We start from the raw sequence: 60,948 nt of genomic DNA, 5'->3' as shown, positions 1-60,948 counted from the left end.
TGAGCTTGCATCCGGGAGATAGTGGGTTCGAATCTCACTGTCGGCAGCCCTGAAGATGGTTTTCCGTGATTTCCCACTTTCACACCAGCCAAATGCTGGGGCTGTACCTTAATTAAGGCCATGGCCGTTAAATTCCCATTCCTAGACTTCTCCTATCCCATGTCGCCATAACACCTATCTGTGTCGGTGCGACGTAAAGCAAAAAAAAAAAAAAAAAGAAAGTTTCATTAATTACATAAACTTAGGCTACGTTCGCTTATTTATGCTATACAAATCGCAGCTACCAAAATATTCTGGTTGATTGCTGTTAATTACGTTAAAACTGCAAAAACGTGAAACAAAAATCCCTTCAAAACCTAACACGTACGCAAATTTTTAACCGCGCGCTCTATGAAAGTGCTTCGGCTAATTTCGGGTCTACTCGATGTAACTCGTGTCTATCGCTAGATATGTTTTTTTCTGTTCCTGTAGCACCTGGCCTTGCGCACCTTCCTCACGTCTCACAGCCCCGCGTCCTCAGTCTAGAAATTGAAACCCGCGCTCGTTCTGCAAAGCAACAGAGTGTGGATGTCAAAATTATCGCGAATATACAGAGCTAATTACAGGAAGAGGCTCTTGATAAACCATTTTACTATTTCTAGCGGGTTAACGCGCCGCGCCTGGTGTTCTTATTGTGATGAATGGTTAACAAGCGAATGGAGCCACAAATTTAGAAATCCTAAAGCTGTCCTAATTCCATTGCAGCCACTTATCTGAACTAGATGCCAGTACTGTTGTAATGGTACAAAACTAACTCGTTCACGAATGGTACAGGAGCTCTTTTCATATATTTTTGTGAGTTTATTTTTTTAGTTATGCTTCTTACTTGATAACCGTAGTACTCAGTTAAATTTTAGCACGAACCGTCACTGGAGTTAAGCCTACAATATTTGCGAAGTTTGTTATGACATGTATCGTATTAGAGAAATAGGAATCGGCTTATCAATTACAGTTATGCGAATATCTCTACAAGGAGGACGTTGAAAAAAAAAGTGTCCACTCATTGTGTTACGCAATATTCAGCCGGAGAGCCTTGACCTTCATTGGTGTACATCAGCGCCGAGCCCACAGATCAGTTCTATGTCTGGTAGCTGAAGGAGAACAATGGCTCCCAAGTACAAGCTCACATACTTCAATACCAGAGCGCGCGGTGAACCTATTCGATTCCTGTTTGTTTATGGAGGCATTGAGTTTGAAGACATTCGCATCGAAATGGAAGATTGGCTTAAGGTGAAAGACTGTAAGTACCGGACAGTTTAATTTGCTCATTGTGTCTTGTAAATAACGGTACGGTATTGCTTTTCATTTTGGGGTTTCAGATCAGTCATGTGCGAATATTGTCCTGCCTCTTCTTCTTCTTGTTTTATGACCACATAGGATCACTTTAGTCAGTCCATCGTTCAGGTCTCTTTGAAGGGATTGTTCGGGCTTTGGGGTCCTCCCAGTACTTCTTCACACGCTCCGATCTTCGTGCCCTTTCCTCGGTTCAAAATGTCCGTGTTGTGGGTTTGTTTCGCGTAAGGGTAAAGCGGAGGTTTGTATTCTTGAGTTTTGTCCGGCCTCTATTGTAAATAAAATTTAATGAATACCTTTGACGTCGGATTTGGACAAGAACTCTTTGTTTGAAGCTACTTTAACGGTCGGTATTTTTTAAGGCGAGTTATTTGGGAATCATGACACTAAGGCCGGGTGTACAGGATGCTTTTCTCACAGCACGAGTAGGCAGTATGCTAGGCGTTAGAGGGATCACATATTTCAGATAAATTTCAGCTTATCTTAGTAAACGGTAACTAATACAGAGCCAACACCTCCTAGATAATAAGATCTAACAACAGCGTGGTGACGTCACGCTACGGAGGCGATGGCAATGCAGAGAAACGTGGAACATGGTTCAACACAGACATGATTTTAATATATTTTGCTAATGGAATAATTTATTTACTAACAAATAGCATTTAAATTTTAAAGTATACTGAATTATACTGTCGTTATTACCGTATTTTAGTGACTCTGCCATTAAATATAAAGAGCAAACAGTTGTAAAACACGACAGCATCTTGCAATGTTACCACTTACTTGGGCCGAATTGTTAACAGCACAACAGGATGTTACAAATACATTTCAATTTAAATAGGCATTACATGATCTTAAAAGAAAACTAGCACGCATAATATTAGCATAGGCCTAACATCTAAGCTGGTGTAGCATCACTGGCAGTATTTGCACACGAGCCTACAATGTTTCCTCCCTTGAAGTTCATGTATGGTTTAATGAGAATTTCACCTACCATCGATGTTACCAATTTGTCATTCTGTTCGAAACCTTGATCTTATGTTTTATGTATTCCAGAAAGTATGTAAGTTTCTGTCCTAATATTGGACTACCATTCAGACTGGACCCTACTCTTTTAAAAGTATTGACATGTGGCAACATTAAAATGCTACCATGTCTCATAAATTTGTAAAAATCGTACGACGCAACAGCCCTGAAGTGCTTGGCCTTGGCCTTGCAGATTACGAGGTGTCTTGTGTTCGGCAGGACGAATTATCTCGACCGTTATTCTTGCCTTTCTAGACCAGGGCCCCTATCTCACCGTACGATAACTCGCACATATAATCACGTAGGCTGAGTGGACCTCGAACCAGCACTCAGATCTAGGTAAAAATCCCTAACTTGGCCGGGAATCGAACTCGGGGCTTCCGGGTAAGAGGCAGGTATTATATCCCTTCACCACGGGGTCGGCCGTAAATTTGTAAACATGAGGAGATATCAGGCAGAAGGTTGAACAAATAACAAGAAAATCATGCACATACTCCTTTATGAACTAAGAAATGTTTTAACTGCGACTATTAAATTAACTGTGGGGACATCACCCTCGGTGTTCAATTCACCAACTAGGACTAGAATTAACTTATTTCTTAATTATTTCTACACATTGTTACAGTCATTCCTTGTAATGCAGCTATGATGTTTTGTAACTAAAGAATATACCGCATTTGTATTAGTAATTTTGTTCACATATACATTAAAAATATTTTATACTTTAATAAAACCCGTTTAGAATAAAGGCTCTGTCTTATTAGATATGCTATTCAGTATGGTTGTCTTGATGTATCGACGTACAGAAAAATTACTTACGTTCCCTTCATCACAGTACAACAACCATCAGGTACGGTAACAGGTTTATTGTACTTTTCAGCTGTGTAAGAGTGTGGATTGAAATTCTGTGTACGGTATGAGATATGTACTATCTTCAATGGCTCTGTTTATTGCTCCTCTTTCTATTCTACTTTTTTTGCCTGGTTCTTCTCTTCACCTGCCAGAATGTGACGATAAATATGATGGGCAGTTCGGAAAGACATAAGGCACTGCATTCTCTGACAATCGTGGTCTTGGAAGAGACGTAGTTAAAAGTTTTTCCTGAGGATCAGTACCAGTTATTTTCCATAAAATATCACCGACTTTGAAATGCCTGTGGCATACCTGTAAAATAATGTATCACCGTGAGCGAAATTCATGCATTTACAGAGTGAATCGGCCTACACCAGCAGCTCTTGTAGGTGGTATGTTTTAATGCGTATAATAATAACAAAAATAATAATACCGTTGAAATAATGTATTCCATTATTGTGAGCCAACATAACCTTATATCATTGAAGAATAAATATGCCTACATATCACCAGCTGTTGCGGGTAGTTAAATACGTCATAGGCCTATGCTCATTATGATTGTGTGAGAATGTAATAATAATAGTTACTCACCACTGAGTTATTAGTAAATCTGTAGTCTTGTCTTGGAATTGCACGTAAACATATCTGCCGCATAACCTCGTCTTTCGGAAACTAAATGCATGCACTTCGTTATCACTGTCGCATTTCTCCTTACAGTTGAGTACCCAACACATCAGTACCATTACGTACAACGGTATTAGCAATTGGCACAATTAAACGAATTAAAACTCTTCTAATTTTAGCGTTACATGGCCAAACTCATTTCTGTGTTATTACTGAAAAGGTTCAAGCTTGCCTGTCGATGCTGACGTCACAGTACATTCCCAGAACGGTTGTGAGGCCTTATATCTAGGAGGTGTTGACAGAGCTCGAAAGACCCGATTCTGTCTTCTGCGCCACATCGAGCTTCACTTGTCCTGTTAATGCTGGAATTTAGTATCCTCAAGTATCCACTTGCATGACCAGATTCGTTTTCCGCTTAGTTTGATAATTTTCATCACCTCATAACCCGTCTTAATTCTCTATTAATCTGACGACGGAGGAGTTCGATTCTCTCATCGGGAGCGGATACTTTCTACCGACTGAGAATACACAACACTGTGTAAACAGGGAACAGCGTGCTCGTATACATTGGACCTAAGGATGACCGCTATGAACGCCGGGATTCGAATATAAGATAATCAAGAGGATATGGTGATGATCGGCCACTTCTGCGATGTGGGAGTAGTAATAGGAAGAGGATGGTTACCTAGTTGTAGTTCATTTTAAAACACAAATCACCACAATCACCACACATGTCAATTATTATCCCCTGCGCGAGTTCCTTAACATGCGAAAAGAGAAGGTACCTTACTATAAATACCTTGTCAGTCCTTATACCCATTTTCTCGTGATTCAAAAATTTAAATAATCAATCACTACTGATCTGCATTAAGAGAGTCGCCCAGGTGGCAGGTTCCCTATCTGTTGTTTTCCTAGTCTTTTCTTAAAAGATTGCCAAGAAATTGGAAATCTATCGAACATCTCCCATGGTAAGTTATTCCAATCCCTAACTCCTCTTCCTATAAACGAATATTTGCCCCAATTTGTCCTCTTGAATTCCAACTTTGATATTGTGATCTTTCCTACTTTTAAAGACGCCACTCAAACATATTCGTCTACCGATGTCATTCCACGCCATAGCTGCCTCTGTGGATCCGTGGTAGAGTGTCGGCCTCCGGATCCCAAGATAGCGGGTTCAAACCCGGCAGAGGTAGTCGGATTTTTGAAGGGCGGAAGAAAGTCCATTCGACACTCCATGTCGTACAATGTCGGCATGTAAAAGATCTCTGGTGATACATTTGGTATTTACCCGACAAAATTAATTAAAATCTCAGCCATAGACGCCCAAGAGAGATCCGGTTTACTCTAGGTCCGCTAGATGGCAGACAGAGTAAACCGGAACGTCGAAATTGACGAGCAGACAGCCAGATGGCGTCAAATCGAAATGTCTGCAAACGGTAGCTGAGGCCATACGATTATTATTATTATTATTTATTTATTCCACGCCATCTCTCCGCTGACAGCTCGGAACATACCACTTAGACGAGCAACTCGTCTCCCTTCTTTCAAGTCTTCCCAGACCAAATCTTGCAACATTTTTGTAATGCTACTCTTCTGTCGGAAATCACCCAGAACAAATCGAGCTGCTTTTCTTTGGATATATTCTAGTCATGGATCAAGTAATCCTAGTGGGGGTCCCATACACAGGACCATACTACAGTTGGGGTCTTACCAGAGAGTTAAACGCCCTCTCATTTACATCCATAGTACAAGCCCCAAATACCCTCCTAACCATGTGCAGAGATCTGTACCCTTTATTTATAATCCCATTTATGTGATTACCCCAATGGAGATTTTTTCTTATATTAACACCTAGATACTTTCAATGATGCCCAAAAGGAACTTCCACCCCATCAACGCAGTAATTAAAACTGAGAGGACTTTTCCTACTTGTGTAACTCACAACCTGACTTTTAACCCCGTTTATCATAATAGCATTATCGAGGTCATTTTTCAGTTGCTCACAATCTTGTAATTCCCCTCTTAATTATTACAGGGTCAGATAAAGCTTCGCCTACACTAATTCTCGGAGTTCTATTTTGTAGAAACATAGCCACCCATTCAGTCACTCTTTTGTCAAGTCCAATTGCACTCATTTTTACCAGTAGTCTCCCATGATCTAGCCTGTCAAATGCCTTAATAGGTCAATCGCGATACAGTCCATTTGATCTTCTGAATCCACGATATCTACTATAACTTGTTGGGATCCTACAAATTGAGCTTCAGTTGAATAACTTTTCCTAAACCCAAACTGCCTTCTATCAAACCAGTTATTAATTTCGCAAACATGTCTAATATAATCAGAAAGAATGCCTTCCCAAAGCATACATGCAATGCATGTCAAACTGACTGGCCTGTAATTTTCAGTTTTATGTCTATCGCCCTTTCTTTTATACAGATTCATTAGGTATAGCTCCTTCATGCAAACAATAATCAAATAAGTACTTCAGAAATGGTACTATATCCCGACCTACTTTCTTTAGTATATCCCCCGATGCCTTATCCATTCCAGCTGCTTTTCTAGTTTTCAACTTTTGTATCTTACTGTAAATGTCATTGTTGCCATAGGTGAATTTGAATACTTCTTTAGTATTAGTCACTTTCTCTATCTGGACATTATTCTTGTAATCAACAATCTTTACATGGTGGCGTGCCAGATGCGACCGTGCCGCATGCGACCCGTGCCACTAGCGACCGCATAATCTGTAACCGTGCCGGATGCGACCGGCGTTGACAAGCTAATTGTCATTTGATAAGTTGTGTCATCAGCCAAGATAAGGTAAGCTAAACGAAGTGCAATGCCATTTCAATAAATCCTATAAGCAGCTACTGCCCCTACTTTACATAACACTTCTGGGGGAAACTCGTTTTACAATACGAAACATGGTGATGCGTTTACGTTTTTACCGGGCGAGTAGGCCATGCGGTTAGAGGCGCGCGGCCCTGAGCTTGCATCCGGGAGCTAGTGGGTTCGAATCCCACTGTCGGCAGCCCTGAAGATGGTTTTCCGTGGTTTCCCATTTTCACACCAGGCAAATGCTGGGGCTGTACTTTAATTAAGACCAGGGCCACTTCCTTCCCATTCCCAGCCCTTTCCTGTCCCATCGTCGCCTTAAGACCTGTCTGTGTCGGTGTGACGTAATGCCACTAGCAATAAAAAAGATCCTAATTCTCAGAAATTATTTACAACTTAGGCCTACTTATTTATCGTGTCCGATTAATACCAAGAGTGTCCGAGGACGTGTTCGGCTTGCCTGGTGCAGATCTTTCTACCTGACACCCTTGGGCGGGCTGCGCGTCTGGATGTGGGGTTATGATAATGAAGTAGGGAGAGATGAAACCAGGTTTCGGCACGTAGCCTACTCCTCTCGAATAATACCAAGGGGTCTGTTCAATGCTTTACGTCTCCATCCGACGGCCGAATCACCATCAACATCATCATATCCCCTCACTCCATTTGAACACTGCGAAAAGGTTTGGATTTGAATCCCGGCTTTTGGCATGCAATCTAGTGATTAGAAACTGTCAACCACCAACTTTCCTACCCTGTCGGCCAACATTCTGATGGTGAATTTATTTTTTCCTTCAGACTAAGTGGCTCAGACGTCTCAGACGGTTGAAATGCCGGTCTTCCGAATCCAACTTGGCAGGTTCGATCCTGGCTCAGTCCGGTGGTATTTGAACGTGCTCAAATACGTCAGCTTTGTGTCGGTGGATTTACTGGCACGTAAAACAAGTCCTGCGGGACTAAATTCCGGCACCTCGGCGTCTCCTTAAACCATAAAAGTAGTTACTGGGACGTAAAGCCAGCAACATTATTATATTTTTCTTTCGACCAACGGCACTCGAGCCTGCTAACAACAGTGTCAGACCTTTATTTTAGAAAAGACCAAGTTAGCTACTTAAAAGTAATCTGCCACTTGGTGACAGCCCTTAATGCAGATCAATTGTAAGTGACTGATGGGTCGCATGCGGCAGGGTGCTTCTCCGCTCGGTCGCTATTGGCACGATAATGGCCGGGTCGCATTCGGCACGGTCGCATCTGGCACGTAACCCTTTACATACTGCTGACTGCATACTTCCCCCTTTTGAAGATCCTCGCATACACACTCTGTATGACCGCCAATCATGCTTGCCACCATGTGATCCTTAGCTGACTTCTTTGCTAGATTCAATTTCCTAGTATGTTCCTTCAATTTCTTCTTCTTTTTTTTTGCTAGGGGCTTTACGTCGCACCGACACAGATAGGTCTTATGGCGACGGTGGGATAGGAAAGGCCTAGGAGTTGGAAGGAAGCGGCCGTGGCCTTAATTAAGGTACAGCCCCAGCATTTGCCTGGTGTGAAAATGGGAAACCACGGAAAACCATCTTCAGGGCTGCCGATAGTGGGATTCGAACCTACTATCTCCCGGATGCAAGCTCACAGCCGCGCGCCTCTACGCGCACGGCCAACTCGCCCGGTAATTTCTTCTTTTGAGCGAGTGCTGACTGTACTCACTTTCCACCAACTTTATAATAAAGAATGTTCATTCCAACTTGTAAGTCGGTCTGAACAACAACAATATAACAGGGGATGTCTCATAGTGGAATGATGCACATTCATTATTATAAAGTCAATGAAAAAGGAGTACAGTCAGCACTCGCTCAAAAACAAAAAAATTAAAAAAAACATAGGCCAACTTTTTCCATCGACGAAAATACATCTAAAGTTTGAACTATCGAAGTTGCTCGATGTGAAATGATTGCTGTTTAGGCAGAAGAGTACATAAATTTAACTGAGTGGCTTGAAAACTCCGGAAGTTATCAGGTAAACAGGATTGAAAAACACGTTTTAAACAAAACGAGCGACAAACTCGCTCACGTGTTGGAAAGCTTCTAGAATTTAAATGGCTAAGGTAGTGATGGCCCGGCACTCTTTAGGTCATAACGTTGAAAGTAGTGTAGACATCGGCCAAATTCCGAAATATATTTCATAGTTCTTGAAGATTTTTCTTTGAAGAATTACAGTTTGGGATCCCCACAGGTGTTGGTTCCGCCTTAACGGTGTGACAGTATGGGCGTTGGGGATTAATGATGGTCAGAGCACGACTATTGCATCTGCAGGTTGAGCAAGATGCTACTCACTGGGCTAATCATGCTGCAATAGCACTTTCTGGCTCAGTGAGGAAAGCAATGCCAAACTGCCTCACTCATTATGGCGCCACCGATAACCACATGGCATTAGAAGGTACTTTTCTAGCATCCAACCAGCCTTACGGTTGAAAACATTACGGACTTTATTACATACTAACACCCTCGTCACAGCTTCGTCCGTGGTAATAACGCACGGAACCCATAATGATATATATCTTAATCAATAATGGTGCGTGTGGGTAGATTGATGAAGCAGTTTTGTGATTAGTGATAATATACTGTATACATACAATCTCACAAAATTCGCACCGTCTCTTTATTATATTAGTATAGATTGATAAAACAAACTTGTTTCGAGCAATTAAGTGGACATTATCAGTGGTATTTCCTTAGGGACATAGATATTGGCATATTTGACCATTTTAGACTCCATACACGTAAAGTTGGAGAAAACGCATGCAGTTATTCCTAGTAAGGTAAGATTTTCTTTTTTGCATGCTTGATTTCGTTTCGAGGACAATTTCCGACGTGCGTGCGTAAGGTAGGTAGGTATCAATTACTAAATAATTTTTAATAAGTTTTGATGACTAATCTTACTACGTCTTCAAATTATTCTCTCCCATTACTTATTTCTATGCAGTACTGTTCTTTTCTTTCTGTTGAGAAAGAGGTTCGTAAATCACTAGTGGTTCAAGTGCCAACCATCTGCGCTGCTGATGATGATGAAGTTATTTCATTCCTGTCCTTTGACAGCTAAACCAGCAGCTCTTTGGCCTTTTATTGTTGATTTATTGATAATTTGACTATAAATGTGATTGTATGTGTTGTACATACGTTATTAATTATTGTTGACTCTGGCACAGAGATCGCCGGACCACCAAGGGGAACCAACCCAGGGAGAGGACCCGCACCGCACCACCCCTAGTTTTCCCCCGCTAGACCCCGTTTATTGAATTCTTTCTTTGTACATATTTACATTTACATATATTTACAGTTTGTTAATTGTTTTGTTGAGCTTCTTCTTTGGTTAGAGTCTTTAAGTCCTTCTTGCTGATCGTATTCATAACATTTGTGTCAAAGTACAATATACTTACATATCAAGCACAAGTTACATAATTTTACACAATTTTGTTAGTTACTGTATTTTGTTGTTTTGTGGAGCCTCTTGTTAGGCTAGAGTTTTTAGGTCCTTTTGTGCTTTTGTATTTGCAACATATGTGTCAAGTAATACGATCCACTTATATCATTGCACAAGTTACATTAATTTATATTTATTCATACAGTGATTTGCACTACATAGTAGGTCTCTTGAGGTATGGTCTGTCTTTTCTTGGCGTTAATTGTTTGTTTGTAAACATCTGTGGTAGTACTACTAGTCATTTGTTTGTTTGGAATGTCATTCATAGTCGTAGTGGTCACTGTGTTAGTGGGTCAGTCAGTTTACTCAGAAAGCAGCTACACTACAGCGCTGCGTATCGTTTAGGTGCAGATCTACTGTACGTCCCAGTGTTCCGATGTTCAAACCAGGCAGAGGTAGTCGGATTTTTGAAGAGCGGAAAAAAGTCCATTCGACACTCCATGTCGTACGATGTCGGCATGTAAAAGATCTCTGGTGACACATTTGGTGTTTACCCGACAAAATTCATTAAATCTCAGCCACAGACGCCCAAGAGAGTTTCGGTTTACTCGGTCTGCCATCTAGTGGGCCTAGAGTAAAACGAAACGTCGAAATTGACAAGCAGACAGCCAGATGGCGTCAAATTGAAATGTCTGCACACGGTAGCTGAGGCCATACGATTATTGTTATTATTTATGTGTGTAATTTTGTAAACGGATCAGTAGTACCCTCCACATATAAACAAACTCAACCGCCCAAGTTCCAAATTAATTGTGTAATGTACACATTAAGCTCTTTCATATAATACCCCACTCGGCCATATTTCCTAAGTTTCGAATTTTCATCCCCCCCATGAGCCTCCCCTGTCTCGGTAACTCCCCCCCCCCACCCTCGATTCTGCTCAAGATCCAAATTAATTTTGTAATGTACAAATTCATTCATTTGATACCCCACTCTGCTGTTTTACCTAGGTTTCGATTTTTAACCTTGCCCCCTAATGCTTTCGGGTCAATTAAAAAAACATGTTCCTAGGAAATCTATAATCGGAAAAGTAAAATGCTTTCCAAATTTCAAGTCTTTAGGTTTAATGGTTGCGTGAGTTTTCCTGATTAATTTATCCGAGGACTGATTTTTTCTGCCACACCCCTTAAATGTCTTTGGGAGTCGGTGAAAACGTATGTTTAACAATATAAAGTATAGCCTATAGCACTCAGGGATAATGTATCTTGCTATTAGTGAAAGAATGTTTAGAATCGGTCAAGTAGTTTCTGAGTTTACCATCCAGATATACACAAACTCACAGCATTCGCACTCTCTCTTTATTATACACGAGTGCCCATAAGTTAAGCATAATCACTAAACGAGGCCATACCGCGTGATAGGAATGTCAGAGGGATTGCTGAACAAACGGGAGCTGACTCACACACCATATGTCACACAAATTGTCCATAACAACAGTGTCGGAAAGGTTCTGATAGCTAAGGTACACCTTTGACAACAACTAACAAAACTTGGTAATGTCTTCCACAACAAAATATGCTGTTAATAGGGTCTATGGTTACCGCTAACGGCCACACATGCTTCGCAACGACGTGGCATGCTCTCTATCAGATGGCCCAAGAGCTCTTGTGGCAGTCGATCCCATTCCTTCGAAAGGACGATGCGAAGGTCTTGGAGGATCCTTGGTTAAGGCTGACGGGATGCAATTCGCCTCCTGAATGCATCCCAGGCATGTTCTATAGGATTCAGATCCGCAGACATCCCTGGCCAGTCCAAGCGACGAATGTCTTCCCCTGCCAGAATTTCATCCACCAGAGCAGCGCGGTGCGGTCGGGCATTATCGTCCATTAAAGGTGCGTTTTCCAAGGTGCGATTGTAGCCGCAACGGCGATTGTAGCCTCACGGCGACAGCAGTCTTCCATTTCCGCGCATGCGCAGTTTGAATTTGGTCTGCGACTCGCTGCGATTGCGGCTTGAGCCACCACACTGGTGCAGTGAGCAGTGCTGGCGGCCGCAGTCTCTGCGACGGAAGTGACTATTGCTCAACACCTCTTCCGCAAGCACTCTCCTCTGTCAATCAAGGGCTGATAAGAGCCGAGCCGTGCTCAGATGTAAACAGTCTTCATATCTTGTCAAGATTACTGGGTCATAATTTATAGGAATGAATATACAGTGTAATATGTACTTCTAAATAAAATGCAAATCCCACACTGCATTATCATTTTTATGCGTTTTTATTGATTCCCTCATTCCCTACATTACACCGATGGAATGGCATGCAAATAATTGACATATTGGCGCAATTAATGTTGTGTCACTCAATTAAGTTGCGGGTTTGTTAAACTTGAAGTTTACCGGGCCAGCTGACCGTGCTGTTAGGGGTGCGCAGCTGTGAGCTTGCATCCGGGAGATAGTGGGACCGAATCCCACTATCGGCAGTCCTGAAAATGGTTTTCCGTGATTTTCCATTTTTACACCAGGCAAATGCTGGGGCTGTACCTTAATGAAGCCACGGCCGCTTCCTTCTAGCTCCTAGGCCTTTCCTATGCTATCATCGCCATAGGACCTATGTGTGTCGGTGCGACATAAAGCCACTAGCAAAAAAAATCTTGAAGTCTATTACGACCGCAGATTTACTGATAATTATGTCTTACTGTAAAAACACTTATTCAGCTGAGCTAAACACTGTTAAAATAAGATTAAAATATCCGTACCTGAGAGTGAGTGCAAGTTTTTCAGCTGGGCCGATAGGCTTCTTGTACCGATTGCACGGAGTTTTCAAAATTTCACTTTTTAAAAGTTACAGAATATAACTAAGCACTCAGTCTGAAATACTTCCTGAACTTTGTCTCATCACTTAACAGATGCCTGTTAATTAAATTGTTATAGCATCCTTCCTCATAGTGGATTCAAATATACTGTTGACTTTCCTTCTTTTCGGACCGAGATACCACATTGACAGTTCTTCTCCTCCTCCTCCTTCTTCTTCTTCCATTAAAATGTCAAGTAAATCCATGCCACTAACGAAATCGCTCGTGCTCTCCTCCATTTCTGACGGACTGGACTGCGGGACTGGCGGCTGGAGTCGTGTCTAAGAAAACACCCCACGTGCCCGTCGCTTGCGGCTGCTGTCGCCAACGTATATGGCGACCCCAGTCGTTGCGGCACTGGCCGTCGTAGCGGCTACAGTCGCACCTTGGAAGATCCTTGGTGAAGGCTGACGGGATGCAATTCGCCTCGTGAATGCATCCCAGGCATGTTCTATAGGATTCAGATCCGCAGACCTCCCTGGCCAGTCCATGCGGAATGTCTTCCCCTGCCAGAATTTCATCCACCAGAGCAGCGCGGTGCGGTCGGGCATTATCGTCCATTAAGAGGAAGTCTGGACCAACTGCACATCTGAAGAGTCAAACATGTGGTCACAGTACCTCATCCCTGTATCTCCGATCACATGAAGATGTGCAGGTCCGTATGGGCATTCAACATGATACCGCCCTACACCATGACGCCACCAGCACCATACTGGTCCCGTTCCACGATGTTCCTGTGGTTGTATCGGCTACCCGGTTCTTTCCAGATTAATGTGCGACGCGAATCGTTCTGCATACTGAAGCGGGATTCGTCTGTGAAGAGCACATGCCTCCTTTCATTCATGGTCCAGTTGCAATGTTGATGGCTCCACAGTAAAAGGAGCCCTTCTCTGTGGCGCAGTGAGCGCAACGCACACCGCTGGACGTCGGGCAAACAGCCCTGCTGTTCTGAGCCTCCGGCACACAGTTTGCCGGGAAACGGCAACCCCTGAGGCGGCTGCAATCTCCGCCGACAATTGTCTTGCAGATGCACTCCGATTTCGTCGGGGGGTTAAGGCCAGATATAGGACCTGCTGTTGGGTGGTTACCTTTGGTCACCGCCGTCTCGATCCTCTTATACTGCCTGCTCTATGCCACTAGTTTAACACAGGAAGGCGCGAATACCAATATTTCTTCAAGTCGCCGTAAGAGTGCAGTAGTAGACGTACAATCTACACTGTCCGTGTTGGTGTAGCACTGTGTTATTGGTGCATGAATGTGTGTGAAAAGCTGAATTATTTCGTACAATGAGTAAACGTGTCTGGTCACTTCCATTCGTACAAGAGATATTTTGTGTAGAACTGTGACATGAATTAATCATGTTAAGCTCATAGATATTTCAAAAGTGATTTTAATGTGTACTTGTTCCTTTCCGTTTGTGCAGGGTATATTTTTTGTAGAACTGAAACTTCAGATTCTTTCCCCGAAATATTCAACTGTTGTGTACCATATTGCAAATCTTGGCAAGGTGGTTCGCAGCCAGAAAAGATACGACTCAATGAAATACAGTCTAGAAGGGAATTAAGAGAAACGCGGCTGTCGGCTTTATCTAGGCAAGGACCTAATGAAGGAAGTAATTGGATAGCCTCAGATTACCCTCACATCTGTGCCGTTACACCTTATTTCAGAAGGTGATGGAGCCTCCGTGGCTTAGGCGGCAGCGCGCCGGCCTCTTATCGCTGGGTTCCGTGGTTTAAATCCCGGTCACTCCATGTGAGATTTGTGCTGGACAAAGCGGAGGTGGGACAGATTTTTCTCCGGGTACTCCAGTTTTCCCTGTCATATTTCGTTCTAGCAACACTCTTGAATATAATTTCATTTCATCTGTCATTCATTATTCATTGCCCCAGGGGAGTGCGACAGGCTTCGGCAGCCGGCACAATTCCTATCCTCGCCGCTAGATGGGGCTTCATTCATTCCATTCTATTCCTGACCCGGTCGAATGACTGGAAACAGGCTGCGGATTTTTTCCAGAAGGTATTTTACAAATGTTCCTTGAGCATCATTGTTCCACACACTCAAGAGTTAAGGAGACAGGTCTCCCACTTTCCTTTACAGACTTCTAATAACACTTCTGCGAAAATAGAAAGATTGTCTATGCTCTATGCGTATCTAGGAGACTACGCTCCAAAGCTTGTACCTTTACTGCCTTCTCACGGCAACTTTCAACAACCAGAGCATACTTGCTCACAAAAATTTACAATTTCAGGCCTCTCAAGCCACAACCTACATTTTACAATACAAACAGAATTCACTGTCTCAAACTCTCACGGTCTAACCACTTTACAGAAAAAACTAAGTTTTCCAGGCTTATCGAATACTCATTCTACCGGGCCTTTTTTTGGGGGGGGGGGGGGGGAAGACATGTTAATGTTACTGGCCCAAAAATCTAAACGCAGTGGAGGCAGACACTTGCACTCCTTCAAAATTTACACTTAGAAGTTTAAAACCCTAGCTGGGCTCGCTGCCCGACGCTGCATTCTACTGAGGTCACTAGATGGAGATAAATTTAAGTTACAAGGCTACAGATAGAAAACGGTTACAAAAACATACTCACCTCAACAAAATGTTGATAGGGAACTCGAGAGGGTGTCCCACTCTCTATTCCCGAGCTTCGGCTAAGTTCCTAGGCTAGTTTTGCGATTTACATTTGAAGATGAAGTTTACATTATTGAAGATTGGAAATTAAAGACAGGAAACCTTCCCCTCGAGTTAGCTTTCAGAGGCTATCATCTACTTATTAAGTGGCTGCCATTACCTTGTTGCGCTGGACTGCTCGACGAAGGGGCGAAACGCCCCGGCCTCCACTATTAGCACACACTCAGTACATTGGAGGATCAAGAAGAATAGGTAGCTCGAAAATTGCCATCTTTTATACCCGAGAGGAAGGTTTGAGGGAGATCTGGGCTAATGCCCGAAACCCCCAATTTTTATTGGATAACTAAATATGTAAAGAAAGCTCTGATTGGTTGAAAATTAAATACACAAAATTCTCGAATGACCAGCATCACAAGTTGGCGGGAAGGGATAGAAGTATTGACAACTTTAACATACCAAAAACAAAACATAATCAACTCAGTGTAGTAAAGCTAGGAATACAAAATTACTTTATCACCGTAGTAGCGACATCTGTTGATCAAATTCCAAACTTCTTGCTCTAGTTGTTTCAAGTTTTAAGTGTAAGATGTCATTTCACAAGGCGCTTCGTTTAAATGAACGGGGCGGGTGTACTCTCACGGTATAATAATAATAATAATAATAATAATAATAATAATAATAATAATAATAATAATAATAATAATAGAAGCCGTTGTTCTTATGTTCAGATGTACATGTTTGTTTGATTGCGATCGGATCAGCTGTGTGTAAGATTATGTGCGGAGATGTGGTTTACGAAGTTAGGATGACTCGAAGTCGGGACTCACGGTGTGAGATATTGTTGTCAGATTGTAATTGAGCATGTAGATGCTTATGATTTGAGAGATGAATGAGTAATTACCTCATGGTAATGAGTGATGTGATGTGGTATTTTAAAAGAACGATATTTGTTCTTCCTTTAAGCCCGCTACACACGTTCAATTCGTCTTGTCAATTCGATGTGAACAAGCCGAACGGACAAGCCGAATTGACGGTGTGTATGCAAAAGTTTGTTCAAACGATGTGAGCTCAAGCCAGAAATTTGAACTGATGGCATGATGAAAATTCATCATTTTTGTTGACACATCGGTTTGACGGCAAGCCGAATTGATCGTGTGTGTGGGAGCGTTGTTCAGTTCCTCAAATCAGCTGTTCTGCGCATGCGCACCAGTGACTGGCAAGTGTCACGCGTATTTTTTGCCGTGTGCGTAGTCAGTACATTGATAGCCCTTTTTCAAGTGACACCAGGCTTTGCCAAAGTAGTTTTTTTATTTACATTTATTTACCTCTAAAGATTATCATAAAGTGAAACGTGAGGCAGCTTATAACAAGCTCGTACAGAAAGTTAAAGAGATCGATCCTCTTGCCAACAAAACACTAATGACAAAGAAGATAAACAGTTTGAAAACTGCATTTCGTAAAGAACTGTGTAAAATGGACAATAGGGAACATGCATGATCCGGGGTTTTAATTAAAAATATACTCATCTGATTCAAAATTTCATGCAGAATGCAAAAATGTGATCAGAATGTACAAATAATAACTCAAAATGTGATAAAAATCTACGAAAATGTCACATCACGCAAGTACGCGATCTCATTGGTCTGACGTCATCGTACAGGTTGACTGAATTAGCAGACGAAATAACACAGTGTGCTGTGAGAAGCAGGATACACTTCGCGTATTTCTACTTTATGTTAGTGTCTAGTATGGTTAAATTCGAGGTCTATACATTGGATAATAATCTGAGTGGTATATTTTAGACTTAAAATGAATCCTGCGCAGGCAGTGAGGCAGAAAACTTATAACAGGTGTAGAGTTCCGATGTGCAATAGCACATCGCATACCATACCAAACAAATTGTTTATAAATGTTCCAAAGACGCTAAAACTAGGGAGAAATGGATTTTGGCGAGCCGGAGAAATGCTGGTGATATATCGGAAAAGTCTACAGTTTATTTTTTTGAAGATTTTAACGTAAGATGAATTTGTTTGAATTTTCAAATCACTTTTCCATGTCAGCTGTTCTAGTGGTAAAACTTTAAATTTTAATGTATGATGCTTTATTTAAATGCTTCAATTACATCTTGGAATATGAAAGTAATAAACAGTGCATTAAATAATGCTGATTATTAAAGTATTCTCCAAACCTAACCTATGTTTTGGGTGATCCATGTCAAGATAATAAATCAAAGGGGTTATGAACCATTTTGACAGCTCTGATTCTACCAATATATCTTGGCATGGGACAGTTATGTATGTCTTTATTGAAGAGCTTCATTGGTAAAGAAATTTAGGCTATATCTAAATACTCTATAATGTAACAAAGAATAGGCGTGTACATCATGAAAGGAAACAACGTGAATTTAACAAATGTATAACTCTACACAAAACCAGTGCTTGTCTGTTGGGGTCTTATAAGTTAACAATGCTCAGTTATAATAATTATCATAATATTAATGAAATAAATAACATAATTGCACACAGGTGAAAATAGTGATGTAGGTGTTTAAAATATTATCCAGCTTAGCCTAAGTTTTAGGTTATACAAGCCAAGTCAATAAACCGAAGGGTAAAAATACCGCGCGAGTTGGCCGTGCGGTTAGGAGCGCGCAGCTGTGAGCTCGCATCCGGGAGATAGTGGGTTTTGAACCCCACTGCCGGCAGCCCTGAAGATGGTTTTCCGTGGTTTCCCATTTTCACACCAGGCAAATGCTGAGGCTCTACCTAAGGCCACGGCCGCTTTGTTCCCATTCCTAGGCCTTTCTTGTCCCATCGTCGCCATAAGACCTATATGTGACGGTGTGACGTAAAGCAAACAGAAAAAAAAAAGAGGGAAAAAAAGTAAAAGTCACAGCACCCAAAGACATTCCTGTATTGAACGAGTAAAATGTCACCAGGACACTTTTCTTTCCTGATATGCTCAGCTTGTTAAAAGCCAAATGTTATTGGCTTCACGTCCCGCTAACTACTTCTACGATTTTCGGAGACGCCGATGTGCAGGAATTTAGTCCCGCAGGAGTTCTTTTACGTGCCAGTAAATCTACCGACACGAGGCTGACGTATTTGAGCACCTTCAACTACCACCGGACTGAACCAGGATCGAACCTGCCAAGTTGGGGTCAGAAGGCCAACACCTCAACAGTCTGAACCACTCAGCCCGACTTGTGAAAACTAGATGAAGTCATATTTATCTTTATCGTGTTTAACTTTTTCCCTCCACAAAGATATTTAATTCTCTATCATGGGTCCTGGACGTGGGTAGGCCAGTTGTCCCAACCATAAATATATATTTTTTTGGGAATGATAGATTATAGCCCTATAGTACTATGATCTTTCTTTCTTTCCTTCTTTCTTAATCAGTTTATCCTTCAGGGTTGGTTTTCTCTCGGACTCAGCGAGGGATTTCACCTCTACCACTTCAAGGGCAGTGTCCTGGAACGTGAGACTTTGAGTATGGTGATGCAACTGGTGAGGAGGGCCATTACCTCGCCCAGGCGGCCTCACCTGTTTTGCTTAACAGGGGCCTTGTTGGAGGATGGGAGGATCGGAAGGGATAGACAAGGAGGAGGGAAGGAAACGGCCGTGGCCTTAGGTGCCTGGAGGAGAAGTAGGAAAATACGAAAAACCACTCGAGGATGGCTGAGGTGGGATTCGAAACCCTTCTACTCAGTTGACCTCCCGAGGCTGAGTAGACCCCGTTCTAGTCCTCGTACTATTTGTTTTCAACTTCATGGCAGAGCCGGGAATCGAAACCGGGCCTCCGGGAGTGGCACACATTAACCACTACACCACAGAAGTGGACTAGTACTATAATGCTACCTATATTTTTATGTTAGTGCTGAAATCCGATTTCTTACTTTACTAATGCTGAAAGCCCGAAAATGTAATGTTATTCTTTAATAGGGGAATCAGTCTAGAAGGAAATGTTGAAAGTGATGTGATATCTATCCAGGTTCGTTGTTATCCTAATACTATGGGTTACAATACATTGCACGTATATAAAAGACGCCACTTACAAACTTGCTTGTTATCCGCGAATTTCTGCGGCCACAAAAGTCACATTTTTCAAGAATGATGACATCTACACATGGTAGATTGTCTGACTGTGCTGTTTTGAACCTTTCTTCTGTCATTTCGAAGTTATTCGCGATCATGAATAATAAACAATCGGCTTTTAGCAACGGCTGATGCACAACGGCTGGTAGAGCTCCATGCGGTACTGGATCGTGACGTCACAGCGCGCCGCTTACGTCAGAGGCCGTTTCACTCGCCTTGCGGAAAGGCACTATTAAATATTTTTTTAATGGTAGAAAACAAGGCAACATACCACAGTGTAATACGTTTACGTACTATTTCATTGGTGTACTTTTCAAAAAAAATATTTTTGAAAATGATGCATGTTCCCAATTTGGTTAGTGGAATGAGTGCAGACGACGGGTATGTACCTAGAATATTGTACTTCGATCAATTGTTATTTCTGACGGATCAAGAGGTGCCAATGATGTCCAAATCTTCATTATCAGTGTCCTTTATCAACGAAGAAACACGGGACAGCAGATCTAGATATGTTTCTTCGTTCATCCGCAAATAATTAGACCAAACCTTGGGGTGAAACCGAAGCTGTTTTAAAAGGTTAACATGGGAGTACTGGGCTCGTTTTAAAAGCCAGTCTTTAAGCCAAACACTCCGCTTGAATTGACGCCTTCTTTTCACAATCACACAATCCACTGCACCATACATCAGTAATAACTCATCGTCCGAAAACATTAAGTTGCAATTTCCGAAACACAAGCACGACCAAATTTTGGAGTTAACCACATCGAATTGACACAACCAACTGAACGTGTGTATGTGATTGCTGCGTCAGTTAAGATTTGTCAATTGTAACTGACAAGCCGAATTGAACGTGTGTAGCGGACTTCGACTGGGTGTTCCTCAGCCCCGCCCGCTGCGAGGTGTGCGTGTGGCTGACTCTGAGGGAAACCATACTTTCTGTGCGAGACTCGTGTGGAGTGTTTGTTTGTGTGAGGTTCGAGCCTAACGTGACCTCTGGTCTGACTGGCATTTTGTTCTTGCGAACGAGTCGATTGATTTATTGCCTCAGCTGATTTAGATCAACTTCAGAAATAAGCGCCTCGGTGTTTTGTACTTATTATTTTCTTTATTATTGTTTTCTTGCATATTAAATGGCTAGTTAGGATTTCAGGATCCCTGGAGACATCGTGGACCTGTTTTCGCTCCTGGGCTTGTGAACAGCTATCTCACAGTGTTGGGACAAATGATATGCGTCTCACATGCTTTGTGTACATAAAAATGTGTGCTTTTGTGTTTCTTGTCTTGTTTGTGTTGTTGTTCAGCGTCGACAATGGTTGTTCTCCATTGGTGCGGCGAAATTGTACATTCAGGTGAGGGTACGATCCGAACCCAAGACTTATGAAGACCGTATAGCTTGTATCATATCATGTCAGGTTTATCTATTGGAGAACCAATTTTTGGTAGGACAGATGCCACTCAGATTTGTCTGCATTGAATGTTTAATTTAAGTGCCCAGTTATGTGGGAACAGTTTCAGTGAATTATGTTAAATGTTTCCGCACACGTCAAGTCATGACATAGTTGCTTTGCGAATGGTGGGTACTCAGTCTTATCCCTCAATATCAGATTTTAAAACTATCCAAAACGATGTAAATCAATTCTAAAAATCAGTTGTATATGTGTATCATTCCTGTTAATCATCAGGATTTAATAAACCCCCTTGATTTAATGTAAACTTTATAAAAAACATGTTCTCATTCTAATACGGATATGTTACCCGTCTTTTCCTACCCATTATGCCGCAAAATTATTTCATATTTAATGCCCACTTGATTTTAACCCTTTTTTTAAGCGACACTGAAGATTTAACGCCAGATACCATAGGGCAGGGATGGTGAACCTTTTCCAGCTAGTGTGCCATTTTAAGCCTGGTTTATTATTCTCAACTGTTGACTGTGCCACTTGTTATTTTCCTTAAGGAATGGCAACAACCACCCTCCCCCTCCCCCCGCCTTCTTAATTCCCAATGACGTTTAATAATGCGTTGTTTATTTAATATATATATCTTGTAAATGCATTCGATTGCATTTTGCAAATACATCAAAAATACATTTTTAAGTATGTAAGTTTGGAGGATACTTAACATTACTTGTAAAAATATATATAATAAGCTCCCATTGTAACACACTTCGTCATTAAATATTATTAGATATAACAATTAAAAGTACTAATATTGCTAATGGACTTTAAGAGAAATATCGTTCTCACATTTAGTACTGTGCCTGTCCGGGGCTTCAGTGCACAATAATAATAATAATAATTCGTGAGGGCATCGGCCGAATGGAAAATACGTGATGAGATCTTCAGCGAATGGCCCTAGAATCGAATTCTCATCATCATCCCTACTTCAGAATAACCACGGCTATAATATTAGAGCATTCAGGTCAATGGTACGTTCGGACTAAAAGGCATTAATAAATTATTTATAAGTAGGGATCTCAGTATAGAAGAGGAATACAATGTCACTACAAATCAGAAGAATGATGTTTTAAAGTTTTATGAATATCTGATTTATTATCAACTGAGAAAGAACATCCATAATTAAAACGAAATGTGCCATATAATATTTGATCACAAAATTAAAAAAAGAAGAAAAAAAGCGGGATTCATATTGATGAAATTATTATTTAATTGTCTTGTGGAATTAATATTCCACACCGATAATCCTGATATTTAGAGGCCTTTCACTTGTTATTACCTCTATTATTCACAACATTGATAGTCATTAATTAATTAATTAATTAATTAATCAATTAATTAATTATTATACATAATAATCGGCACTATAATGATCACCCTTTTGATATCATCCCAGCTTTCTATATATAAACTGGAGTTTTGAAATATTATAATTTCTTGTGATTATATTATTACGCAATCAAGGATTAAGACAGTATGTTAATTATGACAAGCACATTCCAAGATATCTGAAAGTCATGTTCAGCCCTAATAACTAACTTCATTATTATTTACAAAGGTATAACAAATCGCATAGGCATGTTTCGCCGGGATTAAAATAAAATACCATTTGATCAATTAACATATAATAATACTGGGCTTATGGATGACGCGTGAACAATAACACGACATTTTACTTGTAATAATACACTCAACTACCACCAAACATATTAATATGACCCTTTATCATGTATACAAGATTATATGGAAGGAATGGTCCTTCCATTACCAAAAATAATGACAATGATACACGTTGCCCTGGATAGGGGTCGAACTCGTAGTCTTCTCACTGCAAGATGCTTGTTTTAAATTTCTAGATCGGATGGAATGAACAAAATAAATTGGGAGGAAGTCTATTGTTTCTACTATATTAATTCAGTCGCGGTGACAATTAGCTACTCTATGCGTAAATGTCCGTCGGATATTGTTAGAAAGTAAATGGCCATCGAACACTCCACAGTCAAGGCTTTTAACGTGCCCACAGCTTGCTTAGCCTTTGTATTCATCTGTCACTTTCTCTAGTGTAACGGTACCTCCGCACGCCTCCCTTTCATACAGTCCGGGGAAGGTATCTCTCTTTAATAAACCGCCTCGATATAAATTCGGGCCGACTCGGCTTCTTCAAGCTAACATGGTTCTATTCAACCTAATCTCAATATAACTGGCGTGGTACACTTCTTCACGCTTTGCATAAATTATCTCTGGCACATATTTATATCGTCTTGATTATCAATTGATAAATATTCACCGACCATCACTTCCAATTCAATACCACGAACACTCGCATATAATTACATAAGGGATATTAATTCATGCCACTCTATAAACAAATTTACATATTAAATTCACGATCTAAAAATTATACTTGCATCTAAAAACATCATTTGAACTCCTCATATGCTCCGTCTTATACATGACATACAAATCATCCTCGTATTCTTTTGAAGAGGCAGAGCATCTCATCTTATCATAAGATCTGGGGTTACCTAGATGGATACCACTTCCATCCATCATTACACTTCTTGAAGACAAAATAAATCATTACAGGAATCTTATAACTAACATGCATTACTTTCCAAGGGGTTTTAAATAAACTACTGGTCATCATTGCCAGTACAAACTTCCTACTACACAAGCTAAAAATTTTAATCCCTTCGAACAGCCCGCGATCATCATTCACATTTTTAATCTACTTGACATGCTAATCCTAACTATTTACAGGAGGGAAAATGACTTTCAAACATAGTAAACTTGAAAATGCACTTATCTTAGGGTGATCATTCTCGTCCGAGGCAGCACACTCATAACAGCTTAAGCCGTCATCTTGCTGCCTTTGATGTCGTAAGGTCCTTGGTTCCTTTCCGGGATGAACTCCATCTTGTAGACTTCACCACGCATAATAATCCTGGATGTATCCAACACAATGAGATGTTGGGTAGGTGAGTGACTCGTGTATCCTCTTCCCAGACCAGCGATCACTCGTTCCAATATGCAAAAGGGGAAAACACTATGGTTATAATTGGGTCACTTCGTAACACGTACTACATTCAGGCATGGTTAAATTTATCCCGAATATTGCTGAACTGTCACGTATTCACTTGCACTGTAATCCAACGTTAAGGGTAACTAACTTGCTTATTTCACATCCCCTCACAATGTAAGACAACTCACATCCACGTTTGTACTTTCAGCAGACGCTGCCCAAATTATTATTATTATTATTATTATTATTATTATTATTATGCGTGAGTCGCAATTTCCTGAACAAATTCACTTTATCAACGTTCTAATTGTAATTTCAATTGTGCTTTCACAACGCTTCACTGTATTTGACTAGTAGTGGATTAATCTAGCCACACACGAATCCATCGAGCATATATTACAGTAGCTTGAATGCTACGCAGCTCTTAACAGGTAGATTATTCCTCGTTCACTATCCTCATTGATTACACCATGATACAAAATGTTATAAATCCACGAAATTTACACAATAAGTGCACGTCAATAATCACTGCGCTTAAATAATGATTTAAGCAGTACTTCTGCTAATTAAATCTCACAGTTGCAGTACTTCATCACTTGATGAAAGTATTACACAATATCACAGGTCGTGCAAAATAGCAACACGTCCGAACAACACGGAAACACAGTAGATAATGGGTAAGTAGTCTCCTGTCCGATTCCTTTTGTAAAACAGAGGAAAAAATCAAGGGTGGGGGTTAACTCCGCCTTCATGTCGGGGGCCGCTTCCGTAAAAAACCGTTTGTCGGCGTTGATCTGCATATCAAAAGATAGCTCTGACCTTCCATATTTTACTGATCGAATCTTATTCTCTTAGGATCGGCGGTTTAATTATAATCGTCAAAGCGTCATTTACAACTTGTGCAATGATTGACTTACGTCTTGCCGAACTTCAGGATAGGCTCACCTCGCCAGACCTGTGGCGACGTTCTGTAATTCTCTGCACCGATTCAGATCACGTAATCAATGATAAGTTGAATAACTGGAAGATGTTTCGTTGTCATCTTTAACTAAATAATTCCTTGATCACGGCAAGCTCTTATTTATGAATATTAGATGCGTAAGTCAATAGTCACATGATTCTTATTATTGTTATTAATATCGAAAATTCTGAAACAAATGAAGGTTTTGGTTGGTACCACTAAAATCACCAACAAATATTTAGGGAGTTACTTCTCCCCAAGTTAACCCGACTTATTAAGCATGGCCGGCGGGCTGTCACATGACCTTCTACTCCTTCCAACTCACTCGCACAGGAGAAAGAAACATCCTAATTGCTGGCTAGCGTATGACTCGCCCTCGTCATTACGCGCACAGAGCCCCTTGTCCTCTAAAGTAGCAGCGCATCGTTCGTATACCGTGCAGCGCTGTGGCCTGCTAACTTTGCGGCAAAACGTCGTAGAATGACGCGGAAAACGGCATATTATTGATATGGAATGTCACGATATGGTATCTAAAGTACCGTGAACGGTCACAGTACCCATGTCTTGTATATTAAGTTCGTAAGTTCTTGTCTTCAATAACACACACGAAGTACTTAAGTCTGAACCAAGACGGCTTATAACTGTTGACTTCGCAAGGTTTATTGTAAAAAATAGATGTTCGTAGGCATATGGTGACCCAAACAAAGTAAGTAATGCTGTAGCAAGTTTCTTCGTCTGTGAAAACGTTTGTGAGAGGCTGTCCCATTGTTCACTGGCTTCTGTAGAAAGTATTCACCATCAACAGCACAGTCTATTTTCACTCATGCTTCACCAAGCTGTACGAATTTGCTCACCCATGTACTGCTTTCTTCACATTCAATCAATTCTAAATGGTCAGTAAAAAATTGACCTTAATGTCACTCATTTGTACAATGTTGTGTTTTGTAATAAAGTACAATGTCTTCTTCAACTCTCGAAATTGGGAAAATCTCTTGGAAATTATTTGTTTTGAATTTTGTGAGACGCCCACACACTTCTTAAAATACTTTTTCTAACTTCAAAAGTTAATTGATTTGAAAAATTTGACATCAGTTCAACTTGTACTTTAACTGAAGTAAAGTACGTATAATTCTTGGTTTCAACATCCCTGACGAATACACGTTATCTCTGGAATTATTTTATAATCTCAAACAATCTATCTGCAGTGTGTCCCTTTCCTTGGAGTTGATATCATTGTACACTGCTGTAAAATCACGGAGAAACATTCATTCGCACAGTCAAATAGGGTTCATGAGTTCTGGGAATTCTTCGTGCTTTTCTATCGTGAAGAAGCTAATTTCGTCCAAGAGCTCGACAAGCCTCTGGAGTACTTGTCCACGACTCAGCCAGCGAAAATTATTGTAGTGTACCTTATAAGTACGCTACAGTGAGATTCCACTTCGCGTAACATTTTCAAGAATTAGCGATTTTTAGAGCACGTGCAGGTCTTCGCAATTTTAGTCACCACAGAGAGTACTCTTTCAAATGACTGCATACCTTCTTTCACACATAGGGCTTCCTGGTATAACATACGGTGGAAATGTAAAATAGGGTATTTTTCTTTAAGGAATTTCACAAACCCATTATGAATAGCCACCATACTTGAGGCAATATCCTGTAAATCAAACCCCATTTTTAATACAAGTTCTTGCTTCACATCCTTCATTATATCTTTACGTATTTTCGTATTTCGTGAAACTCAACAATTTAACTAATTCGTCCCTCATCACATTTCCACAAGGAAATCAGACGAAAAGAGCAATCGTTTCTTGTAAGGTCATATCCGTGCTTTCATAAAGACATAGTGAATACATCTGGGAGTTATCCGAATCAGCTTTCAATTGCTCCGAAACATCTTCACTCATTCTTATTATTCTACCCCTGACAATATTTCGGCTGGCTGGCATTTCTTTAATTCTGTCAATTATTTATTGTTTGTTAGGAAAGTCTTCAATGAATGTATCGGACATCAATAAGAAAGTCTCTTTCAAGAAATCATCGTCAGAAATCGGTTTCCCATGCTAATATGCAGTGAGACAAGCGCACTGATACTATTCCTTGGACTGCAAGATGACACGAGCTATCTTCCTTCTTCATTTGGAATGGAACGAACATTTAAATTATTCGTCTCGAAATGGCGTTTTAGGCCTACATTAAATGTGGGAGACACAACGATTTCCAAGCACAGGCAACAAAAAGCTTTATTGCTTCTTTCTATCACTCCTAATTCCCTTGTCCACTGTTCCTGAAGAATCTGGTCACTACCTTTGTTAAGTTCCTGTTTTTTCGGCACCGAAAACATGTTTGTGAGCTCCGTATACAAACGACATTCAATAAACAGTAACACGCAACGAATAATCACGCGCTACTGGCTACCGCACACAAGTCAAACTTCACTCACTGGCTGACTGACGGCCAGGTTTTCGATTATTTCTTACACGTGAAACACTATGACTATACGATCCATGAGATATGTATAGTCTGTAGAACAAGACGTATATAACAACTTTTAATATGTTCATGTGGCGTGCCACCGAAATCGTGTTCGCGTGTCACCTAGTCACCTAGGAGCGGGTGCAACACAAATCAAGAGAAACACATGCTAGCACTCCGATTTCCGCCATTATGGACAGTTTCAATAGGTTGGTTAAGGTGTAAGGAATTGTAGTTGGTCTTGGTAGAGTGCACACCATCTTTGTGGTTTCCATGGTAGTGATGGCAAAACAACCTGGGTGACAGTGTTAATAATATTTCCGTTGACTATTGAAGCTCAACTTGTAGGATTCCAGCAAGATATAGCAGATATCTTGAATTCAGGAGGTCAAATGAACTGTATCGCGACTGGCCTGTCTAAAGCATTTGATAGGGTGGATCATGGGAGACTACTGGCAAAAATGAGTGTAATTCAATCAATCAATCAATCAATCAATCAATCAATCAATCAATCAATCAATCAATCAATCAATCAATCAATCAATCAATCAATCAATCAATCAATCAATCAATACTGATCTGCATTTAGGGCAGCCGCCCAGGTGGCAGATTCCCTATCTGTTGCTTTCCTAGCCTTTCCCTAAATGATTTCAAAGAAATTGGAAATTTATTGAACATCTCCCTTGGTAAGTTATTCCAATCCCTAACTCCCCTTCTTATAAATGAATATTAGCCCCAATTTGTCCTCTTGTATTCCAACTTTATGTTCGTATTGTGATCTTTCCTACTTTTAAAAACGCCATGGGCGCCCGCAGGATCTTTTCCAGGGGGGGGGGCAAATTAACAATTTTCTTGAATATAAAATCCAATATAACGTCAGCAACATTAAATTGTTTACAGAAACTTCCTGTTATAACATATGCTAGATGACTGTCAGTAATTTCAGTTTATGAAATAGTCTGGTATGATATTAAAAATTGAACATCAACATCTTTAGAATTCCAGGGGGGGGGCAAGTGCCCCCCATTGCCCCCCCTTGCGGGCGCCCATGAAAGACGCCACTCAAATTTATTCGTCTACTAATGTCATTACATGCCATTTCTCAGCTGACAGCTCAGAACAGCTCGTCTCCTTTCTCCCAGTTCTTCCCTTCCCAAACTATGCAACATCTTTGTAACGCTACTCTTTGGTCGGAAATCACCCAGAACAAATCAACCTGCTTTTCTTTGGATTTTTTCCACTTCTTGAATCAAGTAATGCTGGTGAGGGTTCCATGCACTGAAACCATACTCTAGTTGGGGTCTTACCAGAGACTTACATGCCCTCTCCTTTACATCCTTACTACAACCCCTAAACACCATCATAACCATGTGCAGAGATCTGTATCCTTTATTTACAATCCCATTTATGTGATTACCACAATGAAGTTCTTTCCTTATATTAACACCTAGATACTTACAATGATCCCCAAAAGGAACTTTCACCCCATCAACGCAGTAATTAAAACTGAGAGGACTTTTCCTATTTGTGAAACTCACAACCTGACTTTTAACCCCGTTTATCAACATACCATTGCCTGCTGACCATCTCACAATATTTTCGAGGTCACGTTGCAGTTGTTCACAATCTTGTAACTTATTTATCACTCTAGAGAGAATAACATCATCCGCAAAAAGCCTTACCTCCGATTCCACTCCTTTACTCATATCATTTATATATATAAGAAAACATAAAGGTCCAATAATACTGCCTTGAGGAATTCCCCTCTTAATTATTACAGGGTCAGATAAAGCTTTGCCTACTCTAATTCCCTGAGATCTATTTTCTAGAAATATAGCAACCCATTCAGTCACTCTTTTGTCTAGTCCAATTGCACTCATTTTTGCCAGTAGTCTCCCATGATCCACCCTATCAAATGCTTTAGACATGTCAATCGCGATACAGTCCATTTGACCTCCAGAATCCAAGATATCTGCTATATCTTGCTGGAATCCTACAAGTTGAGCTTCAGTGGAATAACCCTTCCTAAAACCGAATTGCCTTCTATCGAACCAGTTATTAATTTCACAAACATGTCTAATATAATCAGAAAGAATGCCTTCCCAAAGCTTACATACAATGCATGTCAAACTTACTGGCCTGTAATTTTCAGCTTTATGTCTATCACCCTTTCCTTTATACACAGGGGCTACTATAGCAACTCTCCATTCATCTGGTATAGCTCCTCCGACCAAACAATAATCAAATAAGTACTTCAGATATGGTACTATATCCCAACCCATTGTCTTTAGTATATCCCCAGAAATCTGATCAATTCCAGCCGCTTTCCTAGTTTTCAACGTTTGTATCTTATTGTAAATGTCATTGTTATCATATGTAAATTTTATTACTTCTTTGGCCTTAGTCTCCTCCTCTATCTCGACATCATCCTTGTAACCACCAATCTTTACATACTGCTGACTGAATACTTCTGCCTTTTGAAGATCATCACATACACACTCCCCTTGTTCATTAATTATTCCTGGAATGTCCTTATTGGAACCTGTTTCTGCCTTAAAATACCTATACATACCCTTCCATTTTTCACTAAAATTCGTACGACTGCCAATTATGTTTGCCATCGTGTTGTCCTTAGCTGCCTTCTTTGCTAGATTCAATTTTCTAGTAAGTTCCTTCAATTTCTCCTTACTTCCACAGCCATTTCTAACTCTATTTCTTTCCAATCTGCACCTCCTTCTTAGTCTCTTTATTTCTCTATTATAATAAGGTGGGTCTTTACCATTCCTTACCACCCTTGATGGTACAAACCTGTTTTCGCATTCCTCAACAATTTCTTTAAACCCATCCCAGAGTCTGTTTACATTTTTATTTACTGTTTTCCACCGATCATAGCTACTTTTTAGAAACTGCCTCATGCTTGCTTTTTCAGCCATATGGTACTGCCTAACAGTCCTACTTTTAAGACCTTCCTTTCTATCACATTTATTTTTAACTAGCACAAAAACAGCTTCATGATCACTAATACCATCAATTACTTCAGTTTTCCTATAGAGCTCATCTGGTTTTATCAGCACCACATCCAGGATATTTTGCCCTCTGGTTGGTTCCATCACTTTCTGCATCAGCTGTCCTTCCCATATTAACTTATTTGCCATTTGTTGGTCATGCTTCCTGTCGTTCGCATTTCCTTCCCAATTGACATCTGGCAAATTCAGATCTCCCGCTACAATCACATTTCTTTCCATGTCGTTTCCCACATAGCTGACTATCCTATCAAATAATTCCGAATCCGCGTCAGTGCTACCCTTTCCCGATCTGTACACTCCAAATATATCAAGTTGCCTATTATCTTTAGAAATGAGCCTTACACCTAGAATTTCACGTGTCTCATCTTTAACTTTTTCGTAGCTTACAAATTCTTCTTTCACCAGAATGAACACTCCCCCTCCCACCCTTCCTATCCTATCTCTACGATACACACTCCAGTGCCGTGAGAAAATTTCTGCACCATTATATCATTTCTCAGCCATGATTCAACTCCTATTACAATATCTGGTAAATATATATATATTAAATTACTTAATTCTATTCCTTTCCTTACAATACTTCTACAGTTCAACACTAACAATTTTATGTCATCCCTACTTGATTTCCAGTTCCCTGTTCCCTTATCACCGCTCCCTAGGTCATCCCGTTTCCCTGAATGTACCTCCCTATTACCCTTCCAAACAAATTTCCTAACTTTTACGTACCACTACGGTTTAAATGAAGGCCATCTGAGCGTAGATCCTTATCTCCTACCCACCCATTAGGATCTAGAAATTTCACTCCCAGTTTCCCACATACCCACTCCATAGTCTCATTTCCTATAGAGCTCATCTGGCTTTATCAGCACCACATCCAGGATATTTTTCCCTCTGGGTATTGGACTAGATAAAAGAGTAACTGAATGGGATGCTATATTTATGGAAAATGGATCTTAGAGAATTAGAGTAGGCGATGCTTTATCTGACCCTGTAATGATTAAGGGGGGATTTCTTCAAGGCAGTATTATTGGACCATTATGTTTTCTTATAAAATATACATGATATAAGGAAAAAAGTGGAATCAGAGGTAAGCCTTTTTGCGGACGATGTTATTCTGTATAGAGTAATAAATAAGTTACAAGATTGTGAGCAACTGCAAAATTACTTAGATAATGTTGTGAGATGGAGAGCAGGCAATGGTATAATGATAAACGGGGTTAAAAGTCAGGTTGTGAGTTTCACGAATAGGTAAAGTCCTCTCTGTTTTAATTACTGCGTTGATGGGATGAAAGTTCCTTTTGGGGATCATTGTAAGTACCTAGGTGTTAAAATAAGGAAAGATCTTCATTTGGGTAACCACATAATTGGGATTGTACATAAAGGGTACAGATCTCTGCACATGGTTATGAGGGTATTTAGGGGTTGTAGTAAGCATGTAAAGGAGAGGGCGTATAAGTCTCTGGTGAGACCCCAAGTAGAGTATGGTTCCAGTGTATGGGACCCTTGCCAGCATTACTTGATCAAGAACTGGAAAAAATCCAAAGAAAAGCAGCTCGATTTGTTCTGGGTGATTTCTGACAAAAGAGTAGCGTTACAAAAATGTTGCAAAGTTTGGGCTGGAAAGACTTCTGAGAAAGAAGACGAGCTTGTCGACTAAGTCGTATGTTCCGAGCTGTCAGCGGTTTTCCGTCATGTACTGCTTTACAACCAGGCAATTGCTGGGCTGTACCTAAATTGAGGCCACGGGCGCTTCCTTCCCACTCCTAGCACTCTCCTTTCCTTACGTCACCGAAAAAAAAAAACATCTGCTTTACGTCGCAATGACACAGCCTGGTCTTTTGGCGACAATGGGATAGGAAAAGCCTAGGAGTTGGTAGGAAGTGGCCTTGGCCTTAATTAAGGTAGAGCGCTAGCATCTTCCTGGTGTGGAAATGGGGAACTACGGAAAACCATCTTCAGGGCTGTCGATAGTGGGGTTCGAACAAAGAAATTATGATTCCAAGTCCCGAATTTCCACGGCTAAGGTGTGCTATCCTGACCTCACGTCCAGCCAGTAGAAAGCCTATTATTGCAATGAACGACAGATGACCATATTTAATCACAAAATGAGAACTGTGGACGCGATTCTCTTCTTTTTAAAGTTTATTTAATTGTTTGATTTCCTGTTAATGTAAGTATAACCTACTAATCTTTGGCTGAACTTTCCGCAGTAACTATCTTCTGTAGACGTGTATATTATATTCTGTAAGCTCTTTGGGATTGTACATAAAGGGTACAGATCTCTGCACATGGTTATGAGGGTATTTAGGGGTTGTAGTAAGCATGTAAAGGAGAGGGCGTATAAGTCTCTGGTGAGACCCCAAGTAGAGTATGGTTCCAGTGTATGGGACCCTTGCCAGCATTACTTGATCAAGAACTGGAAAAAATCCAAAGAAAAGCAGCTCGATTTGTTCTGGGTGATTTCTGACAAAAGAGTAGCCTGTCACTTTAAAACTTTTTCTCTCCGCAGCTACACCTTATGGATTGCTTCCCTATATTGACATTGATGGAAAACGGATCACTCAGTCAGCTGCTATTGCTCGTTACGTGGCAAAACTAGTCGGCCTTGCTGGGAAAGACGATTTGGAGGACTTGGAGATTGATTCTGTTGTTGACACCATCGTTGATCTTGTAATAGGTAAGATGATGTATTTGATAGTAAAAATAATATGTTGTTCCTCAGAGAACTCATCTTTCATAAAACCAATCTTTCTATTGGTCTTCCTATGTCCACTCAAACACACAAAATTTGGTTGTCCAGAAGATGATGACACTTGTTTGAGATGGGATGAACAGATTGTGCAGGTATAAAATGAAGTATTCCTTTGCTGGACTTCTTTTGTGCGGTTGACTATACATTGTTTTCCGACTCTATGGCCAAATGGTTCGCGTGCTGGTCTTCGTAGGAAGAGGTCCCGGGTTCGATTACCGGCCGACTCGGGGATTTTAACCCCAATTTGTTAATTCCTCTGGCTCGTGGATTGTGTACGTGTGTGTGTTTGCCGTCTTCAGCATTAGAATTATTCCACCGTGTTGGAAGACGCCTAAGGACAACAGGCGTGATTTACAAGGAGCCAAAGTCTGCGATAGGATCGTTGGATCGGGTGAAACAGAAGAGGCCGTTATGGAGGCAGCTCGTAATAATCCACACATCAGTACAAGGGCGATTGCACAACAGGTAAACACCAGCCAGCCGTCCGTCTGGCGAATACTGCATGAACATAAATTTCACCCACACCATCTTGAACTACACCAAGAGCTCCATGGGCAGGATTTCGAAGCTCGAATGGAGGTCTGTCGTTGGCTATTCGGCAGGCAGGACAATGATGAAGCATTCGTATCGGACATCTTGTTCTCGGACGAATCGAGCTTCCACAATAATGGGAACGTCAATCGCCACAACATGCACTATTGGAGCCCGGACAATCCTCACTGGATGAGACGGGCGACCAATCAAGTACGATGTGGAGTGAATGTTTGATGTGGAATGTGTACTATTGGACTGGCCCACACTACCTGCACTTTCTGCGTCAGTAACTCCCACTGCTGCTGGAGGATGTGCCCTTGCACGATCATTTGACGATGTGGTTGCAACAGGATGGAGCTCCAGCACATTCGACTTTGTACGTTCATAACCATCTGAACGAGCAACTGCCCGGCAAGTGGATAGGAGGAGAAGGCCCTATTCCTTTGCCCACCAGATCACCGGATATAACGCCGTCAGACTTCTTCTTGAAGGGGCATTTGAAGAACGTCGTTTACACTCAAGCGCCGAAAAATCCCGACCAGCTCCGGCAAGTCGTCACGAACGCTTGCAGAACAATTACATGTACAATGCTTCAGTGCGCAAGACTATCTATAGGGCACCGGGCCCAAATGTGCATAGACCAAAATGGTCATGACATTAAGCATTTGCTGCGATAAAACATTGTCAGGGCAGTTGAGTTCCTATTATTTCTGGTCCATATGTGTCCGGCCTGCTAACTAATCGGCCCTTTTTAGGGCCACAGACACATTCATTCACACACAAATTGCATGAAATCGGGTATTGTTCTTACATAACACGCGGTACGTATTAAAGAAATATTTAAGAATTATGGAAACTTCGCTCCGGACTCGAACCTCCCACCTCACACGTAAGCCCCCTCCGCCGCGCTTTTAACAAGTACGCTACGGTTTCATATGGCAAAATGTGCATCTTAGGTTTACTGCGGTCACAATATCAATTTAGTGTTTCGCCGGTTTGTCACTTTCATATGATCTAGAAGGCACACACATGCCTTCCAGTGTTTAATACGAGTATGATATTACCAAATACAGTAGAGATAATACGCGACACTTACGGATTTCACCTTGCTAAAATGGGAGACAATTCGACGATGGCACTCGTAGTGACTTGACCTGAAGAAATCGCGCTAAATTCAGATATCAATGGAGATGTATATACAGAAATGGATAAATAAATTACGTCCAGAAAGAACGTGTGATTGAGATATTAACTTCGAAGTTGCTAAAGCAATTCTGGATAAATGAATGAAGAATTATTTAAAAGGTTATTATTCAAAGATTGAAATTAGACACATAAACAAGATATGAAATGGGCTGCTGTGAAATGGCTTGATTTTTCATTTATACATTACTTTTTTTAGCTTTAGCATTCCTGCCTGAACTTTTACGGTTGGATTTGTCTTTTTTTCTCATTTAAAAAACATTGTATCATCACATTTACACGCTTGTCAATAAAAATATCGGCACATTCCTTACACACATGATGCAATGAATTAACATTTAAAAGCCGGACAATTTTCCTCATAACATGAAGCCTACTAACAGAAAGAAAATATATAAAATCTCGCCTTTATTTTGAGAAGAGGGATGAAACAAAGAAAAGTATGAAAATGTTGTCGATAGTGATGCTTTGAGGAATATTTACGTACAATTAAGAGTACAAATATAGCATACCCTTGGCTGTGTAGTCGAGGATTTCTAAAGTCGCTGGCCTGGAAATGATCTGAACAGATCTTATAATTCTTATATAAGCGTAACGTCCCTTCTTTCTTGTACACCTTATCCAAATCACTTCTGTGACATTTCAAAACACACAGATCACACCTACAACAACACATCGGTATTGAAGGTTAACTGTTGCACTATAGATTTGCGTATTACATTTTATGCCAGTTAAAATATGGGTCGAGCAGGTCAGTAGATTATGAAGTACTATAAAAATCTCTGTCACTGGAAATATATATATGCAAACACAATATTACTTACATGTCCTTGTCACGAGGGAACCTGAAGAACGACCGCGCATTTTTCTCTTCTTCGTAATTACTGCAGCCAAACACAGCATATACCTTTCCCCGTATGTTGAGAGGAGATATCAAGGAATGACACACACTACTATTTATTTATGTCAACTCACTGAAAACGCATAAATAACACCAAAAACTTCACATAAAAATACACGTGCTCTTATGAGAGAATCGGTACTGTTCAGGTCTATCCGCTAGAGTGAGCTCCAGTAGCTGTCCCTCGATATCTCGCTCAGTGTCGCGTATTATCTCTACTGTATTTGATATTACGGCGTCCTGTCATGGTGAGGTGGTAAATACCAAGATATCCGGTTGTGTTGTCTGACCATACCGGCAGGTCAGATGTTTTCAGGACGGAATTAATATTGCAGGTTACATAAAACTATATTGGAAAGGGCGGCTGAATCACACGGTAGAGATACTGCAGAATAAACGAATTATCACATGGTCGGCAAAGCGTAAATGCTGACTTGAAACAACTAACCGAATACGCACGATCAAACAAAAATTCACACAAATCCATCGAAAACACAAGCAATTATTGTCGGCTCTCGGAAGTTCCTACGTGTGAGCCACAGTACACGTATTCCACCTTATAGAATGAAACTAATGAACAAAGGATGAAACTGCAGCGAGCTTTGAACTCTTGCCTTAGGTTCATTGTTAACTCTAGCGATGATGTGCATACAACGCCTTACTATCAAGCATTTAACTGTCTAAAACCTGATATAAAATGTAAATATTACATACTAGTTTTAATACACAAAGTACTAACCAACACATCTCAGCATATTTCCTCTAAATTTACTTTCTCTTCTCTTTTCAAACCTGTAAACACTCCCGCTTGCCGCGTTTACATATTTAATGTGACCTGTTTGAGTCTTCCTTGTCATTCCGTGTCAGGGACAGTAATTCATTAACCACATTCAAAAGGTCTTGCCGAGATTACCTGTTAAAAGCTACCGAATTACGCGGAAAGAGAGAAACATGAGTAGGAGAAGGAACTAGTTGAAGATATAATAGAGGTAGGCTGTTTTCACCTAAGTGAAAATATAAAGGGCATATCTATGCACTCACGATACTCTGTGGAGCTTAAGTATAATCCTGTATTTTGTGACATGAGATTGTTTACATAGTATTGTATCCCTCTTCATGCACTCTGAGGCATTACAGATAACAGCAGTGTTGATTCTCTCTTCCAGTTATGGTAGCATATTACTACGAGCCGGATGAGGCAATCAGGCAGAAGAAAAAGGAGATTGCTCTAAAGGAGACAGTACCACAATTCCTCAGCAAACTTGATGCTAGAGTCAAAGAAAATGGAGGATATTTTGTTGGTGGCAAGGTATGTATTTTATTGTATTGATATTTTTAATTCAGTATATGAGAGGTTCACAGTCACACTGAACGGAGTCCGTATACAGGGTGGTGGACAATGACGTGAACTCTGTATATGAGCGTAGAGGGTAAAGTATCCACAAAGAGGCACACGAGATGCGGTCAGTTTACTACCCAGCAACTCTCTTCCAACAACTCACTTAACAGTAACTCTCAAATCACTCTTCCCAATAACTAACTTGTCACCGTCAAGATCATCTCCTTATATATATACTAGCAATTGTACCCGTGCTTCGCTACGGTATTCCAGATTGTATACTGTTACTTTCCTAACTGTCTGACTACATTTTGAAACATACATAAATCTGCATTTAACTTGAAAAATCTTAATATCTGCATTTAAAATGGAAAATCTGAAAATTAATATTCATTATATAAAATACACACTCGTCGAACCTTGTACTTACACTTACTTGTTACCTGCTTACTTACACATACGTTATTTGAAGGGCGCCAGCTGCCACTCAGTGCAGCAATAATAGAATGAGACTCTTGACTATCTCTAGGGTGTGGGGTAATAAGCTTACTTTTGACAATATACCATATAGTTTCTGGGAAAAGGAGATTGGCGTTCGGTCTCCCCATTAATTTTGAGGTTAAGATATTTTACTTTCATTGAAATAAAACTATGAATTCGTTTGATAGAACAATATATATTCTTTAAATAATATATCAAAAAATAGTGAGTCTTGTTGCGATAAAACAGATGAGAATATGAAATTATGACATTGCAACTGAAAGAAACTAGGCATGAATTTGAATTCTTCTTGAACGGACATTTAACAATTTATACGAAATATTTCCCTCACTGATTCACTTGACTGTACCTTCAACACTTTTAGTGCAATTACGACGTATTCCTTTGATCTGGTGTTTACTGTAGATGTGTCACGCCTAGTTTGGTGATACATCTTTGTGACTGCTTCTTCTCCATATCATCTGACTTCTTTGTAAGTCAATATGGTATTACCTCTTGGCAGGTCCAGGGTTGCCCTCTCTGACTTCATGGTAAGCCCTTGCGTCCGTGTCTTCAACTAAGTGACGGACCAACCTTTTGGTCTCACTCTCTCAATGACCAATAATTAATGGCTCACTGAGTCTTCACCATCTCTCGTTCACACTGGTTGACTGACCAACTAAGGCCTCTTGATCTAGTAGACTTCTTCACTGTACTGCATCCGTATAACTAATGACTGACGCTACAATATGCACCCACCTTTTATAGACGTTGGTTGACACAGCTACGTAATCTCCAGAAATAACAATGACATACTCCCACCTACGCGACAGATATTACATCCAGTGGTGAAATAGCCCGGGGCGGCTGACTCTCTGAGCGCATAACTAAATAAATAAGATGACGTAGCCATGGAGTGGCGATGACTTGGCAGAATCGCCAGTGGTATAGCAATATAACAACGTCACTTCCACATCTGATACATCGAAACTCTCACTGTACAGGTATTGAGTGTTATTCTACACATACGTATATATAGGCATACGTCTAAGTACAATCTTGCAAGAAACAGGCATTGCAAAGTCGAATTAAATAAGACTGATAATTACAATAATAGTAACAATATCACAGATAACATAATAATAATACTGACATAATATTAATAATAATAATAATAATAATAATAATAATAATAATAATAATAATAATAATAAAATACAGATAAAATCATACAATAATAAAAATACAGATATCATCTTGTAACGGGATTTGAACCGTTACAATACGGATATCGAAGTAAATTACTGTACATGAAGTGAATAATAATTTTTAAATTGCATGTAAATTGGCGTTATCCGAGAAAAAGCATAAGGAGTTCCGCAGACTTTGTTTCCAATGTAAAGTGCGAGTTGTGGAGTTGTGATGATAACGACAGGTGCACTTGTCTACCACAATTCATTATGTTTTAGAAACGTTGAATAGGGTGAAATTTGTGTAAGATTTTCACACAGTGCATTACTTTTCAGATACTTATGCGACAGCTTCAAACATAGAATTTGGCTCACATATGGCCCCCCGCCCGTAAGGGTTCCTGGGCTTTCTTACCCCCACGTTGTTTGTCTCCTGATACTAAAAATCCAGAGTATACAATTCACTTCGGCGACCCCGGAAAACTATGTATTCGACATTATTTTCGTTTAATTTTATATATCACTCCCCCCCCCCCCCGCCCCCATGCGAAAGGGAGCTGAACTTGGACTTTAAAAAAATCCGGAGTGTCACTGTTCAGCTCAGCGACCCCGAAAAGTATGGATTCGACACTATTTTCGATTATTTTTATATCTCAGCCCCTCGCCCCCCCCTGCCCCTAAGGGTTCCTGGGCTGTCTTACCCCCACGTTGTTTGCCTCCTGATACTAAAAATCCGGAGTGTACAATTCACCTCGGCGACCCCGAAAACTATGTATTCGACACTATTTTCGTTTAATTTTATATATCACTCCCCCTCGCCCCCACCCCAAAGGGGGTTGACCTTGAACTTAAAAAAATTCCGGGGTGTCAATATTCATCTCAGCGACCCCAAAAAGTATGGATTCGACAGTATTTTCGTTAATTTATCTGACCCCCCCCTCGCCCCGCCGCCCCTAAGGGTTCCTGGGCTTTCATATCCCCACGTTGTTTGTCTCCTGATACTAAAAATCCAGAGTATACAATTCACTTCGGCGACCCCCGAAAACTATGTATTCGACACTATTTTCGTTTAATTTTATATATCACTCCCCCGCCCCCATGCGAAAGGGAGCTGAACTTTGACATTTGAAAAATGGGGAGTGTCACTGTTCATCTCAGCGACCCCGAAAACTGTGGATTCGGCACTTTTTTCGATTATTTTTATACCTTGCCCCCCCTGACCCCCCACCCCTAAGGGAGCTACGGATGGGTTACCCCCACAGTGCTCGTCTCCAGATAAAAAGTCATAAGTGTACCAAGTTTGGATGAAATTGCTCCAGTGGTTTAGGAGGAGATGTGTCATTTACACACACACACACACACACACACACACACACACACACACACACACACACACACACACACACACACACACACACACACACACACACACACACACACACACACACACACACACACACACACACACACACACACACACACACTGTACATGCATACATACATTTTTATATTCAGTAAGAAGAAGAAGAAGAAGAAGATTATGCTTGCTTTATTATTACACAGAGATATTTTATTTTGAACACTGCAGAGATCTAAACTTAAACTGTATATCCGAAGAAATTATTCGAATCCGAGGAATGAATATTACTTCGCTCGCGGCATGCCCAATCATGAGAATGGCTTCAATAATATTAGTCATCAGTTTCAGAGTCGTGTTCATTGCAGAGGGCAGGATTCTTATTCTTAAGAAGGATAATTGGTGCCACAATCATCCGCTCTAAGATGTTCGAGGGTACTCCAGGTGACTCCAAGTCTTTCGAAGCTCTGCCGTGTAGTCGATTGACTTGTAAATGTGTAGAACATCGGGTAATTCTTATAAAAGTTGCTTGTTGAAAGAAATGAATGGCATGATAGCAAGAATGAAGAGGATGAAACCCGGCGCCGGCACATATGCCCACTCCTCTCGAATAGCTCAAGACTTAACGTCCCGATGTGACGGACGAATCATCATCAACACCGTCATATGACCTCACACCATATAAGACCAAAAACAGCTTCCTACGTCCTGGACATAAAATGGCTCCTTGAATATTGTGTTCTCTACCTATCTCTATGCACGTTGCCTAGCGACAGCGACTCGATGCATTTAATCTTGGTGACAGCACGTTGGATTGTCATATCCCAATGCACGTTTTCCGATGGTTTTTCGTTCATAACTCACCAACGAAAGCGAAAATGAAAATTCCGGCTTCGAGGTGAATTCGGACACCTTTCCATCTACCTATGATCAAAATTTCAGATCTCTACATGCTGTAGATTTTGCTGGGCATCACGCACAGACAGACAGACAAACACTTCCTTTTATAATTATAGAGATGTGCCAGTTCACGTTGTTTCCCACCACATAGTACACAGCACAAATCACTTCTATTCATTGTCACACTGAACCAGTACATTACTTCATTTGCTGCCTCATGTTTGTAAAGACTAATTGAAGAGAGCTCTAGTTTCCTTCACATCCATACTGAACCATGTAGTGTTCATCATCATCAGGAGCAGTTTCCAACCACAGGCTGGGTCTGCTTGGAACATAAGCCTCTCCATCCACCACTTCTCTTCTCTCACTGTCGTCTAGTTCTCTCTTCTTGCCTCGATGCTCTTCTTTACACCTTTCAGCCAGCTGTGCATCGGTCTTCCTCGAGGTCTCCTTCCCTTCAACCCATTTATAACATATTTCTTGGTATCATCTCTTCTCCCATTCTCTTAACATTCCATACCACTGCAGCCTTGATTTTTCTATCTTTTCCTGTAGGGGTACCTCATTTACCTTTTCCCAAACTCTCTCATTTCTTGCTCTGTCCATTCTTGTTAAACCTACTCGACATCTCTGAAACTTCATTTCCACTTTTATCCCTCTCCACCATCCGTGTTTCTGATCCAAATGTCAAAATAAGTCCTTTCGAAATTCCTTTACATCTCTGTGGTACATCCCTTTTCCGCTACACCCTCTCACACTCTTAAAGAATCCATTTGCACACCTTCATATTTTATTGATTTCCATCCTTTTCCTGCATTTTTTCAAATACATTTCCCAGCTATTTAAAGTTTTCAGCTCTTTTCAACAGTACCCGTCCTAATGTCATTGCATTGTACATTCAGTTCTTGTTTTGTGTTATTACCAGAACTTCACTCATTTGTGTTGAGAACTTCATTCCATAAGATGACACAACAGCCTCCCATATATTTAACTCTTCCTGCACATCACTCTCACTGTATCCCCATATTAGAAGCTCATCTGAAAACAACACTGCTTTCATTCTTCTCTCTCCAATGGTCTGTGCTACCTTCTGAATTATATTATCCATCACCACTATAAATAGTAGAGGTGAGAGAGCACTTCCTTGTTTTACATCATTTGTTAACTTAAACCATCCAGTTCTTTCATTCCGACTTTGACACAGCTTTCGCTTCCATCATGCATATTTCTCACCCATGTCACTATCTGTTCACTTACTGCTTTTACTCTCATAGCTTCTTGTTCACTTTCCCAGTACTTTTCCATATATCTTGGCACAGTGACACATCATGGTTATACCACAGTAGTTCTGACATTCTCTTCTGTCTCCTTTCTTAAAGATGAGTTCTATCACACCCCTCTTCCAATCTTCTGGTACTTTTTTCTCATTCCACACTACCCACATCATTCTGTATACCCACTTCCCCTGCAGCTCCTATCATCTCCAAACTTAACGCATCCGCTCCTGGTGCTTTTCCCAGTTTCATGTTATTCACAGCTTCCTCCACTTTTGCCCAGATTAACTCCTCCATTTTCTCATCGCATCTGTCATCAATTTCCTCAATATGATCTTCTTCACTTAATCCAGCCACATTCAGTAGGTCATCAAAATATTCCTTCCAGATTAGTTTACTTTCTTCCTTTTTCTCCACTAGGTTACTTCTTTATCCTCCATTCTGTCCACTTCACTCTGCCTACACTTCCTTTTATTTCTGACCATTCCAAACAATACTTTCTGATTGCCTTTCCTATCTTCCTCCATTATCTGTGGCCACTTCTCCATCCACCTCCTCCTCTCCTCTGTTAACTACTTTTTTAGTTTCCATCTGTTTGTTCGTATATTCTTCTCTTGTCTCTGGTGTTCTTTCTTGGAACCACACCCATAAGGACTTGTTTTTTTCTTCTCTGCTGCATCCTTCACTCTGTAATTCCACAATGATGTCTTATTCAATTTCTTCCTTTCGCATGTCCTTCCACATGCTTCCAAAGCTTTTACTAATGTAGTTTTGAATCTTTCCTTTTCCTCCTCTCTTGTCCTTGGTTCATCTGTTGGTAATTTCTTTCTTATTAGTTCTTGATACTCTTCATTGGTTTCTTTTTCTTTCAGTTTCCATTTCCTTTCATGGTCTTCTGTACTTTTTTTTCTTTCAGTATTCAGAGATTCATTGCCAATAGCCGATGGCCATATTCTAAGGCCACTGATCATATTGTCTTCACATCTGTGATGTTCCTCTTCATCTCTGAGCATATATTCCACAACTGATTTCGGTGACCAATCCCTGCTATACTATGTTTTCTTGTGGCTCTCCTTCATCTTAAACTACGAGTTTCCTACCATCAACTTACTCCGCTTGCAAAACTCCAGTTATTTCCTTCCTTCATCATTCCTCTTTCCCCCACCTTCTGGACCCAGCACATTCTCGAATCCCCTCCTGTCCATATCTACTTGGGTATTTAAACTCCCATGACTAAAATATGCTGCCATTTAGCTTTTTCTGCAGTTAAATCCTCAAAATCTTCCTTCTCATGCTGAGTGCAACCTACCTGATGGCCATACACCTGAAGAACTTCCGTGATCATTCCTTTTACAAATAATTTTAATTTCATAATTCGGTCACTTATTCCTTTAACGTCCACTTTCAGTCCCTTTCTCACTACTGCTCCTACTCCACTATCCCTTCCTTCTTCCTTTCCACTTCAGTACTGCCAGAAACCATTCCTAAGTTCTTTATTACTTTCTCCTTTCCATTTTGTCACTGCCAAACATAATATATCTCTTTTCCTTTCCTCCAATCACATCCACAATTTCCTCCACTTTGTTTGTTAATGTCGTAATGTTCAGTGTTACAAATCATAGTCCATTGTCTAGTCTTCTGATATAACTGTCTGGCTTAATGTTTCATTTAGTGGTGTAATACAGTAACTACAATCAATTAAATTGCTAACGTAATGATTTTAAATCTTCTGGTGAAGAATTTGTTCTTCATTAATAATGTGTGTCTTAGAAGGGAACTATCAATAAGGTCATATAGAAACTGATGATTCATTTTCACTGAGAGGATGAGGAAACCATAAAATAGCTATGTAGCCTACAAAAGTTTAGCTGCTATTTCGAACTGGACGTTGTCGAAATCTTGATTTAAATTCCGTGCTAAAAATGCAGCTACTGGACAACCTTATATCTTGCTGGTGTGGCGCACAGCGGAGTGGAGTTGGAGTTGTGCTGCAGAGAGATAGAACGAACTGGGAGGTCACCACGTGCCAAGGTCGCTTTAATGTTAGGGAATGAATATGAAATCTAAATGAGGTGTGTTAATCGCATGATAAAAGCTAAAATATTTCTGGCACCAAGCACAACGAACATGTACTTTAACACCACAAGCTTTCCTTACTTGTTTGAAGATATCTCCGTTGAGTAATTGGTTGCAAACCATGAGTTTTTTATCATTTCCTTGAACCATGGAGAAGAAAATTGAAAAGGAATGAAGGATTGCATTTTAAGTACAATATGCTGTTTCTCTGATAAACATTAAACCGGAAGTCTTCACAAGCTCATATAGTAAGCCTTTCTGTTAAACAGTGAAAAACTTATCCACGGGCTGTATTTTCCCTGTAGTGCCGGGAGGCATCTGGGGAACATCTATACTTTTGCGAGGGGGAATATCTTCAAGGCAGCATTTAACACTATGTAGTCTGAGAATCTAGCAGTAGCAATCACTGTCTTCTGCAATTGGGAAGAAAGCTTCTTTAAACCAATACTTTAGTTCTTTTATCCGAATTTTCACTAATTTTGTGGGTGTTGTAATTATATTTTCGGAATGAAGTATTTCTTTCAAAACTCTCGGACCAAAAGTTCCAGTTGTCTCCTGTGGTACAATTTATAATTTCGGGAAAATTGTACCGGTCATACGAACAGTAGGCATAATTGTGTACGAATGGGTAAATGCACTAACTGATTGAGCACCTGCTTCTGTATTTTGCACCAACAAACAATAGAGTCCTTTTCGCTTTTAGTTCGTGTACGGAACCACTCTGATCTGTATTGTATAATGAAGAAGGTGTGTAATCTAAAAATCACTCTGTAGCTGCTCCCACACATTTCTTGGCGATTTTATCTTCTTCTTTCAGGTATGCGTGGGATACTAAATTCATGATTTTTCTACTTTTGATTCGGTACTTTTTTCTGGAAGCATCTCAGCCAACAAGTAGATGTGCTGAAATTACTTTGTCCTATTGAGGTCTCTTTTCATCTGTCCAAGGTGCACAGTTGCAGGTCTTCTTCGCAAACATTCTGCTTCAACCTTCTTGTTTCTGCAAAGCGAAAAATGTGATTTTTGTACATCAATTTCTTGTGTTCAAAGGAACTTATTGACTACGCCGATTCTCGAGTCTCAGTCTCTTGGCATCAAAGAAAAATCCATGGTTAGGGTCGGTATGCATCTCAGGGTTTGCAATGAATAATATGTATTTTTAACATGAATCCAGAGAAGAATGCTCATCGCAACGCTTTCGTTCGTTCAAGATACATCTGGCAGACGTCTCTATCGCTTGTCAATTACGGTGACTGTTTTATATATTAACACTGCCATAATCATAACTTACATACTATACTGATAATCTATAAATGATAATAAATTATATTTTACTAATTATCATTTATTCAAGAAAATAAATATGATGGATAAATTAAAATATAATGATGGAAATGAAATATTATCTTCAAAATTTATTTGATCAACAACATTTTTTCATCGTAGGAATTGTCACAATATTCATTGAAAGGTTGGTTAACTCAACTTTGCTTTAACACCTCATGATAAAATAAAATGGATCACATTTTTACAAATCTGCATGGATTGGAATAATTTCAATTAATTAATTAATCTTCTTAACAAAAATGTCTCTCATTTGATCATGAACTCACTTCCTGATGTCAAGAATGAATGCTTTTAGATGTTTTTTTTTTTTTTCAAATTAGATGCATACAGAATAAGATTAGTTTCATCCCTGTGTGGCATTCCTTGGCTACATATCAGTTGCTATCTACTAAATTACTAATAATCACCAATACATTCAATGTCTACTTTGAAAATGAGTGAACTTGTCCTATTTAATTATGGTAGCTTTTTGATTAAATTGCAACTCTAGTATATCATTTCATAAAATCCAGTCAATCTTGTGTAGGTTTACAGGGAATACCATGGATGAAAATTCTAAGACTGTGCATGTCACTAATAGCTTGTTATGTTAGCTATAATAACCTTAATAGACCGAATTTTATATTAAAATCACCATTTGAGTGAAAATCATGCATATCAGGATGTATTTTGATGATCAATCCCTATCAATAGCTCGTAAATACCGTATCATGTTGCCATTTATGATGTGATATGGATTGTTCATTGTGTAAACATCATTACCACCACAATATCTACCATTGATCCGCATCTGCGCCACTAAGCTACTCTTTATTTATTAACATATAAATCCTTCCTCTTATTTCTTTGCATCATTATCACAATTCATCAATTCTTTCCTTCATATATCAATATTGTACCATCTCACACTTCCTTTCTCATACCGGTACTTCTCTTCATATTTTTACCACACCACATGTCAATATTTCTTATTTAATTCAAAGTAACGCATATTTCAATTCACTTTTCAAAAACAATCATTCCCGGATCAATATCTATCTCTCATTTCTGCCAATATGTTCCTTATTTATACATATGCATCCATATCTAACCTACACTGATTTATTAATGGTGATAAATGATTTATCTTTATGAACCTGATATCCTACATCTCAATATTACTACCTATCACACTCTGTTCTCACCATATAGGCCTATTTTCATTAATGGTGTGGTTTATTATGATTGACTGATACCGTTGACATAACATTATACTATTATATGGTCACTTCCCTGTCTTCAGAAACATCATTCATGCTGAAGACTACCCATCACCTTCCTAAACATGTCACATTTTAGATCACTTGCGAAAAACTGCTCGATATTGAATTATATTATGAAGATATAACGACCAATTACTCTCCAAACAAATATGCACAGTTTATATTATACAAAGGAAACATGAAACTCACTTGATAATATTCTGACAACATATCTTATTCTGTATTCGTCTGCGGGGATTGGTGTTGGTCCAGTTACACTATCAGCTGCACTGCTCCTCCTTTGATGTTATGGGCTCGGTCATCTGGCATCTGTTCTGTGGGAATCGAGCTCTCGTCTGCCTGTCAAGTCGGCTGGTCTCCTCTGGTCGTCAACCCCATTCTCGATTTACAGATCCATCATGTCGGACTTTTGTGCATTTAGGAAATACAAATTCAAAGAAAACATTAACGAAAACATTTTGTCAAATGCAAAGCCTTCTTGTATTGCAGTATTGTTTTATGTTGGTTTAGATAAACATCTACGTCTGAGTTATTATACAGACTACCAATATGTCTGACGTGACTTTACATAGTTTAATTCAATGGTATCTACTATATGATTGCCTTTTCTTAATAGATGCTTCCTAACGAAACCTTTTTCATACAAGTAGCTTCTTCCTTTCCTTTCTTCTAGCTTTCTGGATGAATTCAATTACTCTGTTGAATATGTTCTCGGTTTTATATCTAATAAATTACATATGTATTATACGTGTCAACGTATATTATTGGTATTCTTTCATTTTCTTCTGGTTAATTTGATGTTTAACCTCCAAAAGTCCGCCTCCATGGCTAAATGATTAGTGTGCTGGCCTCGGGTCACAGAGGTCCCGGGTTCGATTCCCAGCAGGGTCGGTAATTTTAACCATAATTGTATGTGTTGTCTTCATTATCATTTCATCCTCATCAAGACGCGCAGGTTGCCTATGGGTGTCAAATCAAAACACCTGCACGTGGCAAGCCGAACCCATCCTGGGATCTCCCGTTACTAAAAGCCATATGCCATTTCATTTTATACCTCCCAAATAACTCTTCGTTTCTTGAAATTGCATCCGCGGATTTTCTCACCAGCCTTCTAAAATCAGTTCTCACTTGTTCCAAGTGTTGGTGCTAACAATTTAAAAGATACATTTTGTTCGGTCACGGCCACTACGATTCGAATTTCATCTGTATGGTATAACATTGTACTTCTCTGACGTTTTAATGCATACTATTTAATTTCATTCATGGTAAATAGTAAACACCTTGATTCCGTATATTAGCAAACAGGACAATGACGTAGATTCTAATTGGTTCTGTAGTTCTGTAGTTGTTGTAGTGACGTCAGCATACAAAAATGCGAACAGTGGTTAATGAAAGCCACTTCTTAGCCCCCCCACTATTTAACCATAAATATATAGCTTTCCTCTTGTACACAAGATCTACTGTGTGTTTCATTTTCTTCTGTGGACTGTAACTGGTAGATATGTCAAGTAACTGTGACGTCGCTTCACTCGATTGACATAAATCAAATTCGGAACCGTAACACCTCTCGTACCTTGCACTGGTGTGGAGATGAGGTGTTGCTGCTTTGACTGTCACTTTCACTATCAGTATTTATCTCCAGGCATGACTCCCAGACAATGCTGAAACCAATGGGATGATTTTCAATTGTCCACCTCCGTAGGGTAACGGTTATTGTTATTAGCTGCCATCCTCGGGGGCCTGGATTTGATTCCCGGTACTACCGGAAATTTAAGAATGGCAGGTGGGCTGGTATGTACATGCAGCTCACCTGCACTGGGGGTGTGCCTGATAAAAGCTGCACCACTTCTGGCTCTATGGCTAAATGGTTAGCGAGCTGGCCTTTAGTCACAGGGGTCTCGGGTACGATTACCGGCAGGGTTGGTAATTTTAAACATAATTGGTTAATTCCCCTTTTTTGCCTTCATCATCATTTCATCCTCATCATGACACGCAGGTCGCCTATGGGGTCAAATCAAAAGACCTGCACCATGCCTCTCCGGAAACCACACAGCAATTCACATGTTGACTCATCTCCCTTTCTTCTGAAGTTATTTCATGAGAAGAAGAGAAACCTTTTTCATGTAAACCCTAGAAAATTAGCCAGATTAATGACTGTTCTCACAAAGGAACATGTGTTAACTGCCAGCTCAAGGTAATATGCTCGTCTCAGCTGGTCACCAACGCTGTTCATGTCCAGCTGTTTTTGTGTTTATTTCGGAACCTTACAGCTCGAAATGGCCCCTAAATTCTTATACATTGCTTCTTATGGTCCCCATATCCTCTCAGCGAAATTGTATTGTTGGTTTCAATGTGTCAGTATTGCTAGTTGGATAAATTTAACCGCTTATGTGCACTTTTAATGTGTGTGTTGTATTCTTTTGATTGCAGCTCACGTGGGCAGATGTTCACTTCGCTGGCTTACATGAAACTCTCAACTTCTATGCAGAAGACAATGTGGTTGGGAAATATCCGCACCTCCAAGCTGTCGCCGACAAGGTGTACGCAATTCCTGCCATCAAAGCGTGGATTGCAAAGAGGCCTGTTACAGACCGTTAATTCTTCGTGATATACAATATTTGTATATTTTTTACTTCTTATATACGCAGAAGCCCATCATGTAATCCACATCATTTGTGAAAGATTTGCACTTCATCATTTTCCAGTGAAATAAAGTGAAATCAAAATTGCTTTATTAACTTTTCATTCTTTTCCCTGGGCGATTTCCCCATCAGAGTGGGGTCCCCAGCTTGGCAGGTTTGATGCTGGCTCAGTTCGGTCATATCTGAAGGTGCGCAAATACGTCAGCCTCGTGTCGGTAGATTTACTGGCCCATAAAAGAACTCCTGCGGGACTATGTTCCGGAACATCAGTGTCGCCGAAAACCGTAAAAGTAGTTAGTGGGATGTAAAGCTAATAACATTTTTATTATGAAGTTTATATAAAACAAAATATTGTACTCCTAAGGAGAGCACAGATTTCTTAGCACATGTAAAACTCGCTCTAAATAAATATGCCATGCGATGGGCAGAAAAGGAAATATTCACTCGCTTGTGCTATGGTTCCTACAAAAACATTCCCAACACAAACCAAACCAAACCAAACTAAAAACTTGATCATCAGTGTTCTTGAATCAGGGCAGACTACAAAGCAGGAAAATACCCCTGGAGACGAGAGTTACTAGAAGAAAGCTTGCCGTATTGTTCAGTGTATTGAAGATCTTAACCTTAGCAGTGTGTCAGTAACTACAGTACATTTTCTGATCGGGAGCAGAGAATTGACAACAGTGCTCCACTCCTGTCTATGTGGCACTTAAATCAACAACCTTTGACACCCTAAAACAGATACTAAATATCTGTACCTGAGAACGAGACTACCTTAAGTCCAAATGGTAACTTTAACAGTAGAACCAGAAAATGAATTTTTACACACTACTTTCCCTACAAGGTTGTAACAAAAGACTGAAATAACATTTATCTTACATTTATATAATCATAGGCATTTGTACTTAATACTGTGATGACAGGTTTTTATTCTCTCATTTTTTAAATACTTTTGTGGAATTAAGATATCTGTTCGTCATTATGTGGAGAGGACTTAGGATAGGAGAAAGACATATTAAACTATAAAATTATAGTGCTAACTCCTTTCACATTGACTTTATTATAAACATATAAAAATCACAAGGAAGAAAACATCAAGAAAATTCAGTACAGCAGTAAGCGCTACTGCGCTTATGTTAAAGTTTATAGATCATGAGCCAAAACTGCTAACCAGGCAATTTTTATTCCGAGTCAGGGTAGACTGCTGTGACAGATTCTTCAGTCTTGGAATTCCTGAAGTACGAGTGATATTCTTCTGGAACGCACTTCAAAATGGTGCACAAATCCTTATACTTTTCTTTACTAATTGACTTCTTAACAGTTTTAATCACAGGAAGAATTTGTGGGATGGCACTTATGGTATTCCTCCTCAAATCAACTTCTTTGAACATTTCATCCTGGAATGAAGTTTTGTACTGATGGGTGTATGGTTTGTCTTTTCTCACCTGGATCTGAACCATTTCAGAAATATGTGCATTTTCTCCCAGGGTCTTTTTCTTCCTCAGAACAATCATGTTGCTGTCTTTGCTTGAAAAACCCAAGAAATCTTTGAAATCTGCCAAACACATTCTTTCAACTTTGATTTTTTCCCCACTTTCCTCTACTAAGTTTATCCAATCATTACAAGTGAAGATGTTTTGTGTCTCGATTCTTTTCTTCTTCCTTTCAATAATGCTGTGTACAGTATTCACTTACATGTGCGTGTGCCCACGCAACAAGTACTTGTGGTTAATAACTTGCACATTTTTCCATTTTGAAATAAGCCAGAAGTAAATGATAATCATTTGATGATTTCTGTTCTGACCTGAGCAGTTATCTGACCAGACAGTGAGGAAATGTGTTTCATCAGTTAGAAGATTATGTGCTCATTTCAAGAAACATGAAGCCATCTCATTTCCTCCACAGGTTTCATCATACATCATGCAATAGGACTATGTGAGTGTGGAATCATATAGAGTATAGTTTAGTGTTCATAACTTCCTGAGGTAGTAGCACTCTGAATTTGTTAGATGTGGTGTCGGTAAACATTTTTGTAAGTCCACCATTATGACTTTCTTGTTTTCGCCTCAAGTCTCCTTGTCATTTGCTTTCATCTTGTAGCGGCGGGTGGCTTCTTCTAAGTGTTCTTTTTTCCTTTCCATAATTTCAGATATCTCATGTTATGTGGACAATTGTTGGTTTATCTGGATATTATATTCATTGCACTTGTCACACATATCGTTATGTGGCAACTTAAAAGCGATGTTATACTCTTTATAGAATATTTTTTGAAACAACCATTCTTTTGCTGCTATTTTTGCTTCCTTGGTACATTCTTGGCAGTATAAAGAATGTATTTTTGATAGATTCGGTTCACTTCCTATGTACTTCCTCTTCATTCGTTCCCTGCTGTAATGACTCTCATAAACTGGATATCTGTCAATATGTGCTCTAATGTCAGAACAAAGCTCTTCTGAGATTTTATTTGATGGCGTGTGTTTACCTCTTCCATCAACTTCAATCATACCACACCCACTGGTCTTTTTCAAGGCAGTTTTCACCATTTGAATACTTATCCCCAGTGTATTTTAAAACATTCCTTGACAAGTGGGGATTTTATTGTTTGACACGTTTAAGTGATAAATATTTGTTGCTGTTCTTTGCTGTTGTGCCTCATGACATCGTGGCCTATGCCTTATAACTGGCTTTTCCTCCACAAGGGAAATAATGTACTGTCCTTTAAGGTCCCAACTCTTCTCTGCGCTCCAAAATTCATTAAATATTTGCTGTCTTTCAACCTCAGTTACCTTTGTTGAACACTTCATTCTGCAGTTTCTACATTCAGAATGAAGGACATGCTTACCAACTAACTTACCAGCTGAAGAGACACATTCTTCTCTGCCTAATAACTTTACATTCCTCACATTCTTCTTCCACAAAAGAGTATTTCTTTTCCTTTTCCTACAACCATTCTTATTATTTTCAAAATCTTCATCTTGATCTTCAGAATCTGAGTATGGAACAAATCTAGCACCAGTTGTAAGAGAGGGGAGCAAAAATGTTCCGCTCTCTGTTTGCTTGATGTCACAAACAGAAGAAAGGGCCCTGGATAGGGTATCATTAGAGTCACTCTCCAACGAATGCTCTTGTGGGGACTGTGATCTCTTTTTGACTTCATTGTACATTTCAATATGGACCTAAACATGAGAATTATAACATGTACTGGAGTGTGTATCGTGGAGGTAGGATAGGAATGGTGGGAGGGGGAGTATTCATTCTGGTGAAAGAAGAATTTGTAAGCTACGAAAAAGTTAAAGATGAGAAACATGAAATTCTAGGTGTAAGGCTCATTTCTAAAGATAATAGGCAACTTGATGTCTTTGGAGTGTACAGAACAGGAAAGGGTAGTGCTGACACGGATTCAGAATTATTTGATAAGATAATCAGCTATGTGGGAAATGACATGGAAAGGAATGTGATTGTAGTGGGAGATCTTAATTTACCAAATGTCATTTGGGAAGGAAATGCGAACGACAGGAAGCATGACCAACAAATGGCAAATAAGCTAATATGGGAAGGACAGCTGATTTAGAAAGTGACGGAACCAACTAGAGAGAAAAATATCCTGGATGTGGTGCTGATAAAACCAGATGAGCTCTATAGCGAAACTGAAGTAATAGATGAAAACTAGAAAAGCGGCTGGAATTGATAAGATTTCTAAGGATATTCTAAAGATAATGGGGTGGGATATAGTACCATATCTGAAGTACTTATTTGATTATTGTTTCGTTGAAGGAGCTATACCAAATGAATGGAGAGTTGCTGTAAGTAGCCCTTGTATATAAAGGAAAGAGTGATAGACATAAAGCTGAAAATTACAGGCCAGTAAGTTTGACATGCGTTGCATGTAAGCTTTGGGAAGGCATTCTTTCTGATTATATTAGACATGTTTGCAATATTAATAACTGGTTCGATAGAAGGCAATTCAGTTTTAGGAAAGGTTATTCCACTGAAGCTCAATTTGTAGGATTCCAGCAAGATATAGCAGATATTTTGGATTCTGGAGGTCAAATGGACTGTATCGTGATTGACCTGTCTAAAGCATTTGATAGGGTGGATCATGGGAGACTACTGGCAAAAATGAGTGCAATTGGACTAGACAAAAGAGTGACTGAATGGGTTGCTATATTGCTTGAAAATAGATCTCAGAGAATATGGTGAAGGTTTATCTGACCCTGTAATAATTAAGAGGGGAATTCCTCAAGGCAGTATTATTGGACCTTTATGTTTTCTTATGGATATCAATGATATGAGTAAACAAGTGGAATCTGATAAGGCTTTTTGCGAATGATGTTCTTCTGTACAGAGTAATACATAAGTTACAAGATTGTAAGCAACTGCAACGTGACCTCGATAATGTTATGAGATGGACAACAGGCAATGGTATGATGATAAATGGGGATAAAAGTCAGGTTGTGAGTTTCACAAATAGGAAAAGTCCTCTCAGTTTTAATTACTGCGTTGATGGGGTGAAAGTTCCTTTTGGGGATCATTGTAAGTACCTAGGTGTTAATATAAGGAAAGATCTTCATTGGGGTGATCACATAAATGGGATTGTAAATAAAGGATACAGATCTCTGCACATGGTTATGAGGGTGTTTAGGGGTTGTAGTAAAGATGTAAAGGAGAGGGCTTATAAGTCTCTGGTAAGACCCCAACTAGAGTATGGTTCCAGTGTATGGGACCCTTACCAGGATTACTTGATTCAAGAACTGGAAAAAATCCAAAGAAAAGCAGCTCGATTTGTTCTGGGCAATTTCTGACAAAAGAATAGCATTACAAAAGGTTTGGGCTGGGAATACTTGGGAGAAAGGAGACGAGCTGCTCGACTAAGTGGTATGTGAATGGAAATTCTAAGTTCCCAAGGAGGGAATTAGATATTTTTCCACCAATAGAGCATGTAAAAAAAAAAAAAGTGGTATGTTCCGAGCTGTCAGTGGAGAGATGGCGTGGGAGGACATCAGTAGACGAATAAGTTTGGGTGGTGTCTTTAAAAGTAGGAAAGAGTTGTTTCAAGTTTACTTTGTCAAAGGCTTCCTCTGTATCCACAAATGCAATGTATGTTTTCCTGTTAACACTCAGTCTTCTTTCTAGAATAGTTCTTAACGCTAGAAGAGCTTCTCTTGCTCCCTTCCCTGTTGTAAAACCAAACTGATCTTGGGATGTATATTGTTCAATTTTCTTTTTTAACTTGTTCTTAATTACATTAAGCAGTATTTTGAATGCATGCGATAGCAGTGTTAGTGTTCTATAGTTGGAGCAGTCAGTAGCATTTCCTATCTTTGGTAAGGTAACTGTCCTACTTTTAGTAAAGTCTCCAGGAATTTTGCCATTGTAATAGCATCTTGCAATGATGTTATACAGTTGCTGTTTCATTCTTTCTCCTATTCTCTTGAGAAGTTCTGCTGGTATGTCATCTGGTCCGGTTGCTTTGTTGTCCTTTAATTGCATAGCCATAGATCTTTCCAAAGCATTTGATAGAGTGGAACATGGAATATTATTAAAGAAATTGGAGGGAATAGGATTGGACGTAAGGGTTATACGTTGGATAAGAACATTTCTAAATTCAAGGGTTCAGAAAGTCAAAGTAGGAAATAATATATCACAGGAAGAGAAAGTTTGGAAGGGAATTGCACAGGGTAGTATAATCGGTCCGTTACTTTTCTTAATATACGCAAATGATTTAGGGAACAATATAACATTGAAAATAAGATTGTATGCAGATGACATAATTGTTTATAGGGAAATAAATAACATTGAGGATTGTTCAGAATTACAAAGGGACCTTGACAGTATCCAAGAATGGGTTGAAGAAAATAATATGAAGATTAATGGAGGCAAATCAACTGTTACAACTTTTACAAACAGGAGCTTTAAAACTGAATTTGAATATACTTTGGATGAGGTAGTTATCCCAAAAGATGGCAAGTGCAAATACTTAGGCGTAAGATTTGAAAGTAATTTGCACTGGAAGGGTCATGTTGATGACATTGTTGGGAAAGCATACAGATCGTTACATGTCATAATGAGGCTACTTAAAGGATGCAACAAAGAATTAAAAGAGAAAAGTTACCTAAGTATGGTTCGTCCATTATTGGAATATGCAAAGAGTGTTTGGGATCCTCACCAAGAATACCTAATAAAAGAACTAGATGGTGTGGAGAGGAAAGCAAGGTTTGTAACAGGGGATTTCAGGAGAAAGAGTAGTGTATCAGAAATGTTAAAGGAACTTGGGTGGGAAACTTTAAGTAAGAGAAGGGAGAAAACTAGACTTATAGGATTATATAGAGCCTATACAGGAGAAGAAGCATGGGGAGATATCCGTGAGAGGCTTCGGTTGGAAAATAATTATATTGGTAGAAATGACCACAAGTACAAAATTAGAAGGAATTTTAGCAGAAGCAATTGGGGTAAATTTTCTTTCATTGGGAAGGGCGTGAAGGAGTGGAACAGTTTACCAGGGGTAGTGTTTGACCCTTTTCCAAAATCTGTACAGATATTCAAGAAGAGAATAAACAACAACAGAGATAATAAATTAAATGTTAGAGGGCATTCGACCAGTGCAGGATATTGTAAATAATAAATGTGTGTGATTAAATTAATTCCATCCCCTGGTCTAAGGAGTTTGGACAGCCCAAGTAGGGGACTGCCTGTAGGGGTGAAGTACAGTGGGGACTTCGAGGGCCCTGGGACCGCTACGGTAGCTGTGAAGGCCCTTCAGGAACTCTGAAAAGTGGTGGCAAAAGAGGCTCTGGTTAAGACGCAGCAGGTCGTTATGCTACTTAGGTTCCAAAATGGGTAAAATATAAATATGTAAATAAATTCAATGTTAATTTTAATCTTATACCAGTTGTATAGTATTATTAGAAGTAATTTCACATACCGTACTGTATATGAGTTGACTATGTTTGTAAGATATTATAAGTAGAATTTTGTAAACAATATAAATTTATCAAGGATGAGCTGTGTGTTTAATAGAAAACATTGTTAGCGTAAATTGTATAATATTGTATTATAGGAAAAATTTTCTTCTCTTGATAATTTAATATTTAGTGCTTGACAATAATGTATTTTAGTGTACCATTTGCCACCGAGGTAGACACCTCATTTGCAAATAAAGAGATTTTGATTTGATTTTTGATTTGAATTGTTTTAGTGCTAGGTCAAATTCCTCCCATGTGATAATTGGGCCTATATTGTCTCCTTCCACCATCTGTTCAGGTTCAAGATATTCCTTCCAGCGTTCTGCAATATCTTCACTATCGATAATTAGTTGCCCATTCTTATCCTTTATAACTGAACTTCTTGTTTTGGGTTTGTATTGGAGTGATTTGATCTTGCCATATGCTCTATCTGTTCTTCCTCCTATTATATCATTCTCTATAGTCTGTGTAATTTCCTTCATCCATACTTTTTTTGCCTCCCTATATTTTGTCACAATGAGATTCTTTGTTGTCTGTACTGATCTTGGCTTAATGCTGTGTTTATCTTCTTAAACTGGTTTCGTTTCTGAATGAGGTCTAATATCTCTTCAGTAATCCATGGTTTTCTTGGCTCTAGTCTTCTATTCCCTAAAGTTCTATGTGCCATCTCAGAGATTCCTTGTTTCATCATTTCCCAGTCCATCTCACAATTATTATATTCCTTGAGTGCATTTGTATTCTCTGCATATTTCTGTTTAATTTATTTGTTTTGCAATCTGTTTAAATCCCATCTGACTTTCTTCCTTCTGATTATCTTTTTAAGTCTGAATTTGCACTTTGCCATCACAAGTATGTGATCACTGTCCACTTCAGCGCCAGGATAGCTGTGGCTTGATTTGATTTGATTTCTATACCTAGCATTAAGTAATATGAAATCAATTTGATATCTTTGCGTGTCTTTGAAAGTATAACTATAAGAAATTAATTTTGTTTATATCGAGCACAGTGTAAATCAAACCAGAATATATTGAAAAGGTTGGTTTTCTTACGATTATAGTGTTTAAAAATGATAATGTTCCCCAATCAGCATTTTGCTGAGTAGTGGAGGAGATCTTCGTAATCGCAATCTGTTCCCTTCCCTGCAATGTGTGTTCGCTCTCCCACTTCACTGTAACGTAAGCTGCCCACATGTATGTCAGGCCAACCCGCCTGCACTGGGCTAGCCTCAATGGGCACCCAGTTGAGCATCTCTGGTGTAGATGAAGATGTGTTTTGAGGCTGTCCCAGTCCCTGAGCCATAGGGATTAAGGATACCTAGTTAAAACCCAGAAAGCAGTTAGGATTACAGGTCATTACCCTCATGGTTACTCCATATTGAATGATGTTATACACAGCAATTATAATAAGTATTTCTTGCCCACCTATTCAATACAAATCACCTTTTTGGTGTTTACACTTTCATACAATTAATTTATCTAAGGGATGTGTTTCGCTCTTATAAAGAGCATCTTCAGCCTATATCTTAATCTTATGTTCTTGAATAGTCGTTTAATATGTTAACGACTGTTACGACTGTTCAAGAACATCATTTTAAGATTAAGATTAAGACTGAAGATGCTCTTTATAAGAGCGAAACATGTCCCTTAGAGAAATTAATTGTATGAAAGCGTAAACACCAAAAAGGTGATTTGTATTGAATAGGTGGAGAAGAAATACTTCTTATTATAATTGCTGTGTATAAGCAGTTGGGAATCGAACCTGGGACCCTTTGATCAAAGCCACTATCCTGACTATTCAGCCAAGGAGCCAGACAAATATGGAATATTCACTGCTGTTAGAGATAAAATGATGGTTAAAAAAAAAACCACATTAATTTGATTGTCGGAGGGTAAATTGCATGTTGAAAAAATGTGGCAAAAATACTTACCACAGCATGTTAATGAAGGAGTCCCTCTGCACTGTAAGCAGAAAGTTAGCTGGTTTTCTTGTTTTTCTTGTTTTACTTCAGGTTCAGCATTAAGAACATTTCTAGTCTGCTAGAACAGTCAATATGAAAGATAGAATTAATCATCAAGTGCTAAGTATATTTACAAATAATCTATAAATGGTTAAGGGGACTAACATCTAGGTTAGCAGCCCATGATGGTACAAGATGATAAATATTTTAAAATTTACCATCCAACTAGGATTAATATGTACATGAATTTAAAACAATCAGTAGATTTGATTCACATTGCCTTATTTTCAGCCAAGTTAATAAACAATGAGTTAAAGTTTAAACAAATTGAATAAGGCTTTGATTTAACACGTTTCTTGCAGTTCGGGTCACCATGTGTCCAAAGCATGTTACTGTTACTCTTAACCATCAGCACGAACTTCTCCAAATTGCAGAGTAAATAACTACGTCCTAGTTACAGATTTCTGATAACTAATGCCAATATCGTGTTCATCAAGGCAGGCTGCTAGTTTTGATCAATCCACCACTTTTGCATCTTCCATTCATATCACTTCAGGTCCCCCTGTGTTTAGAATCTTGTCTAACCTGTCTTTTTCATGGGAACTGCTTAGCATGATTATGGTGAATGAAACCTATTGTACAATGCTGCTGCCTTTAGATGGCAGATGTCTGTCTGTTAGGTCATCAGCCCAGAGGCTGGTTGGATCCTCAAATAGCACCACTAAAAGTTATGCGGTTATAAGGAAACCGCAAAAACCAATGGCAGCACCAAAATGAGGCGTACTAGGCAAGACGAGGAGTGAGGTAGTTTGCCATTGCCTTCCTCACTGGGTCAGAAAGTGCTATTGCAGCACGACTGACCCTATGAGCAACACCTTTCATAACACTCAGATGCACTAGACGTGCTCTGAATGTCATTACTCAGCACCACTCATACCCCAGCAGCTTCCATATTGTCACAGCCATGGATGAGACTGGGACTTCGGTGGAAGCTACACTTTACTCTGGCCTGTGCTAAGTAATGTGTTCTGTTGTTTAATATGAAGAGTACCACTCTTTGATATCTCCTGTAACTTATTCTTTTTATTTTGCTCTAAGGTGAGCGACTGCCTTGGCTGGTGGGACCTAGTGTTTACAGTGCACCATGTCTTCTGGTATAGGCTACAGAAATTTTTTTACTTTCATTGACCTGTCTCAGTCTTATCCTTGGCTTTGATGATGTGAAAGTGACTGAGATATGAGCAATGTTAGTAATGCCATTCCTTATGCAGCCAGTCCCTGTTATGAATGGTGTGAAAATTTTGTTCATAGGGTCTGTTGGTGCATGCATTTCAGTGGGCTTGGCAGACTGATATGTAATAGCAACTTCTGGCTCATTGAGGAAAGCAACAAGAAACTACCTCACCCCTCATTTCCCTAGTACACCTCTTCAGTGATGCCTAGGCCATCTATGACAGCTGATGGCAGAACTGTTGAGGATACAACCAGCTGTGAAAATGGGCAACCACGGAAAATCATTTAAACAGTCTGTAGGATGGGTTTAAAGCAATTGTTGAGGAATGTGAAAACAGGTTTGTAACTTTAAAAGTGGTAAGGAATGGTAAAGATCCACTATATTATAACAGAGAAGTAAAGAGACTAAGAAGGAGGTGCAGGCTGGAAAGAAATAGAGTTAGAAATGGCTGTGGAAGTAAGGAAAAATTGAAGGAACTTACTAGGAAATTGAATCTAGCAAAGAAGTGAGCTAAGGATAAAATGATGGAAAGCATAAAGGGCGCTCATACAAATTTTAGTGAAAAAATGGAAGAGGATGCATAGATACTTTAAAGCAGAAACAGATTCCAAGAAGGACATTCCAGGAATTATGAATGAACAAGGGGAGTGTGTATGTGAGGATCTTCAAAAGGCAGAAGCACTATGTAAAGATTGTTGGTTACAAGGATAATGTCCAGATAGAGGAGGTGGCCAATATGAATGAAGTATTGAAATTTACCTGTGATGTATGTTGTTATGTATGTTGGGTATTCAGCCCGAAGGCTGGTTGGATCCTCAACAAGTTCACCATTAGCTGTCATAGATGGCCTAGGTGTTACTGAAGAGGCATACTAGGGAAATGAGGAGTGAGGTAGTTTCCCGTTGCTTTCCTCGCTGAGCCAGAAGTTGCTAT

The 60,948-nt window shown here is 39.7% G+C and overlaps 1 protein-coding gene across 1 annotated transcript; it reads left to right on the top strand.

The window, feature by feature from the left end:
• Positions 1-1,072: 1,072 nt before the first annotated feature.
• On the top strand, positions 1,073-49,954 carry LOC136878739 (glutathione S-transferase-like). Its single transcript, XM_067152196.2, has 4 exons — positions 1,073-1,279; positions 33,115-33,282; positions 37,162-37,304; positions 49,651-49,954. Exons 1-4 carry the CDS (start codon positions 1,144-1,146, stop codon positions 49,816-49,818), a joined length of 615 nt encoding a protein of 204 aa, XP_067008297.2. The 5' UTR covers positions 1,073-1,143; the 3' UTR covers positions 49,819-49,954.
• Positions 49,955-60,948: the final 10,994 nt, after the last annotated feature.

Source organism: Anabrus simplex, chromosome 8 (genome assembly GCF_040414725.1).
Source record: "Anabrus simplex isolate iqAnaSimp1 chromosome 8, ASM4041472v1, whole genome shotgun sequence".
Taxonomy (NCBI): Eukaryota; Metazoa; Arthropoda; class Insecta; order Orthoptera; family Tettigoniidae; genus Anabrus; species Anabrus simplex.
Note: the sequence above shows the minus strand (reverse complement) of the source record. Positions and strands in the feature narration are given on the sequence as shown.

Excerpts from the sequence above, each read along its gene's own strand:
- LOC136878739 (XM_067152196.2), top strand. The coding sequence starts at position 1,144 with ATGGCTCCCAAGTACAAGCTCACATACTTCAATACCAGAGCGCGCGGT. Across the intron at positions 1,280-33,114 it reads TTGGCTTAAGGTGAAAGACT|CTACACCTTATGGATTGCTT; the intron begins GTAAGTACCGGA and ends TTCTCTCCGCAG. Across the intron at positions 33,283-37,161 it reads CATCGTTGATCTTGTAATAG|TTATGGTAGCATATTACTAC; the intron begins GTAAGATGATGT and ends TCTCTCTTCCAG.